We start from the raw sequence: 72,089 nt of genomic DNA on the forward strand, positions 1-72,089 counted from the left end.
GACAAAACTTCAGAAGCAGGTCTGGGTCCATCTCCTCCCTTTTGTTGTTATTCTCTACCTCCCGAGCCCATGGAGACTATTTGTGACCCTAGGTGCCTTTGTTCTCCACCTTCTCTGGGGTCCCACAACTCTCCCTCTCCTGTTCTGAACAGCTCAGCTCCTCCCCACACTTGCATTTGGCAGAGCAAAAGCCTTGCCATCACCCACGGTCAAGCGTGCACTTGAGGGCTCACCCTCCCCCAAGTGACTGATCAGTGTATCTTTTCCAACCACTCGAATGTGAGTTCCATAAGGGAGGAGACTTTGGTTGGTATCCTCAGTGCCTATGCCAGGACCATAGTAAGTGCTCAATAAATGTTTGTTGAATGAATGAATGAATGTATGAGTGAATGAACCACATATTGTACTTTCCCAAAGAGAAGTTCTGCAAATACCATGTTCTTAACCTTGTCACATTTCCTATGGTGTTTTAGTCCCCCTTAAAAATCAGCAGCTTCCTGACTGGCCAATCCCTGGGTCCAGTTCTGAGCATCTCCCACTGTCCCCTGCCAGCACAGTGAAGTCTTCCAAAGGAGGTGTGTATTGAGCTGGATGGGTTAGCTTATGCTGCAGAAACAACAACACTCAAATCTCAGTACTTATAACAATAAGGTTGTTATCTCCTTAAACTACATATCCAGGAAGGGTTGGCTGGGGGCTCTGCCCTACGCTCTCCTTACTCTGGGACCTAGGCTGGTGGAGTAGCCACCATCTGCTGATTGCTTTTGCCAAGGAAAAGAGAGCATGTGGTGATTAACACTGGCTCTTAAAGCTCCCTACTGGAAGTAATATATCACTTTAGCTCACACTTGTTTAGTCAAAGCAAGTCACGTGGCTGTACCCAATTTCAGGGAGCGGGGGCTCTGGTGACTGTATTATTGCCGAAATGTTTGCTGTCTCACCCTGTGGAAGGATGATAATCCTCTCCCCATTGACATCAGGCTTAGCGATGGGACTTGTTTTAGCTAGTGATCTTTGAGTAGAAATGTGCCATGAGGGGCTGCTCCTTCAGCCTGCATTCTGGAATGATGGCTCAGAGCCAAAGGTGACCCACAATGGGAACACACGATGAGCGAGAACAAATCTTTGTAGTGATAAGCTTCCATGGTTTGCGAATGGTTTTCTACTGCAGCAGAACTTAGCTTGGATGGATTGATTCAGTGGGGAAGTGTAATTTTAACACGTGCCCGAGAGGAGAATTGGAAATAGCTGATGGATAGCACTAATGATTACTACACAGAGTCATTTGGGTTGAACACTGGAGATGAATAGTAGCTTGCCAGGCCTGAGGGAAAGGATTTTAGGCAGAAGGAAAAACATTTGCAAAGGCTTGGAACAGAGAGGGATATAATGAGTGGGCTGAACTGGACTGGAGAGTCTTCTAGGGTTGGGTGTGTGGTAGGAAGGGGAGACCGGCAAGGACAGGATGGCATTTTATTCTCCTGGGCTTGGCTGTTTGGCTTGGTCTCCATCAGACTTGGGTCTGAGGTCATTCTTTGAGATGAATTCTGTGAGTTCTGGAAGCCATTTGATTTGGGTGAGGTCCTGCCCTTCTCTGACCTTCAGGTTTCCGTCTGTAAAGCAGACATAATAATATTCACTTTGCAATTAGTTGTTGTGACTATTGAATGAGTTAACTATTTAGTGGAAAAAGCCTGGAATCAGACAGACCTGTGTTTGAATCCCAGCTCTGCTACTTACTAAGAATCTTGGGAATTTTTTTTTTTTTAAACATCTGATTCCTCATCTGTAAAATAAAGATGATAATTAGTGCTTCATGGGGCTGTTATGAGGATTATAAGAAATCGTGAAATTATGCAATGCGTAGTAGGAGTTTCATAAATATGCATTAACCCGACCATGGGAATCACAGAAATGTTGGGCCTGATTAATCTTTCTTTGATTCTAGGCTTGCTACAAACCAGGTAGTTTTGATGTATTTAAGGCAAAAGAATGTGGGCATATGCTGCCTGAAGCTTCATGACCTTTAACAGCACGGTTAGTTAAAGAAAATCTGAGGTACCTTTGCATTAATTCACACGGCCACCACAGGGTCTAACAGGATAGAACCCCAGTTATTGACCAAAGTCACACCTTGCATTCCAGATCCATTCTTAGTCATAGGAGCTAACTTGTTTCTTTGTTCACAGCAATGTTCCAGAAGAAATGAGAATGCAGTCAGGCAGGCTGTGCTGAGAGTTATTTACTCCCTTGACCTCTGCACAGGCAAGTCACAGGCCTCTGGGAGAGGCAGAGCTGTCAGAACCATTTGCCAGCACTTCCTTATACTAAGGTGTGTGTCAGGCTATACCCCAGAAACACAGTCCTCAAAGCCCAGTGTCTTAAATCAACAGAGTTTAAGCTAAAACCTTTACTTCGATGATCTCATTCAATCCTCACAACAGCCCTAGTGTCCTATACTAATATTATTTCCATTTTGCAGATGAGGAAATGGAGGATCAGAAAGGTCAAATAATTTGAGCAGAGCTGGAATTCAGATGAAGACCTTAATCATTGCACTACACTGCTTCTTGGGTTTTATAGTGGAGAGAATCAAACCCTGCGAGGGCGGCAACTGACTCAGGTCACACTTCCCTGTTAGTTAACTAAGCCCCGGGTCGGCACAGGTCTCATGACTCCCAGAAAGAACTGAGTTTTGAGTTTATGAATGGACATAATCTATAAATCAGATGCCGTCAAATCTGTTGATCTTTCACACTGTCATCTCCTGTCACATCCAAGCTTAAAGCATCATCTCCCCAGGGATATGACACATAATCAGTTCTATATTTTTTAGATATTTTATGAATTGTTTAAAACATATACTTAACTCTTTAAATTATTTCACATTATTTTGGTGAGAAGTGAGGTTCTAAATATATTTTCTAAATTGCTCATCGGCTGTGCCAACACCATTTGGTCTATAAACCCGTTTTTGTTTTTGGTGATTGGTGACGTGTTCAATTCTTTTGTTCTGAGCTTTGTTTCTGGCTGTCAGTTCTGTCCCACTGATTTTCTCTTCTGGATCCCCTGTGGGATGAAGAAGCAGACAGACCTAGATCTCACATATATTAGACGTGACATCCATTTATTTGTTTATTCTACAGTTATCTACTGAAGCAGCTTCTGTGCCGAGTCTTATGCTAGTGTGCGTCACTGGGGACGCAGACGTGCAGAAGATGTGGTCCCTGTCTTCAAGCCGTCATAATCTGGCAAGGACAATTCATAAGGACGGAAACAAACACAGATACCGACAGTAATCGTGAGGCACTTTATGTATATTATCTCACTTAATCCTCATCACTGCTGCTTGAGGTCCCATTTTCCAGATGAGGGGACTGAGGCTCGGAGCAGTCAGATAACTTGCCCACAGCCACATAGTTAGTGAGTAGTACACCAGGGTGATTTCGAGCCCAGGAGATTAACCCCTCTGCTCTGCTGGGGAGCAAGGGCATGAAAGAAGGGCCCCTTGGCAAGCTGGAGGGAAGGAAGGGTGACTGGTCCAAAATCACAGAGCAGGTTGGTTTCTGGGTAGAGACCCACTCTCTGCCATCCAGGCATAGGAGACTTGGGCCCTGCCATCTCTGCCATCCTTGGGTCCTCCCCACCCCCTGCCCAAGCAAGGCTGGCCAGAGAGTCAGGGGTGTAGCAGGGTCCCTGCTGATCTTCCCTCCTGAAACAGGCAGAGGAGGTTCTGGGTGACAGCACAGGGGTAGGAGTAAGCCTGCAGGAGGTGACAGCTGACATCCCAGAGGTGGGGTGGCATCAAGGTGGTGGCTTCAGCCTGGGAGGGCTAGCAGGTCACAGAGTGAGACCTCAGCAGCCCGCACGGAGAGGGAGGGCAAGGAGAGGGTGGGGGATGTGACTGGACACTGAGTGACACAGACAGGCTCACTTTTCTTCTATCAGTGTTACTCAAACACTTTTTGCAGCTTGGCATCCTCTTCCACCAAGGGCTAAGCTTCCCTAAGAAAGCCAGAAAGACTCACAGCCTCTTTCTGCCTGGCCACATACCTCCCCCAAGAACAAAAATTACAGAACCAGTCATTGGGCGTCGATGAAGCGCAGAGGAGCAGGGAAAATGAGAGGGGGAAAAACAGATAATATCTCAAAATAGCCTGACCTACAGGTCTCAGCTGAAGCCCTTCATTCTTGGGATTGAGTCTCAACTGTGTTGCTTCCCAGCAGTGAGAACTCGGGTGAGGTCTTCCAGCCCTCTGAGCCTCAGAGGGTCCCATCTGTGAAACAGGAATAATTTGTACAGCACCTCCAGCCCCCAGCACGGTGCCTGGCACGTGGTACTTGCTCACCGAGCACAGGTTGTATGAGTTCATACCTGTCCCCCTCTGGTTCAGTCAAATGGAAGCTTCGCAGGGCAGGGATTTTGGTTTGTTCTGTTCACTGCTGTGTCCCCAGCACCCAGACTGGAGCCTGGCACGCCGTAGGTGCTGGATAAATCTTTGTCGAGTGATTGTAGAACAAATAGCCTGGCGTCCTCCCTGGCCCAACAGGCTGCCCCTCCTACCGTGAAGACGGGCATAAGTCGACAGGCAGTACAGTGGTTACAAGCAGGCTCCCTGATTTGGGAGATCTGGGCTCAGATCCTGTCTTTGCCATGTACTTGCTCTTTGACCTTGAGCCCATGACTTCAGCTTTCTGGGCCTTTGTTTCCCCATCTCTAAAATGGGGATATCAACCGTACTTACCTTATAGAGTTGTTGTGAGGATTAAATGAGATAACCAACTACCCAGCCTTCCCTCCCTCTCTCCCTGCCCCGGTAGGCAGCCGAGACCCCTTCCTGGTGGCCGACCTGGGCGTGCTGGCCAGCCACCATCAGGCCTTCCGGCAGGCCCTGCCCAGAGTCTCGCCCTTCCGTGTGGTGAAATGCAACAGCAGCTCCTGGTGCTGCGTGTCCTGGCCGCCCTGGGCACCAGCTTTGACTGTGCCAGTCACGGGAGCCTGTGCCTGCCGAGGGTCAGACGGGACCAGCCGGGTGGGGGCTGAATCCCACTAAGCTGTGGGTTGTGCGTAAGCTTCCCTTGTCCTGTTGAGCACCTGCAATGTGCTAAGCACCGTGTAAGGGGCCTTCCGTAGATCAGTCTCCTTGATCCTCCCACAGCTCTGCAAGGTAGCCGTGGGTGTCCTCATTTAATAGAGGAGGAGACAGACTTAGGTGGGTCACTTGCCCACGGGCCACATATAGTGAGAGACAGAAAGATGCCTGACGAAATCCTGTGCTCTTTCCTTATACTGGGGAGTAAAACACCCTGAGGGTTTCTTAGCAGAAAGGGGTTCAGGGTTGTTGAGATAGGTTAGAGCAGAAGCCCAAGTGGTGGGAATGGTATCTCTGGACATGGGAGTATTTACTAAGCCTCCCTCCTCCCCTTTCTGAGGAGCCCTCAGCTAAGCAGGATTAAATGCACCAGCTGCCTCCAGGCAGCCACTCTGATTTCTTCCCTGATGGGACTAGAGTTTATTGGAGGGGGGTTGGTTCTGAGCTGTAACTGTCAGCACCAGTGCCTGGTACATTGCAGGGACTCAGTAATGGGCACCCCACTGGCCCCACCCGGGGCTCCTGTCTGAAAGTGAGGGAGCAGGGGAGTGGGTCATAAGTCAGGATCTTGGCCACGCCAGGTGGCGCTGGCACAGGTGCTGGGCCTGGGTGTGGCCCCCTCGTGCGTCATCTACACCAACCCCTGCAAGCCCGCCTCCCACGTCCAGTATGCTGCCCGCCACGGGGGCGGGGGGCAGATCCTGACCTTCCAGACCAAGGAGGAGCTGGCCACAGGCCAGCTGGCCCAGCACCACCCCGGGCCAGGTGAAGCCGGGAGGGGGGTGCAGGCAGGTGTGGCAAGGGTCAGCGGGCAGGGAAAAAGGCAGTGCAATGAGCAAATTACCCAGCACAGTACATACCCAACCAACGTTGGCCTAAGACAAACGAAGAGGAGGCCCTCAGGGCCCAGCCTCGTTTAAGGGGGTCTGGCCCCCGGGGGTGTCCGGGAACTACACTGCATTTGGAGTGAGACAGCCCAGGTTCAACTGGCTCAGTCACCCACCTGATGTATGTATTGGGCAGGTCTCTGAGCAGTTCTAACACGTGGTTCCTTCATTTTCAAAATAGGGGCATGTTGCCTGGCACACAGTAGGTGCATATCAATCTTATATCTGTTTTCTACACTCCCTTCCCTGGGTGTAACTGAGGAAGAGGTAATTGCATACACACGTGTGCTGTTGGGCTGGTGTGATAGACCCAGGGACTCAGTGGCATTGGAAACGCTGCCAGGTCTGGGGGTCAGCTGGGCCTGGATGGGGGTGGCAAGAAGTGTGGGCCCATTGGCATTTCTGACTGAGCGCTCTCTCCCTGCCTTCCTATCCACGGCGCCCCTCCCCCGGGCTGGCCCTCCAGGTGAGTGAGGCTGAAGCCCCTAGAGCTAGGGGCAGGAGCGCTGGGGTCTAGTGCTGCCCTTGCATGGCAAGCTGTGCCCCTGCCCTAGGACCCTGTCTGTCAAAAGGGGAAGGGTGGGATGTGAAGGTTACTTAGGCCCTCCCTGTTTTGAGCCCCTGAGTTTGGGGTCTTGTCAGGAAATGTCCATGGGGGGAAGGAGAGCCCACACAGCACTGTCCCTGCTGCATTGTGTATGTGGCTGTGTGTTCGTGTGAACATCCGGGTCTGGAGGTGACCCTCTGTGGGTGCCTTTATCGGTAAGTGGACTTGAGTGTGCCTGTGTCTGTGAGCACACAGCTGTGCCAGGGTAGTCAGTTATGTTCCCGGTGTTTCTGCGGTTGGCCTGGGTGGCTCTGCCCTCTATATGACTGGTGGTCCCTGTGCTCAGGGAGGTCAGAGAGTGTGATACCAGGCAGGTCAGCATGTGTGTGTGTGTGTGCATCCACGTACATGCACATACCTCAGTGTGTCCAGGTCTCTCTGGGTGTGCCTCTGCCTGTGCTAGGTTGGCAGGTGTGCACATGCGTGTCTTGGTTTGGTTCCCCCCCAAAGCAGACTCTGAGACAAAAACTTGGGTGCAAGTAGTTTCTTTGGGAGCGGGTCGCTGGAAGCACCGATGAGGAAGTCAGGAGAGTGACTCATAAGGGAGAAAAGTCAGAAACAAGGTTCATCAGTGAGCTGGTTACCACAGTGGACACCTGGACCAGTCGCACTAGGGACCATCTGAGAGTCGTCCCACTGGGGGACAGGGAGCCTGGCCCTTTATCCATCACCTCCTGTCCCTCTTTGGTTGAGGGTTGTGGGCGGGGGGTGTTAATTCCCCACCCAAGCTGGCTGCTGGGGGTGCTGGCGAAGGCTCTCCGGGAGGGAAGCAGAGGGATGTCGGTGTTTGAGGCTGGAACCTGCCTACACAGGGCAGGTGAGCTCAGGTGGGCGGAGGGGAAACGGCACAGGTGTCAACTGCAGCTGCTGTACAGTGTCTGTGTCCGTGTGTAGACATGTGTACGTGCATATTTCTGCGTGTTCATGGTTCTGTGTGTGTCTGTGTGTAGGTATGTGTAGACGCACGTTTCTGTGTGTTTGTAGAACTGTTGTTAATATCACTAATCAAGTTACAGTTGGGAGTTTTCTTTCCCTGGGACCAGGAGACAGCCTGTCTCCTTACTGTGTTTTGAATTAAATCGCTCACTTTCAGACTTCTCAGGGAGCCTAGTGGCCCCACTCTTTCAGCTCTTCGCCTACCACGTGACCTCACATAAGTTACGTCCTGTTTCTCAGCTTGTTTCCTCTTTGGTAAACAGAGATAATTCTAACGCTCACCCTGCAGAGCTTCCATGGGGATGAAAGGTGATGATACAACCTGGCCCAGGCCCTGGAGCATCAACATGTGCTGAATGAGTCTTAGTCTTTTCTCTGCTGTCCCCACACCCCAACCCAGTTGGTGAGAGTGATCAGTGCCGCCCTGACCCGGGACTTCCCCAAGGCGAGTGGCGTTGAGGTCATCGAGCAGCCTGGCTCCTTCCACGTGGCTCCTGTCGGCATCATTGCTAAGAAAGTGGTGCTGGAGCCCGGTGATTGGCCAGGACTGGGTGGGGAGGGCACAGTCCAGGCATTCCTAGGCCCTGGGGAAAAGGACGGGCAGAGAGTCTGGGCTCCAACCAGGAAGGCTAGGAGTAAGAGTAGTGACTGAGCACCCCGGCAGTCCTGTCCTCTCCCCATTTTCAGGAGGCAGCAGGAAGCTGGTGTACTGTCTCAATGACGGCCACTATAGCTCCTTTCACATCTTCCTCCAAGAGCCTGTCCCCAGGATTCCTATGATGGTGATTGTAAGGGGGCCCTTTTGTGGCTCTGACATTGCCACTCTAGCCCCAGGAGTCCAGACCCCACCCTGAGGTGCCCCGTGCCTCCTGCACTGGGAAAGGGTGGGTGTGCTGGACCCTGGAGGCTGGGCCCTCCCTGCTCGTTAGTGTACAGGAGGACACGCACATACACATGCACAAGGGTCGGAGCATTTGCTGGCTCTGTGGGCCTAGTCAGGCAAGATGGACAGTCAGCAGGATGCATCAGTGTGGCCATTTTCCAGAACTTTGAAATTCTTCTCCACTGCTTGTTAAATAGCCATTCCCCTAAGTACCCCCAGGGCCTCCTCAGTCACTCCTGCCACTCAGTCCATCCTGTGATCCAGCAACTGGAGCCATAATACCTGACCCCGCGGGGCCCCCGAGATCTTCCTCTAGCTTGAAGACAGCTGCCCCTCCTGATGGGTTGGTGCCCAGGCCATATTGTTTTATAAATATTTTGACTTTCATTCCTGGTGAATGACTGTCTTAGTGTGCGCACGTTTGCTTATATATATGTGTGTGCAGTGGTGTGTGTGTGTGTGTGTGTGTGTGTGTGTGTGAGTGTTTCTGGGTGTCTCTGACATGTGTCTTTGTGTGTGTATTTGCCTCTCTTCCCATCAATCTAGAATGCTGGAAATGGAGATGCTCTAAGAGCAGAAGTTGCAAACAAGAGGCCCCTGGGCTTGTTTGGCTCCCACAATAGTTATAAATTTTAGTTGCCAGTAATGAAAAATCTAGACATATCTCGCAAATGCCTGGATTTCTCAGGTCATCTAAAAACCTTGAGAGATCTGATGATATAGGACCTGCAGCCCATCATGGCAAGTAATTCAAATTTATATTCCATAGCCCATAACTGATGGCTCTGCTATGATCTGCTGGAACTGAATAGTGGCTGCCCTCTTTGGACAAGTGTTGACTTTCCAGTTTGTTAGAAGACTTAACTGGCCCATTTACTCATTTATGTTACCTGCTTGGCCCCCTAGGTAATTGAGTTTTTAACCCCTGCCTTATAGCAATAATTGAAGCCAACAGCTTCAGTAATAATTGAAGCAATAATTGACGCCAACAGCCAGGCTGGGCTGGGCAGTGGAGGAATAAGTCCCAGCCAGCACACATGTGCATGCCCCTCGGAATGCTCTGATGGCTTCTGTCTGGGAGCGTGGGGACAGGCCAGCCCTCTGTCCTTTCTGTCCTCCGTCCCCTTCTTTCCTTTCCCTGTATCCCTGCAGGAGCTCTGCTCGGAGCCGCCCCTCTTCCCCTGCACCCTTTACAGCCCCACGTGCGATGCCTTTGACAAGCTCTTCTTGGAGGAGGTGCAGCTGCCCGAGCTGGACAAGGACAACAGGCCCGTCTTCCCCTCCACGGGTGCCCATTCGGCCACCATGAGCTCCAGCTTCAACGGCTTCCCGCCCGTGCTGTCTGCTACGACCCAAGCTCAGGTGTCTAAGGCAGGAAGACGGAAGAGGAAGTGGGGGATCTCACACTGGTTTAAGCTTGGGGTGAGGAACTGGTCCCAGAGAATCCTCTTCCCCGTTAACCCACAAAAACCAAGTGTGCAGGCCAGCCCCGTGCCTTAGCGGTTAAGTGCCCGAGCTCCGCTACTGGCGGCCCGGGTTCAGATCCCGGGCGCACACCGACACACCGCTTCTCTGGCCATGCTGAGGCCGCGTCCCCCATACAGCAACTAGAAGGATGTGCAGCTATGACATACAACTATCTACTGGGGCTTTGGGTAGAAAAAGGGAAAAAAAGGATGAGGACTGGCAATAGATGTTAGCTCAGCTCCAGTCTTCCTCAGCGAAAAAAAAAAGAGGAGGATTGGCATGGATGTTAGCTCGGGGCTGATCTTCCTCACACACAAAAAAAATGGGTAGACAATGGCTGCAAAATAAACAAATAATCACCGCTATGGGAAATCCAAGACGGCGCTTGGCTCTTCCTGGCATGCTGGCAAACCCTATTTTTCAATTTTTACATTCTTTCACCCAGTATTGGAAGAACTATTTCTGTCCCCAGAGGCCTCAGAACTGCTCCCTCTGGGTCCTTTGAACACCTGCAGCTGGACTTCATTTAACTGCCACTTAGTATGGGTTATCAATATGTTCTTGATATTGTATGTCTGTTCTCCGGATGGGTTAAAGCCCTCCCTTGCCACAAAGCTGATGCCCTCACAGTGGCAAAAATATCTGTTAGAAAATGTGTTTTCCACTTGGGGTGTACTTTCCACAGTCTCCAGTGATCAAGGCACCCACTGCACTGGGCAAATCATACAAGCCTTAATGAAAATCTTGCAAACTTCTTGGAATTATCACTGTCCGTATCACCCTCAATCATCAGGCAAAGTCGAGAACTAATGGAAAAACTCGATTCAAGCAGAACAAGTATTAATTACATGGGACTGCATGAACTGAGAACGGTGCTCTAATGTTTTGTTTTTCCAGATTTAAAGAAATCTTTTCTCTTTGGTAAGATACCTTTGTGAACAAAGATGAAACATTTAATTTTTCTCTCTACTTGATCCTTCCAAAATTTAGAAACTCTCACTTATATAAATAATCAGGCTAATGAGTTAGTTTTACTGTGACTATCTTTGGTAAAAAAAAAAATATGGGGGTAATTATAGAGAGAATTACGTTTGCACCTTTGTAGATATTAGATTCTAGTCCTGTTAATTGTCTTTGAGGCTTTGTTATATACCTATAGACTGGACTCCCCTAGCCTAAGGTATTGCCTTTGGTCTTGTCGACTGTTCACAGTACCTCCTTTGGAAAACATAAACTCACTCCATACAAGATAATCACCGGCAGACCAACGTCTATTGGTATACAACCTCCTGCTGATCCCGTGTTGTCTTATGCTAGGATGACCAGCTACTGTAAGTCTCTCATGTCTTATGCTGAAGCCTATCATCAACAGGTTAAAGAAGCTTTCCCGGCTTCCAATTTAAAGAAACCTGTTGGTCACAGTCTAGTGACTGGGTATTCTGGAAACATCATCAGAGGAAGATAGCCCTTGAGGAAAGGACCTTACCAAGTGCTCTTGACCACTGACACTGCTGCAGAACTAGAAGGCATTGCATACTATGTGCCCCATCCAGGAACACCTTAGTGTGATTACAATGGGGAACCATGGGCTTATGAATGTCTAGACAGCTGGTGTACGGCAGGACAAAAGCTTTTTAGAATACTCTTATATTCCATTTCAAGTTCTTGTTAAAGATGAAACCCAACCGCAATCTCATAGGTCTAGGCGAGACTTGGGACCCCCTTTTTACACCCCATCTACTCTCCATTGATTACCATTGCCAAAAGCTTTGTCCCTTGGGTTGGTCCAATCCATAATGACCTATTGATAAAAAAAATTTATCCCTAACCATAGCTAAACTGGAAAATTCTACCACTTGAGCCTTGGATCAACAACAATGGTCCCTGAATTTCCTAGCAAAGGTTATATTAGATAACCAAATGGTACTCAATTATCTCCTTGCAGAACAGGGCAGCATCCTTTGGCACCATAGCCAACACCTCCTGCTGTATCTGGATCAACTCTTCTGGTAAAATTGAGTTAGAACTTGGAAAAATCAGAAAAATAGCACAGGATCTCTCTTGTCCCATGTCTTTTTTTTTTTTTTTTTTGTGAGGAGATCAGCTCTGTGCTAACATCTGCCAATCTTCCTCTTTTTTTGCTGAGGAAGACTGGCCCTGGGCTAACATCCGTGCCCATCTTCCTCTACTTTATATGGGACGCCGCCACAGCATGGCTTTCCAGGCGGTGCGTCGATGCGTGCCCGGGATCCAAACCGGCGAACCCCAGGCCGCTGCAGCGGAGCGCGCCCACTTAACCACTTGCACCACTGGGCCGGCCCCTTGTCCAATGTCTTTTAATGACACCCTCTGATTCCTTATCGATGTTTTCATCTGGCTTCCTTAAGGTATGGGTGCTTGGATGAGATCAGGACTTCACATATTGTTTACGATTATTATTGGAATTTTGCTATGTGTATTTGTATTTAAATTTCCTATGCTACTGCGCACTCAGATCTGCTCCCGAACTTCTACAAACACCAAGATTATGGTGGCTCAACTTATTGAAATGATAGGTAAGACTTGTTTACCTGAACCTTCAGATAACTGGATGAAATTTTTAGGTGAGGAAACTAAGAGTCATTTCCTGACTGCCTCTTTGTTGCTCAAATGTGGCCTAACCCTTGTCACACTGACTCCTTGGAATAATTATCGGAAAAAAAAAATTTACCCCCAACGTGGGCCATGACTTTCTGGGACAGGTCCATGCCAGTGATGTGGGACTAAACAAATCTATGTGTGGTTTTTTTTTTTTTTGGTGAGGAAGATTGGCCCTGAGCTAACATTTGCCAATCCTCCTCTTTTTGCTGAGGAAGACTGGCCCTGGGCTAACATCCGTGCCCATCTTCCTCCATTTTATATGGGACACTGCCACAGCATGGTTTGCCAAGCGGTCTGTGGGTGCGGCCCGGGATCCGAACGAGTGAAGCCCGGGCCGCCACAGGGGAGCGCACACACTTAACCGCTTGTGCCACCAGGCCGGCCCCGTAAACAAATCTATGGTTGATCAGAGACGCTTTCAGAGAAAGATCTTGATCAAAAGGGGGAAATGTAAAACATGAAACAAAACAAGGTCACTTAGTCTAGGGGCTTTACAATGGATCTGGAAAGCCATTAAGGAAATGGGTCTTATGCACATCGTCATTGGGCAGAACGTGAACTTTTGAACTGAGTGAAGACACAAAAATTCTGAGACTGCAGCACGAGACCGGCAACTCATCACCGTGACAGACTTTTATATTCCTTTAGCTATAATCTTAGCAATCAATTATATTTAGCCAAAATTAGTTTTCTGCCACCAACCTCAATTAACATCCTCTGCAATGCAAACCTCCCTCTTTTGCCTTTAAAAGCTCCTGCCTGGGGGCCGGCCCCCTGGCCTAGCGGTTAAGTGCGCGCAGTTAAGTGTGCGCGCTCCACTGCCGCGGCCGGGTCCAGATCCCCGGGGGCGCACCGACGCGCCGCTTGTCAGGCCATGCTGTGGTGGCGTCCCATATATTAAAAAAAACAAAAAAATGGAGGAAGATGGGCACGGATGTTAGCCCAGGGGCAGTCTTCCTCAGCAAAAACAGGAGGATTGGGGACAGATGTTAGCTCAAGGCTAATCTTCTTCACACACACACAAAAAAGCTCTTGCCTCTTACTTCCCAGCAGGGCACTATTTGGGTTGCTACCTGCATCTGTGTACTCTAAATTGCAATGCTTTGATCCCAAAATAAACACCTCTCTGCCTCTCATTTTGGCTCTTTATTTTTAGGTTAACAGGAATAAGCATCTGCTCAGAGAACAGAGTGAGTGGTCAGGATTGGAGATGAGAAACAGAAAGCGCAGAGCCTGGGGACATAGGGTGACCAACTTGTCTGGGTTTACCTCGCACCTTCCTGGCATTAGTGCTGGAAGTCCCACGTCCCAGGAAACTCCTCAGTCCCAGGCGAACCTGGACGGTTAGGGAGGGAGGAGGGGGCGTGGCACAAGCAGGAGCCTAAGGCTAAGTTCCTGCAATAAGGGGTGCGCTCTTCTCCACAGCCGCCAGCTCAGGGCAGGAAGGCGCCTCCCCTCCCCCCGCAGGAGCTGGGTCCACTCTTCACCTCTCCCTGCGGCTGCTCAGTTCAGCCGGGTGTCCAGATGTTCCAGGTTTCCTGGGGCTGAAGGGAAGTTTCCTCTGGACACTTGAGGAGCAAAGGGTGAATTAGGGTAAGAGGTGCCACCCACAGAAGCTAGAGGAGTCCAACGACCCCTCCTGAACAAGCTCATCTCAGGGGTGCTCTCAGAACATCAAAGTCCTCGTCTGCAGAGTGGTCTTGGTTATGCCCAGTCATGCACTCAGGGACACGAGGAGTTCAGATGATGGGTATGACACTCAGGGGAATGAGCAGGTTTTGGGGAAATGTAAACCAGATCCAGATGGAAGACATTTTAGAGAATTTTCTTTGCCTGAGGAGCCAGAGCTGGGTATGTAACCCATGGGCTCCAGGCCTAACCAGCCTGTGACAGACCAGAAACAAGAAGACTTTTGCTTTTTATTATCCATAATAGGTCTCTATCACTTGAACCATTGGTTTTTAGCACACAGCTCCTAAAACCCTTGGAATCTCCAAAGTGATGTGTCTTTTCGTGTGCTAATGAGATGAGGGCTGATTGCCAGGGAACCAACCATGTGATTAGAGGGTTGGAGTTTTCAGCTCCACTCTCCAACTTTTTGGCAGGGGAGGGGGGCTGGAGGTTGAGTTAGTCACTAATGGCCAATGATTTGATCAACCAAGACTATGTAATGAAGCCTCCATAGAAAACCCTAACTGAGGAAGTTCAGAGAGCTTCCTGATTGGTGAACACGCGGAGGTGCTGGGAGGGTGACGAGCCTGGAGAGGACACGGAAGCTCTGCACCCTTTCCCTATACCTTGCCCTATGCATCTCTTCCATCGGGCTGTTCGTGAATTGTATCCTTGGATAATAAATCAGTAATCTAGTAAGTAAACCATTTTCCTGAGTTCTGTGAGCTGTTCTAGCAAATTATCAAACCTGAAGAGGGGGTCATGGGAACCAACGTTATAGCCAGTAGGTCAGAAGCACAGGTGACAACCTGGACTTGCGACTGGCGTCTGAAGTAGGGGGCTGGGGGAGTCTTGTGGGACTGAGACCTTAACCCATGGGTTCTGATGCTATCTCCAGGTAGATACTGTCAGAATTGAGTTAAATTGTAGGACACCCAGTTGGTGTCCACAGAGAATTGGAAAATTGCTTCGTGTGGAAAAAAACCCACATATCTGGGCACAGAAGTGTTCTGTGAGTGCAGAGAGAAAAACCGTGTGTGTTTTTCTTTTCTCTCTCCTCTGCCAGCCCTTTTCTGCTGGACCCTGCAGTTCTGGGCTCAGCAAGAGCACCCCTCAGCCCATTTCTCCTAACTGCCTCCTCCAGGCTGCTGGGGCTGTTCTGGCTTCCTGCACTCAGCCGTTCAGAGCCTCCCCACCATCAGAGTGTAGCTCAGATCCCACCATGGTGTTTTACAGGCTTTTTCTGAAAGTTTGGTGACAAACAGAATTACAGTGCAGAGAAGAAAACTTATATTAGGTTTCGAGGCAAGGGGCTTGATTTTTCTGAGCCTCAGTTTCCTCATCTGTAAAATGAAGATGATCACAGTGTCTTCCTCATCAGGGGGATGTGAGGAACAAATGAGAGCATGGAGGTAAAGTGCGGTGAGCACTCAGTAAGTTACCTCATTACATATGCATCTCAGTTGACAAGTATTCATTAAGCACCTACTGTGTACTGGGCCCTGTACTGGGTGCTAAGATAGAGCAGTGCCTAAGGCTCCCATTTTCGAGTTTACAGTCCATTTAAGAAGTGCATCAGGTGGGATCTGATCAGGAAAACAGGACCCCAGGTATTTCAAACAGAGGAAATTAGCTTCGAGAAGGCTGGAAGTGCAAAAGGGGGGGAAGATGTGTTACTAAGTGTCTTTATTCCCCTGAGGCAAGAATTTTAGTGCATGCAGTTAATTTGGGAGCTGCAGGGGACACTGGCAGGGGGCTGGGGAAGTGAGACAGGGACAGGAAGGCAACCAATAAGGGGCAAACACACGGCTATTACAACGGGTGACTAGAGCTTAATCCCATAGGCAACTCTGGGCTATAAAATCCATGCCTGAGTCATCCCACATGAGGGGCAACGGAGCTGGACTATTTAACACTAACTCCTAAGAATCATTGGTCGAGGGATCCTGAGGGAGGGGGCTAATTCTCCTGGCATTTCTGGCCTGCTTTGAGTGTGAGGAATGTGTCTGCTCCCGGGAACTGAGATGCAGATACTGGCACTTGGAAGCGGCAGGTGTACTCTAAAATAGCACAGTCTGAGGGCTACAGGTGGAGCTCTGAGCTCTGAAGAGATCGGGAACCACAGAAAGCCCCTATTATTTGTGTAGGAGTCATTGCTTATCCTAGCCCTGTCAACTTACAAGGCAAATTCGCCAGTTATTTTACCCCCTCTCCGGGTTTATTCTGGAATAGCCAAAAGAGCTGCCATTCAGGATGTGCATGCTATGGCAAACCATAGGCAAACCGGGAAAACAAAGGAGGGGAAATGCTTTTATAGACAAAAAAGAGAGAGTAGGGAGGGGCTGTTCTAAATGAAAGTCCATCAGGGGAAAGTAACAGTTCAGGGCAGCAAAGGCTTCTCATTGGCTGAGCTGCGGCGATTCTCATTGGCTGGGCTGTTGCCAGGTGGGGAGAGAAATCTCCTTCAGTAGTAAAGTAGTTTTACTTTCTGTGGAAGAGGCAAGTGTCCATCTCTTCCTAGTTGGTGTAATTGATGATGTATGATAGCACATGAGAGCTGCCCCTACAGGCCTTCTGGACACCAATTTAGTTAAGGTTTTTTAAAATTAATTTCCACAGCCCACAGTCCTATGCCCTGCACTATTGTGAAGCTGTTCCTAAGGTTACCATTCTGTGGGAAGCTGCAGTTTCCTGCCACTGCCACTTCCACTGGCAGAATGGCTGGCAGCCTGGACAGCTCTCTGCTGCCTCTGTAGGAACTGCTGGTTCCAATGCAGGGGCCCACAGTCACCCACAGCTCCCACTGCTTGTTAGCAGGAGCCCCTTCACTGCCACTACAGAAAGTACTACCAGGAGCAAAATGGCTTCTACTTTCTTCCTGCCTTCTTCTCTGGCGTGACTGCCTCCCGTTGGCAGAATGCAACTGAAACCCAGCTGGCAAAGGAATCTGGGAAATGTAGTTTGCAGACTTCTCTGATGGCACAGAGAATACTAAAAGACATAGAAGAGCAAATGTGGGCTGAGTGTCAATAGACAGCATGTGGTACAGAAAGATGGACAAGAAAGAAATCACTTGGATTTGTGTTTTCTGTATAATGACAGAGAAGATAACCTGAAAACCCTCTCATTTAAAACGTGCAGATTTTCTGTATAATATATAATCCACTTTCTTTTAGATGCATAAGTGAGCTCACAAAAAGGAGAGATACTCAGGGACCAAAATCAAACAGGAAAATATACCCAGAAGAGTAAGTGTGGAGCTGATCTTGGGGCTGTTCTAGGGGTAACCAAGTGGGTTGGCTTTTAATAGTCATCTGGGACAAGATATGAGATGCCTGTCAAGAAAGAGATAGGTATTTGGATCTGAGACTTCCCACAGGAATCCAAAACCCTTGTAGAACCACATCCTTAGTGAGAGGGTGGACAAGGAAAAAACCCAGCCCCCCCCCCCGGCATAGAAAGATAACAGGGAAGCTTGTTGATTTTGACTTTTGCTCTGGATTGGGAAAAAAAAAAATTCTCCCTTAAGCATTCACAATCACAGGCCAACCCTCCTGAGCATTTAGAATTAGAATTTACCTTTTCTTTGTAGTCTGAGAAAACCCTAAGCTGAGAAATTAATCTACAAAGTGGTCTGTGGCTGGTAATATCCCAGGGATGCCTGGCAGAAGCAAATAAAACCTGCTCTGGAGAGTCACACCCTCAACCCAGATAGAGATGAGCTCACAATCCCAAATTACAAAACCCACAAAGAAACAATGCACCATGAGCAAATGACAGCAGATACTGATACTGAAGGATCAATCCTGCACAAATCCTTAGAAAATAGAATTGGTAGAAATAAATCATCACACGTGTGTTGAAGGAAGATTGTGAAGGAGAAGTACAGGGAGTGATGGAAAGGTAAAAATCTGGCTTGGTGTGCTGGGAGAATGCATTGCTCTGGTGCTGGTAAGAGATGAGGGTCACCTGGGTAGGGGGGTGGTGGGAGATGGGATGTGTGTCAGGATAGCATGGTGAGCAGAGCAGAAGAGGAACATCTTGTGCATTCTGTGGGGAGAGCCCTGCAGATTCAAGATCCTACCCCCACCCCCACCCCCCTGCGCCAGGTTGTCCTTCGGCCCTTGATGTCTCCAAGCCCCCCACCTCCACCTCCCATACTGTTCAGTTATAACGTGCCTTTACAGTCATCATCTCACTGGTAATCACAATGATCCTATAAGTATTATTATCTCCATTTTTCAGAAGAGGAAACTGAGGCTCAGGTAGTTGATGTCACTGCCCAAGGCTTCTTTGAGAAGGTGATATTTGAGCTGAGACCTAAAAGATGAAAAGCCAACCATGGAAGGGCTGGAGGAAGCACTCAGGACAGAGGGGAGAGCCACTGCAAAGGACCTGAGGTGTGGGGAGGTTTAGAGTATTCTAGAAATGGGAAGGAGGCCTGTGAGGCTGGAGCTCATGTCTCAGAACAGGGCTGTCTGGCATCTGCCTCCCCTCTTCAGGAATCGCCTCTCTGCTGGTGACTCCAATTTCTCTCTCCAGTTCTGGTCATACAGTCGGTGACAGCTGCACTCAGCTGAGGCCTGTCTGATACCAAACCTCTCTGGCAATGGCTGTCTCACTTTTCTCTAGCCTCTCTCAAGCCTCAGCGCAGGGGCCCCTCCCTCTGGAGCTTGAGGTTCTCACTCCCACACCCCCGGACTGGCCTCAAGGGGGCAGCAATGTGCAGAGAATGCCTGGGTTTGAGGTTGCCAGCCCAGCCAAAGCCTTCCTCAAGGGCTCTGCCTCTAGTTGCTTCCAGACCAGAGGGAGATTTATTGTGGAGTGAGTGAAACTTAAGCCTCAAGGCCCTTCACACCGTTAAGCCCCTTTTGAGGCCCAGGGACAGGCTCACAGAAATTTTGTATTAACAGTTTTGTATTTTTCCCTTTACATCTTAAATCTGTATAGCTTCATCTCACAAAAGCCTCTCCGGGCTCCAGGGGATTTGGGAGGAAAGTAAGGTCACTGCGGGCCTACAGGTGAGCCAGTGAGGGCCTGAGGGCTTCTTGGTGGGTCAGGGCACTGGTCACAGCTGAGCCCACCAGCCAACATCAGCCTCCGCCCTGGAGGGCCCGGAGAGACCCGGACGTGGCACTGCAGCCTATGTTGGCCTTGAACAAGCCATTTTCCCGCTGGGGCCTTAGTTTCCACCCCAAAGTGAAGCCAGAATGAAGACACGAATGAGAGAGGTGGTCACCTCAGCTCCTGACTGCTTTCCAGGTCCTGCTTCTGTCTCTCCTGCATTCTCTGAGATGCCTCACTTCCTTACCAAGAAGTCCCCTTTTAGGCAGTACGAAGGTGGTTTTCTTGTACCCCGAAGAACTAAGAATGAACAAAAGAACTGCTGTATCTTTTAGCAGACTTTTGATGCTGCAGCACGTGTTGAATGGGGTCCCCATGAGTTAGGCTGCTCAACGCTCAGGCATTGGGAATGTGTGCTGACTGTTCAAGTGCTGGCTCTTAGGAAACCAGGCGGAGACTTTGAAAAAAGTTGGAAAGGTTGAAAGGATTTGCAAGCTTGGATTGACTTCTTCCATTTTGGTTTGGTTTGAACCAATGTGAGCTGCTTTTATCTGGTTGGACCCAATTCACCAGAGACTTAGCACGTAGAGGCAGGTCTTGGTAGGTTTGGACCCATTTTTGCCGTTAAGCTGACTTAGGTTGGTTCAAGCTGGCTGCTCATTCAACGTGTTGACAAAAGATGTTTAAGGTAACAACGCTCAGGAGGGATGTTCAGGGTGAGAAGTAGAAGAAGGGAACAATGCACATTGTTGGTGGCATTTGGTGGAACTGTGCGTCGATACAATTTGGCAATATCTATTTGCCAAAGCAATTTGGCAATGATTATGAAAATTAAAACCACACATTCTTTGACCTAGCAACCCCACTCCTGGAATCTGTATCACAGAAATAAAAACACAAACATGGAACAGTTTAAGTACAAAAGTTTTTTGTTGGCGGTATTGTTCATGATAATAAAACTTGAAACAAAATGCACGCCCCTTTAGAAAGAAAGAGTTAATAGCTAATTAAATTGTAGCACCTCCTTACCGTGGAATATTATGCAGCCATTAAAAATGTTGAGTCAGAGCCAGATCTGGAGGGATTTGGAGGGATTTTCATGCTATATTGTGGAAATTGCAAGACACAGAGAAATGTATATTGTTAATATGATTCTATTTTTATTAAACAGAAGGCCAAAAACTATATATATATGATATAATTATATGAACCTGATCATTCTTGTGGAAGGATATACACCACTTGGTTAAAGTAAATTGCCTGGGAGAGTGAGGAGAAGAGAGGATGGGAAGAGCAAAGAGGAAAGGAGGAGGGAACAAAAGAGAAAGGCTGATTTTAAAAGGTGTTCATGATACACAGAGTGCATACGGTTATGGTCCCAGGAATGGGATAGTAAGTCTCTGGGTTTGTTAGATGCATAAACAGATACATGTAAGGCTGGTCCCCAAACACTATGCATTTTCATGAGAGAGAGGGGCTTTCAGTGGTTTTTACTTGTTTTTTTAAAATTTTCTGTATTGTTTAAATACAGTATGGGTTTAACACTGAAGTCCAGGCCATACCCACTCACTGACTTCTGCTTCCCAACACTATAAGTTCTAGAGTCAGACAAACCTGGGTTTACATCCTGGCTCTGCCATTCATGGCTAAGTCACCTTGGGTTGTCACCATGGGCTGTCACCATGGGCCAGCTGTCTCTAATTCAGCAAAGATACGCTTACACAATTTTATCCAGTGAATTAACAGAACTGTGTCTCCCATGGCCTGGACCCGTGGCTGGGTCATAAAAGCATTGCCAGCAGCCAGACTTCCTCCTTCCTGACCCTGGGCCTCAACTGTCTGTGACCTGAGCCCTCTCTAGCCTATCGCCTTCCCCTGGAGGCGGCCCTGCCTCTGAGTTTGCACCAGAGGAGTCTCCACGAACTGTTTCAGTCCAAGCTGTTTCAGGACAGAGTGATCTGGGGTTTACTTTCTGTCTCCACTGTGACCTACAGAGCTGACTTTATCTTGCTGTGTACAAGCAGATCATGCGGGAGGCAGGCCTCTTCTCTGTTCTTTCCAGAATGTATACCGGGGGCCTCTTCTGCTTCCCCATTTCTGGGGCAGCTCCTGCTGTCTCTGAACACCCATTTCAGAGGCATCCGTTGACCTTTCTGAGCTGGGAGTGAGTTACAGGGAGATGGCAGTGAAGCCAGGCCCTGTCCTCCATCCTCTGTGTGTATTGCCTCATTCAGTCCTCACAACGACCCCGAGAAGTCGCATCTGTTAGTGTCCCGTTTGACAGAGGAGGAACGGAGGCACAGGAAGATCAAGTACTTGTCCACAGCAGCGGCAGAGCTGGCTCAAATTTTGGCAGTCTGGCTGCAGAGTCCATGAACTTTACCGCTACTCTATAGCAGCCGTGGGGTCATGAGCAAGTCATCTGAATTTTTGAACTTCAATTTCCTCATCCATAAAATAGAGACAACAAAACTCTGCCCCCACAGCCCAGTGAGTGTGTACATCCTTGACTCCACGCATAGACTTGGGTCTGCTTGACTCAGACCCATTCATTTCTCTCACTTGACCTTGCACCCCAGGGCCTGGCTTACAGTTGGAGTACCTCCTGTTTGCTCATGTTAAAGCATGCAGAAACACGACTCAGAAAGACCAGGACACAAATCCTGCAGGGAGTGGGGCTGGGCAGGCAGGGTCTGCTCCCATGGGGCGTCCTCACGCAGGAGTGAGTGTGGGACCATCTCTCTGGGATGCCTCTCTAGCCTCCCTGCAAAGTCACCCCAGGGAACTCAGTCACAGCACAGGAGAACTCACAAGCCCTGCCCTGAGGGGGTCTCTGTTCCCAGGTCTGTCAAAGGAGCCCTGAGGGTGACTCTGGACTGTGACACCTACTCTCTTTGTGACCTGGGGCATGTTACATAACCTCCCATGGAAGGAGGCCAGCCCAATGGGAACTGGAGGTGTTTGGCCGATGGAAGGGCTGGCTTGGGTGACATGAGCCCTGACTGCAGATTGCTGAAGGGCTGTCATGGGGAAAGGGAATTTTTTTTTTTTCTCTGCAGTGCATTCATTTTTCGTGTTTATTTATTTATTTATTTTTGCCTTTTCAAAATTTTAAATAAAAATAATGCAGGTATACAGTGAAAAATAAAATGGTGAAAGATTTATAATGAAATCAGCAGACAACCGGCCCACACTCCTCATTCTCTGGGATAATGGTTCTCAAACTTCTCTGCCCACTTAGGGAGATAAAAAAAAAAAAATACCTCCCTTACAGGTGCTGATATAATTGGGTTGGAGTGGGGCCTGGTCCTCAGGAGTTTTGATATCTCCTGGGTGATTCGAAAATGCAGCCAAGGTTGAAAACCCGTGCGCATTCTTTCTCCTCAGAGGCACATTACATCTTTACTTTCCTCCATATTTATGAAGTATACTTCTGTGCTTTTCTTTCTTGATTAATCACCTTATATATTATTAGATGACTTCTTGTTATGATGGTTGAGTATGTTAGTTATGAGGATTTCAGCTGCAGGTAACATAACCCCCACCAACAGGAACTTAAACAATAAAGACATTTAATTATTGCACACCTAACCAGGGTTGATTCAAGGATGTCATTGAAGACTCAGGGTCTTTCCTTCCCGCCACTGCCCTTCCTCTGCATGTGGCCTTGTCCTCTCCATGTTTGTCCTCTCATGGTCACGGTGAATTGTGACTACTGGTATCCAAATGATATGCTGACCTGTCCCTCCAGGTCTGACTTAAATGTTCTCTCCTTTCCTAGCATTTTCCCACTGCTCCCAGCAGTCTGCCCCTCTCTTCTCAGCACTTTGTAGAAAGTATAAGTGGTTCACTGACTCCATCGTGTCCTGAGTCTGTTGGTTCTTCTACCAGCTGTTCTAGAAGCCATGGGCTCCTGGAATACAGGGGAGAAGCTGTTACCTGTTTAATGTCTTGTGTCAGTTATTTCATTAGGGGTTGAAAAAATGTTTTTTTTCTGTTTTAATTTTCATTCTGTTTCTTTCTGCATTTAGTAAGTGGAATTCTTCTGTACAGAAGAATGTTTCTTCACTCATTTTGGCTATTTAATTACCGTCAAATGCAGTTAGATGTGACAAATGGTGAATTCTTTTCCCTTAATTATCAATTTTCAGAGAAATGAGTTGATGCTCTAACTTCCCCAGTGACGTCCAATCAATTTTATTTTCTTTCTGTATCTTTTCATCCTCTCTTTCACCTGTGGGCTGCAAACAGAAGAGCCAATGGAGGACTTCAATGCCCTAGGAGATGATGAGCCCTCTTGGAAGAAGTTGTCTAAGGCCCTGAATGACTGCACAGAGCAGATGCGTCCCTATGACTTAGGGAAGAAGGGGGCTGTCATGGGAACAAGAAATAAGCTTTCATTGTGATAAGCCACTGAGATTGTCAGCGTTTGTTACCACATTGAACCTATTCTGACTCATACAGCTATTATTACATTTTTAATTTCTAAGAGCTCTTTCTCGTTCCTTGTTCCTTTTCCGTAGCACAGTCTTCTTGTCTTGGGCATCCAATATCTCTAATTTGTCTGATGATATTTAACTTTTTATGACACATTCTTTGGTTCATTGCATTTTTTCTATGTCTCCTGAGGTCCTTTTTATCATTTGCTGGGTTTGCTCTCAATTTCAACTAAAACTCTAATTTAACATTTATTGGGAGAAGCATTAGATGGAGGAATTTAGAAGAAGGCGTGTTCTGTGGACGGCCCTCGGCTTCTCCTTTCCTGTTGTGAACAATTCAGCTCCAACCCACACCTGCACACCCTGGATAACGAAGGGAAAGCCTGGGAGTTACCCACAGTCCGTCTTCCAGGAAGGCAGTCTACCTTCCTCCCCCCGCCGTTCTCACCGAGGAGGCATGCCTCTTGGAGAACTTACTCACACCCCAAGCCGTTTATCAAATATCGCTTCCAACATTTTCTTTATTTTCTCAGGTTTTAGGACCTCTTACAAATGGTGTCTTGGCAGCCGAGAGACAAATAATGAGAAGCATCATCCAGGCAAGAGGGCAAGAGAAACTGACCTGGACAGAGAGAAGAAAGAACATATACAAAGATAGGGAGGTGAGGGGGAGCATGGAGGATGTGACCTGTTAAAAGAAGACCAGCACTGCTGAGGAGCAGATAGTGAGAGGAGACGTGATGCAAATCGAGACAAGACAGAAATGTGGGGACAAGACTCAGCAGGGCCCTGTGAGCCATGTGGAGAATCCCAGTCATTGAAAGATTTTCCAAAGGGATGGCCCATCATCTTATCTACTCCCAGAAGAGGTCACTCTGACCGCAGTGCAGAGAATGGATTGGAGGGCAGAGCAGAGGGGAAACGACTGAGGTAGATGGCAAACATGGAGAGAAATGAATGACTGGGTATACCGAGGAGGAAAAGGAAAGGAGAATTGGGATGTGCCTATGTAGAGTGAGAGCGTGGGAGGAGGGAAGGAGAAATCCCAACTCCTCAGCTTGTGCAACTGGATTGAAAGGTGGTCACTTTCACCCACGTGGGAAAGCTGCCAGAGGTCAGGTTGGAGGTAAAGGTCATGAGTTCACTTTGGGATGTGTTGATAAAGTGAATGTAAGTGCCTGACACCGTTCCTCGCACATGGTAGGCACTATTATTATTATCTCTTTAACACGCCCCAGTTTTCCTCTGGGTCTAGTTCAAGTGGAACTTCTGCCCAGCTCCCCAGTTAGAGTGTCTTCTCTCCTAAGTGCTTTATGAGAAATGCAAGAGCATCACTCAGCACTTCACAAGGAGATTCTGTTTGCTCATCTACCTGCCCCACCGTGTGCCTGGCTCAGAGTAGGTGCTCTCACAATCTTGGTAGATGGATTAACAGGACAAGTGCTTCTCTCCGTGGTCTTGCTCTCCTGGTTTCACCATACCAGTGTTGAAAGCAGCCACCTCTCCTTCCTGAACCCTGGGCTTCGGGCCCACTGCGAGGCCTGTTGTGGTGGAGCTGCCCGGCCCGAATCGGGACCAGAGGAGGCTCCTGCAAATATTTTCCTGCCTCGAGACAGACTGATCTCCACTTGATTCTGTGCTTCCCCAGTAGCTTCCAGAGGTGATTTTATCTTGCCGTGTACAGTTAGGCCATGGAGGAGAAACGCAACTTCTCTCTTGTTTCCAGAAGGCAGCCAGAGGTCTTTTCCCTTTCCTAGGGAGGCAGCCGATCAGTTGCAAGCTCCAGACACCTCCTTCGGAATCTACAGGAGACCTTCCCAGGCTAGGAAAGAGACCTGGGAAATATCAGCCAGAGGCCACGTTTCCTCCTCTATGAAAATTGAAGGTGTTGGAGCACTTTGGGGGTTCTTAATGCATAAACTGTTGTGTGTTGAGGCTTCCTGCAGAAGAGTGTCATTAGCTTTTGTTGGATTCTCAAAGGAGCCTCAGCACTTCAAACCTGGAGCCCTGGTGTGGAGCATTTTTCCGGACCTCACAGCTCGGACAGACATGCCTGGGATCAAGTCTACACTGCATCAGCAGTGTGTCTTGAGCAAGTCGTTTATCCTCGTCTAACTTTAATTTCCTCATCCTCAAAATGGGGACAATAGCCACCCCTCTTCCCAAATGGCTATGTTCATGAAAGTGCCTATTTGCTAATATTGAAATATGTAGGGGGGCCTGCCCCATGGGGTAGCAGTTAAGTGCACACGCTCCACTGCTGGCGGCCCAGGTTCGGATCCCAGGCGCGCACCAAGGCCCTGCTTGTCAGGCCATGCTGTGGCGGAGTCCCACATAAAGTGGAGGAAGATGGGCATGGATGTTAGCTCAGGGCCAGTCTTCCTCAGCAAAAAGAGGAGGATTAGCATGGATGTTAGCTCAGGGCTGATCTTCCTCATACACACACAGAAAAAGAAATATGTAGGAACATGCCCCAGAAAACTAGGACACAAATCCTGCTTGGGGTGGGGCTGGGCGGGCAAATTCTACACCCATGATGTGTCATCAGGCAAGAATGAGTGTGGGACCATCCCTCTGGGATGACTCTATCTCCAGCCTCCCTGCAGAGTCACCCCAGGGAACTGAGTCACAGCACAAGGGGACTCACAGGCCCTGCCCTGAGGGGGTCCACGCTCCACTGCCTGTCAAAGGAGCCTGGAAAGTGACTCTAGACTGTGACACCTACTCTCTTTGTGACCTTGGGAATTTTACATAACCTCTTACAGGAAGGGGGAAGCCAGCCCAATGGGGACTGGGGGCATTTGGCCTAGGGAAGAGCTAACTTGGGCGATGTGAGCCCTGACTGAAGATTGCTGAAGGGCTGCCATGGGGAAGGGAATTTGTGGGGAGAACATAGTTTGCAAGACATTTATGATTTTTGTTTTAACCTTATGTTTTCAAAAACTTCAAATCTAAATGATGCCTGTGTGAAATGAAGAGAAACCTCAACTAAATTGGTGTTGGGAAGGCCTGTAGGGGGAGCCCTATCATACATAGTTTATTCCTCCAAACAGGAAGAGACATAAACTTGCACCACCAGCAGGAAGTGCAACCATTTTACCACTGAAGGGAGATTTCTCTCCCCACCTGGCAACAGCCTAGCCAATGAGAAACACCGCAGCTCAGCCAATGAGAAACACCGCAGCTTAGCCTATAAGACGCCATCACCACCCTGTACTGTTAGAATCCCCTCTCTCTACTCCCCCTTTTGCTCTATAAGCAAGGCTCTTCCTTTGTCACTCTGAATTTGCCTATGGTTCATCATAGCATGCACCTTCTGAATTGCACTTCTTTTGGCTTTTCCCAAATAAACTCGTTTTGAGGGTAAAATACTGGCGAATTTGCTTTTATTTGTTGATACCTGGCACAGTTGAGTTTTACCGAAAACAGACTCCTGAGCATGCCTCCCCTCCTCCTGGTTTTGCCCCAGAGGCCATCACTTTGAACTCTGTCAGGCATTTCTTCTGATATTTACCTCAATTTTTCCAGATACCAAGCTTGTGATGCTATTTCACCCTTTATTACTTTAAACATCGTGTACTGACTTCCTACATGAGATATGATCTTTAGTTCTTTTATATCTCTCCACTTCTTCTTCAGTCCTCCCAATATATTTTATCACAATTTTCATTAAATCAATAATCAGCACTTGCTTTACTATGACTATAGAAAATATTCTTTGTTGTCTTTTGCCTATTATTTTAAAAGTCATTGGGTATACCTAGAATTTCTTTTTGGGTTAAACAGATCAAATAGGATCTTAGTAGGCTGAACACCTATTTTTGTCCTAGAGTGCCCACAATCAATGGACCACACCAAAGATCCCTGACCGTTCTGATTCCGCTTGGGCCCTGCTGTCCACTGTGGTGACCATATTTCCTCTGGGTCCAGTGCTGTTACTTGGCCTCTACTATACTCCAGGACTTCATCTCATCTTTCTCTTTGAAATTAGAAAGTCCATTTCAATGGCAGAATTTCCCTCCTTTATCTCTGGCTTACAGAGTGCTTTTCAAAGATGTAGTGCTCCCTCTACTGATGTGATTCTCAATGCATTTCTCAGTCCTTGGAGAAGGAGTGTTCTTCTGAACCTCTATAGGGAACACAGTTAGGTGGTGGATGAGCTGTTTGAATAGTCTCCCTAAATCTCTGGATTCCTTCCTTTATATGAAACCAGGGAATTTATGGCATTCAAGCTCATTTACCCCACACCACCATTGCGTTCAAGTTCAGCTAATCAACTGAGCAAACATTTAGAACCACTCCCAGATGTTGGAGCGAGCACCTGAAGGGCAGAATATGTGTAAGTGAACACATATGGATAAATTGGTCTGATCTAAAATTATGTTCCTCCCTTCCAGGTCTAACACCCCCTGAGTCCAGTCTCACACGGATTCTACAGGTTTTTGTTAATGTAAATTAGTTAAAACCTTTAGTTTATTTTGGTATATCAGTTTTCCCCTCTAGGGTTTGACTTGGTAATTGGGGTCTCCTTGGGGTGTGCTGTTAAAGAACTTGAGGCAATGAGCCATGGTGGGATGGTGCATGAAAAGATTGAATATGACTTACAATCCTCCACAAGTTTATAAAGGGATCTTTAGAGAGTGAGATAGAGCCTCATCAGTCCAGGAAAAAGGGTTAATTATGCTGACAAGGGAGGCTTGATGTATTCTGTGGGTTTGAGGTACTCTGAGACATTTAAATCTTCCCGTATGTCCTTATTACAATTCTTAGGATGCAGTCTTTCCAAGTCAATCTTTCAATTTTCATATAAGAGACAAGAGGCCTGATATAGCTATAAATTTTTTTAAGTGTACAGCTGCATGAATATATATATACTGTATCTATAAATATATACTGTACATATATACATATAGAATATATACGTGAGTATATATGTATGAATATATTTATATATAAAAAGATGAATATGTATATATTCTATATTACCACCACTCAGGACAAGATATAAGATATAGAACATTTCCAGCACCCTAGAGGCCACCTCACACCCCCTCCCAGTCGATAGCCTCCTACCCAGAAGTAATGGCTCCTCTGAGTGCTGTCAGTACAGATTAATTTTTCTTTTTTTTTGAACTTCGTATAAATGGAATCGTAAAGTATGTATGTATTATTATTTGGGGTCTGGCTTCTTTTGTTATGTCTGTGAGACATAACAAGACACTATGTCTGTGAGATTCATTCATGTTTTTACATTTAGCATTAGGCATTTTACATTTAGCATTCTTTTTCATTGCTGTGTAGTATTCCACACAATACACATGAATTTACTTATCAGTTCTATGGTTGATGGACTTTTGGATTGTTCCCAGTTTGGTGATATTATAAATAAACTTGCTATGAACATTTTGTATATGACTTTTGGTAGACATATTTCTGTTGGGTATTTCTTATTTCTGTTAGGTATATACTCAGAAGTGGAATTGCTGAGTCATAGGGTAGGTGTATGTTTAGCTTTAGTAAATACTGCCAAAGAGTTTTTCAAAGTGATTTTACCAATTACACTCCCACCAGAAAGAGTGGGAGTTCTAGCTTTTCCGCATCCTGAAACACACTTGGCATTGCCAGCCTCTTTAATTTTAGCCATACTAGTGAGGATTAGTAGTATCTCATTGTGGTTTTTTTTTTTTATAATTGTTTTTTTATAATTTTATTTATTTATTTATTTTTCCCCCAAAGCCCCAGTAGATAGTTGTGTGTCATAGTTGCACATCCTTCTAGCTGTTGTACGTGGGATGCGGCCTCAGCATGGCGTGAGAAGCGGTGCGTCGGTGCGCGCCCAGGATCCGAACCTGGGCTGCCAGCAGCGGAGAGCGTGCACTTAACTGCTAAGCCATGGGGCTGGCCCTCATTGTGGTTTTAATTTGCATTCCTTTGATGACTAATGACATTGAGCACTTTTTCATAGTCTTGTGGCCATTTGGATATCTTGTGCATGCATGGGTGTGTGTGCGTGCCCTTGAAGACAGGCTGTAAATTTAACTGGTATTGTAATATGGCAACTGGTATTCTCAAACGTTGATTTTGATTATTGGCTCCTTCATCTCTTCAGGTACAAAAAATGAGAGATTCTTTATAGTTCAATCATAGGAAGTTCCTCATTCTCTGGGAATGTCTTATGCCAATAAATTATGACTCTGAGCCTGCCGCTTTAATTCTCTAAATTCTCTGGTATGGTTATGTGGAAATTAATAAAAGAAACTTCAACTAAATTGGAGTGAGGAAGGCCTGTAGGGGGAGCTCTCATGCCCTAGCACACATCTTCAATTACACCAAACAGCAAGAGACTGAGACTTGCGTCTTGGACAGGAAGTAAAACTACTTTACTACTGAAGGAAGATTTCTCTCCCCACCACGCAACAACCCAGCGAATGAGAAACCCTGCAGCTCAGCCAATGAGAAACCCTGCAGCTCAGCCAATGAGAAACCCTGCAGCTCAGCCAATGAGAAGCTGTTGCTGCTGGGAACTGTTACTTCCCTCAATGGACTTTTGTTTAGAACTGCCCCTCCCTACACCCCCTTTTTCTCTATAAAAGCTCCCCTTTTTTGTTTTCTGCATTTGCCTATGGTTTGCCATGGCATGCACACCCTGAATTGCAATTCTTTTGGCTATTCCCAAATAAACTCATTTTGAGGGTAAAATAACAGGTGAATTTGCTTTTTAAGTTGACAGAAATCACTCCACCCCACAATATTTGCATTCCTCCTGCCTTCTGTGCCATTCTACAGCAGCAGACATTTGGTTCCTAAAGCTTTTCTTTCAACAGGAACTTCATTCCACTGGACAACAGGTAATAACTTCATTAACTACTATTTCACCACTACACACCATGGCTGCTAGAGTCACTTTTGTAATACTAACTGGTCCTCATTGCCTTCAAATCAGCCTGGTAGAGCCCAGGTCATATTCTCATACATCATGGCTGCAAGGGAGCTGGGAAAGACCACCTTGCTTCCACCTTGGGAAGATGAGACTTACAGGAAGGGTGTTCAAAGATGCATCCACAAGACACGGCAAAGATCTGCTAAAGCGTCCATATTTTAGTTTTTTTTTTTAAAGATTTTATTTATTTACTTATTTTTTCCCCCAAAGCCCCATTAGATAGTTGTATGTCATAGATGCACATCCTTCTAGTTGCTGTACGTGGGACGTGGCCTCAGCATGGCTGGAGAAGCGGTACATCGGTGCGGGCCCGGGATCCGAACCCGGTCCACCAGCAGCGGAGCGCACGCTAAGCCACAGGGCCGCCCCCATGTATTAGTTTTTAAGACAAAAAGTTCAAAAATCCCTGAGGATTTTTATAAAGCCAACATTATTATCATTGTCATTAACTAGCTTAATGAGTTCTTAACCAGTGCCATGAAGGCGCTAGGCTATGGGCTTTATGTGCGTTATCTCACTTACTCTCCATGATCCTATTAAGTAGATTCTATTATTATCCTGCCTCTCTATGCTTTGGTTTCATCACCTGTAAAACAGGGATAATAATTGTAACTACATCCATGAGGTTTGTGAGTAGTAAATGGTTTGATACCTGGCAGGGTGCTTGGTAGTGAGGAAGCACTTGGTAAATAATGACATTATCTTCACCGTCACCTCCATTTGGCACATGAAATTCTAGGTGTTTAGTCACTGAGTTATGCTGCCTTTTACTTCCTAGGAACAGAGGCTATGAGGTGAACAAAACTGAGTTCAAGTTCCTGCTCTCTGTCTTACCAGCTATACGACCTTGGGTGAGTGTCTTCATCAAATTGAGTGTCTTTTAATGCAGTGGGAATACTAAGTCCTCCTCTCTGGTCTCTGGTTGTCTATGTATCTATTGCTCCCACAACATTTGTGATTACTTGAGGAAAGAAAGTCTGTTATACCCAATTTTCTGCTCTTCCAGGGACCAGCATAATTCTTGGATATTGGTGAGTCGTTACAGCCATGTCTTAGAGGGACTCAGGATACAAGCCCTAAGCAGAGCAGGCTGAGTGAGGTGCAGGCTCAGCCTAGTGGGGTCTCCGTGGGGCTGGGTGCTGCGTCTGTCACGATGCCTCTCTGATAAATCCCGCACTCATCCCCAAGCTAGGAGCCAACACACGGGACTTAGTCAGAGTCCCAGGGAAGATCCAGTGCTGACCCTGGGAGTCTGTCGTAGGAGCTCTGGGTAGACTCGGCTGGCCCTCTAACTCACCGCGAGACCTCTAACTCACTGAGATACGTGTGGTGAGTCTCTCCGGGCTTTTGCTTCCACATTGGGATAACCAGGGGCTTAGACTAGATGGAAATCAGAGTGGGAGTGTTTGACCCAGAAAAGGACAGACTCAAGGACATATAGACACAACCCTCAGGTCACTGTGGGGCCTGAAAGGGAAGAGACAGGAGGGCAGCCAGGAGGAGACAGAGTTTAGCTCTAAAGAAAGAACTCGCCATCAATCAGAGCTGTCCAAGAACAGAGCTGGCTGCCTTGGGAAGGGGGATGAGCTCCCTGTCCCAGGCAGTATGCAAGGAAGCCAGTGGGATTAGCACTGTTTAGGAGGTTGAAAAGGGGATTTCTACACCGGGAGACAGGGAGGCTGGACCACATGACCTTTCAGATCTGAGATGCTTTGGTTCTGGCAATCTAAGTGTCCGTGCATTTAAGAATCTACCTCGTGGGTACTTATTATCATACCCTTTCTGTGGATGAGAATCCTGAGGCTTAAAGAAAATAAATAACTTCCTAGATTCCTGGATTTGATTCAAACTCAGACTTGCAGGTTCCCAAGATCTGTGTTCTATCTGCTTCACCCGGGGCTGGACTGAGACATAGACCCACTTTGTAGGTTAGTTCTATTGCTGTGTCTCTTTAAATGAATATTCTTTTTAAAAACATAATTTGACATATAATTCACATACCATACATTTCATCCATTTAAAGTGTACAATTCAATAGTTTTTGGTATCTTCTTTAGTATCTTCACAGAGTTGTGCAACCATCACCACAATCTATGTTTGAAAGTTTTGTCACCCCAGTAAGAGATCCTGTACTCATTAACAGCCTCTCCCCATTTCTCTTGGTGTCATATCTAAGAAACCATTGCCTAACGCAAGGTCATAAATATACTCTTGTTTTCGAAGAATTTTATAGTTATAGCTGTTATATTTAGGTTTTTGATTTTGAGTGAACTTTTAGATATGGTATGAGGTAGGAGTCCACTTCATTCTTTTACACGTGGATACCCGGTTCCAGCATTAAATAAATATTCCTTAAATATTTGTCCAACATTCATTCAGAGAGAAGTTTCGTGGAGGGAGGTTACAAGTGTGGGCGTGCTGGTGACAGCATCCCACCTCTCCTTTCTTGTCTTAAGCAGTTCAACGCTGCCCAAACTTGCGCTTTCTTCAGCAAAGCAAAAGCCTTGCAGTTTACCAGACCCACCCTCTCCTGAAGCAGGCTGATCATGAGAAAGGATGACATGAGCATCACCTCACTCCAATGATCTATCAAAGTCTGATTTCCAATCGCATACTGAGTTTTAGTTAAGACTCAGTTCTCTTTCTCTCCTTTCACGTCCCGGTTGTTTTGGTGCCTCAGCAGCAGAACTGGTCCACCCTTGGGTCTGACCCTGACCAGTGATTCCTGTAAGCCAAAGGAAGCATGATTTGAGCACTTTCCGGGGTAATAGAAGAGTGTTCCCAGCAAAGAGAACGCACATTCAAATGAGATAGCTGGAGAGACTGGGAGATGGACAAGGAGCATCCTTTGAGGTTGTGTACGGGGAGGAAAAGGGAAGCTGGGGTGGGGGACAGAATGCCTTTCCGTCTCCAGGTGTCTAGCTTGGTCTAGATCAGGTCTGGATTTGAGACCATCTTATTAGAAGTGTTCTTTGAATTCTGGACACCACACTCTGCCCCTCCGTTTTCACATCTGTAATATCAGGCTAATACTTGACGTGTTTTATAATCGGCTTTGAAGCCCAGGAAATTCCCGTTGCCCTTCTTCCACCCACTACACTCCTTTGTATTCCTCTGGGTCAGGCTTGTTCCCACCTCCGAGCCTTTACCTATGCCTGGAATGCTCTTCCCCGGTGTTTGGCCTGGCTGGCACCTTCTCATCTTCGAGGCCTCAGTAATGTCTCTGCCTCTAAGAAGCCTCTGACCACCTGTGCTCATCCAGGGCCTGCTCGCCCCCACATCCATTCTCTGTCCCTCCCCCACTCTGTGGGTCTCCCAGGGAGGCTGGCTTCCAGCAGAGGTCAGCCACTGGGGGCACCGGCAGGAGGCTGGGAGGCCACAGGAGAAGCGAGGGTGTGTCTCCCCTTCCCCTCTGTCCCAGGTAGCTTCCTAGGCAGTGGCTGTGTCTCTGGTTCCAGCTTCCACGGAGTGACCTCAGACCCTGGTTTGGGGAGCATCACTTTTTCCTTCGCCCCTCCAGCCCAGGCATAGGAATAACTTCCTGCCAGGATCCAGGGTGCTTCACTCTTCCCTGTTTGGCCAGGAAAAGTCAGGAGAGGCCCAGGGGACCTCACAAGGTGGGTCCAGCCTGAAGGAGGAGGGGCTGCCCCAGCTGGAGGAGCAGTTGGGTGGGGCAACAGGTGACAGAGTGAGCCCTCAGCAGCCTGCATGGGGAGGTGGAGGGACAGGAGAGGAGAGGCCCAGGTCGGGGTGGGAGGGGTGTGGAGGTAGGAGGGGGGATGTGGCCCAGCCCCATGGGTCCCTTGGAGAGGCTTTCAAAGAAATGTTTAAACCCACAGAGAAAGGCAAGCATCCACACATAGGGAGAGGCCAGTCCCTCCTCTAGGGCAGTGGAACCGGAACGGAAACCGACTCAGGATCTGCAGCGTGCAGTGGTAGGCTGTGGACCAGACCCACCACCCACTGGCTGGGGCACCTGTGGCCTCTTCTCGTCTCTGGGCCTCTCATCTTTCCCATCTATAGAGTGGGAGGGAAGGATGAGAAGGAGTCTAGGTTCCTTCTGGTTCTGACGGGGCTCTGATAGTCACTCATTAGCGCGAGTCTGAGCTTCACCTGTCATTGTGGGCAGACCTGGGGAGGTGAGTTACCCTGGCTCGCGTGGAGGAGGAGGGTGGGGTGCCATGGGGGCGTTCCCGGTTGGTTGCCCCTGCTTTGTGGTGATCTGGGCTGGTCAGCGCGATCTATATGGATACTCGGGAGCCAGGAAGTTGGGGCAGGCACATGGCCCTGCAGCTTCCCAGGGCAGGGCAAGGTGGCAGCTGTCCCCACCCCAGGCTTGCAGTGCCACTGCACATGGGGCAGGCGACTCACTAGAGCTTCTTGCCCACCCCTAATCCAGGGCCTACTGAGTTTGTCCCGGTGCTGAGGTTACAGTCCCTTGGGGGTCGCCCATCTGATGCCGGTTCAGTTTGTCCTGGGTCCCACAAAGTATGTAGCAGGCCCTCAGTAGAACCTGCCTTGTGAGCTGCTGTGAAAACTATATGAGTTACCCACATAAAGTACTTAGTACAGTGCCTGGCACTTATTTAGGGCTTAGTAATGTTGGCCATTATCAATGCTGTTATTATCATGGTGACTATTAACGTGCTGGCACTTTGCTAAGCTCTTTGCAGGTGTTATCTTGTTTCATCTCGTTTAATCCTTACAACCATCCTGTGAGGTAGATGTGGATATTATCCTCACCTTGCAGATAATGAAACCAAGGCTCCCAGAGATGAGGCCGTCACCCAAGGTCTATAGCACATAAGAAGCAGAGCTAGAAGTCAGTTCTATCCGGGTCAGCCTGCGACAAGAGTGAGTGAGAGTCTCTATAAAGCCGTGGACTACATCTTCTTGTTTGGGATCACAGAGCAGAAGGCCTTATCTGGCTCATTTGTCCCCTCACTCACCATTTTGTGGATGGAACTAATGAGGCCCCTAGAGGTTAGGGGATTTGCTCCAGGTCCCACACTGACCTCTCCCTCCAGTCCAGGCTCTTCCTATTGCCCCTTCCTAGACTTTTAAGCCCCCAGGGCCTGGTGATGGTGGTCGGGGTGAAGGCATTGGCCCCTGGTGGGAGGGAAAAGCGTTGGAGGCCTCAAGCGAGAAGAATGCCAGGCAGGGCTGGCGGAAGAGAAGAGTCAGGGGTGTAGCAGCTCCTGCTGATCTTCCCTCCTGGAACAGGGAGACCAGGCTCTGGGTCACAGCACGGAGTGGGATGCAAGCCTGCAGGAGGTGACAGCTGACACCCCAGAGGTGGGGTGGCTTCAAGGTGGTGGCTGCAGCCTGGGAGGGCCGGCAGGTCACAGAGTGAGACCTCAGCAGCCAGCATGGAGAGGGAGGGCGGGGAGAGAGGGAGGGGATGTGACTGAACAGGCTCACTTTTCCCTTTGGAGAAACTTCCAGCGAGACATTTAAATCTGGAGTAGAGAGCAAGAGACACAGCACCAGGAGAGAGCAGCTCATGCTCCGAGGCAGTGGAGCAGGCCCACGATTGGCGTCTGAGGTCCCGGTTCTGTTCCCGGTTCCACTCCAGGTTTGCTGAGTCATCTGGAGATCTCTGGCCCCAAGGTTTTCCCATCTGTGAAGCGGGAAGGATGATGACAGGCTTCCAGGTGCCCTTTACTCTGTCTCTGACATTCACGTATAACAGGAGTCTGACTTCACGTTGTGCACCTGTTGTGGGGGCAACCTAGCAGTGTTAGTTCTCCCAGCCTGGGGGTTTGGGCTGGGTGGGCAGGGATGCTTGAAGTTTGGAGGGACAGCCTGGGGAGGAAATCCCCTGGCCCCTGAGATCTGGGCAGGGTTCCCCTCTTCCCACGGGGATTTACATGAAGCCCAGGACACCATAGATCCCAGTCCCCTGGGCTTTGCCTGACAAAGCAGGTCACGATAGGCACCAGGTGAGTCTGGGTGTGGAGTAGGGCCCACAGGTGCAGTCCCAACCATCGAAACAGAAGGATGCTGGCTGCAAGCTGCCCTCACCTCAGTCTCAGGGATGTGTGGCCAGCAGTGGGTCCAGTGGCTGTGCTAGGGAGCCCAGGTGCCAGTATCGCTCTGCCACCAACCAGTTGGTGACCTTGGCAAGTCCTTCCTCTCTCTACACCTCCTGTCCCTGTGTGTAAAATGGGGATGTTGGACTAGATCATCTCTTAGGTCCTAGCTCTGATGTCCTATAATCTGAAGATCTTATACTCCCCACTTATCCTTTCTGTTCCTTAGTTTTCTCATTCTTTTAAATTCTTTTTTCTTTTTTTCTGTTCGGCTCAGGTGATTTCCACTAGTCTTTTGTCCAGCTCACTGATCCTTTCTTCTGTATCATCTACTCTGCTATTGATTCCCTCTAGTGAAGTTTTCATTTCCATTATTGTATTCTTCAGTTCTGATTGGTTCTTTTTTGTATTTTCTAATTCTTTGTTGAAGTTCTCACTGTATTCATCCATTCTTCTGCCAAGGTCAGTGAGCATCCTTATGACTATTAGTTTGTACTCTTTATCGGGTAGATTGTTTATCTCTGTTTCATTTAGTTCTTTTTCTGAGGATTTGTCCTGTTCCCTTATTTGGAACATATTCCTTTGTCTCCTCATTTTGCCTATTTCTTTGTGCTTATATCTATGTTTTAGGTAGATCAGCTATGTCTCCCAATCTTGGAGAAGTGGCCTTATGTAAGAGGTGCTTATGAAGCCCAGCAGTGTGCTTCTCTCTCGTCACCAGTTCCAAACGTTCCAGGAGTGTCCCATGTTTGGGCTACGTGTGTCTTTTTGTTGTGGTGGGGTTGCTTTTACTGCAGGTGCACAGGAAGGTTAGGCTGTACCCCTGGCCAGCTGGTTGGAAAGCTCAGCTGTGTGCAGCTGCTATGGTCTCTTCAGTCACTTTATTGGGTGGGGAGAGCCCCAGCACAGTTGGCTGCAAGGTCTAATAGCACATTCTTGCTGTAGTTTTTCTGTTAGTGTGTAGGCTCCCAGCGTGGCTGGTTGCTAGGCTCAGGGGCTCACAATTGCTGTAGGCCTCTGGCCTGCAAGGCTGTTGTCAGCTCTCTCGGTGGTGCAGCTGGGTGGGATCGGCCCCAGGTATGGCAGCACACAATCGTGTCAGGCATTGGAAGTTGGGGCAGATCCCCTATATGGCTGTTTGAGAAGCACAAGTCTGCTGCAGCTCACCAACCTCACCGCCCACAGGCCCAAACAACCCGTCCACACAGTCCTGCCCCATATACACGCCCCAACCCACTGAAGTGGACCCACTCGTCCCACTGCACAGGCCTCACACACTCCCCCAATGCAGGCCTGCTGCTCGCACACACTCTGCCCTGCAAAGGTGGACCCACTCACCCTGCTACAGAGGTCCACACTCTCTGCCTATTCAGGCCCACAAGTTGCCTGAGGGCTTGCTGTTGAGTAGGGCTAGTACCTAGGGCGGCTGCCTGCCCTGGCTGAGCTGGATTAAATCGGTGCTCTAGTGGGCGGGGCACACCCCTGGGCTAACAAGCCAGGAGAACAACTCCAACAGCATCTGCCAGGGTCTGTGTCAGCATGCCTGTCCTAGGTCACCATAGTGGCTGCCATCAATGTCTCAGTCCTGGAGGAGATGGTCTCAGCCGCCTCGTGCCTCCCTGAGATGCACTGAGAGCCTATCAACTGAGTCTCTTTTACCAAAGGACTGTTCACCTTTCTTTCTGGTGATTTTGTGTTGGTTTCTGAAATGGGTGAATTTGTGTGTGGACCCTTTAAGAGCAGGCTTTTCTTTCTCTTATGTTCGATAGCTTTTCTTGCGGTATAAAAGCCAGCAAAGCCAGATATTCTGACACTTGTCTTGGTTGTGCTGAGTTCCAAAGCTGCTTACTGTGGCATAGTTCTCCTGCTCAGATCCCCCACTCATCCAGGAAAGGCTTCATACCTTGAGATTGCTCCCAGCCATGAAGTGCCGTGGCTGGAATGTGGCTTTTTCCTCTCCAGAAAGGAATTTCTGCCTCTCCCACCTCAGTCAGCACCGACCTTTGTTGTGGGGGTTCTTTTTATCCAGTTTCCCATTCTCTCTCAGGGGTAATTGTTCCAAGGGCAGTTGTAAATTTGTTGCCTCCGTGGGAGGAGGTGAGTTCAGAGTCCTCTGATGTCACCATCTTCCCAGAAATCCTGTACCTGAGTTTCCTCATCTGTGAGTGCAAACGTGTGTGAAGGAGCCCGGAAGAGGATGCCATCCATCTATTCCATGTGCACAGCCCATGCATCTTGCTTAGGCCCTCACCAGCTCTCTGAAACAGGCTGGGCCAGGCCAGTGGCCCATCCCATAGGTGGGAAAACTCACAAGGGCTCTGTGGAGCTCTATGTGGCTGAATAGGAGGGCCCAGGACTTATAGTCTGGGAGCTCTGGCTCCCGGGGCCAGTGGGAGCTAGGAGGAGGGAGGGGGCTAGATCCTCAAAGCAAGCCCCTTCCAGGATGCCGGGACTGTGCCTGGCAGAGGGCTTGGTTGGAGTGTTGGGGATGAGCACCCCCTGGGGGACCCGAAGGAGAGTCAAGGGCCCCTTGGAAGCACGTGGCCAAAGGAGCTCATTGCCCTGGGGCCTGGGGAATCTACCTGCAGGGAGTCCTGAAGAAGGTCCAGGAACCCTCTGATTTGGCATGGAGGGAGAGGGGGAGAGGAGAGGGAAGTGGGGAGTGGGGAGTGGGTAGTGGAGAGGGTGAGCCCCAGTCCATACTTTGGTGGGCAAGAAATAAGACTTTCTGGGGCTGGCCTGGTGGTGTAGTGGTTAAGTTTGTGTGCTCTGCTTCGGTGGCCTGGGGTTTGTGGGTTTGGATCCTGGGCGCGGACCTACACACTACACATCAAGCCATGCTGTGGCAGCATCCCACATATAAAGTAGAGGAAGATGGACACAGATGTTAGCCCAAGGCTAGTCTTCCTCAGCAAAAAGAGGATGGTTGGCAACAGATGTTAGCTCAGGGCCAATCTTCCTCACCAGAAAAAGAAATAAGACTTTCTGTTTTGTGGTTTTATAAGTCAGTTTACTAGGTCTTATTCCAAGGCTCCATTCTGCTGGGGGTCATGGAATAGTTCTTCTGTTCCCTTCTAGTCCCCCCACCACCACTTGGGATTTTACCCAGCGCCAAGCTATCCGGTTGGGTGCTGGAGCCATCTTGACCCCAGCTTGATCTACAAAGATTGTTGTCCTCTAGTCCCCTTGTTGTTTTAAGTGTTAGTAGATCTGGGTTCAAATCCTGTCTTTGCCCTGTACTTGCTCTATGATCTTGAGCCCATGACTTCAGCTTTCTGAGCCTTTGTTTCCCCATTTCTAAAATGGGGATAACAATTGTACTTACCTGATAGAGTTGTTGTCAGGATTAAATGAGATAATCTACTCCCCAGCCTTCCCTCCCTCTCTCCCTGCCTCGGCAGACAGCCGAGACCCCTCCATGGTGGTCCACCTGGGCGTGCTGGCCAGCTGCCATCAGGCCTTCTGACAGGCCCTGCCCAGGGTCTCGTCCCTCTACACGGTGATGTGCAACAGCAGCTCCTGGTGCTACGTGTCCTGGCCGCCCTGGACACAAGCTTTGACTGTGCCAGCCAGGTGAGCCTGTGCCTGCCAGTTTCCTTATTCATACGCCTGACACTTCCCAGGAAAAAAAGGCCAGTTGCCAGGGTTTCTAGAGTGGGGACTGCAGCACCGAGCACAGTGGCTGACACACACAGTGCTCAATTGTTTCTGAAGGAATAAATGAATGAACTATGGATGGTCAGCCCTCCACTGGTCCACGGGGCTGGGTCAGACAGCCTGAGCTAGTGAATGGGAGGCGCACAGGGTTCAGTCCACAGGCCCTGTGACTGTCCTGGCACAGCCATTTCACCTGAGCCTCAGTTTCTTCCTTTTTACGAGGGGGCCAACTGTACTCTCCTTAGAGTAGTCTAGCAACCTGAAGAGTACAATATGTGCCCAGCGCAGTGCCAGGCGCATAGGCGGGCTTCAGTAAAAGGCCGCCCCTTTTGCTCATGCCCAGGGTTCCTATCCCCAAAGAGCATGGGGGCCGCGAGGCAGCCCTCTACTCTGGCTGTCACTCACGCCAGGTGGAGCTGGAACAGGTGCTGGGGATGGGCATGGTCCCCTCGAGCATCATCTACACCAACCCCTGCAAGCCCACCTCCCACATCCAGCATGCTGCCCGCCACGGGGGTAGGGGGCAGCTCCTGACCTTCCACAGCAAGGAGGAGCTGACCAAGGGGGCCCAGCACTGCCCTGGGCCAGGTGAGACCAGCCAGGGCTCGCAGGCAGGTAGAGACAGGGGGAGCCAGGGACAGCAAGCCTGGGCTCCAGCAGATGGAGTTGGGCCTCAACAACCAGATGAAGGCAGTTCCGTGCAGTGACCGGGGGAGGCCCAAGCAGCAAAGTACAAGAATTTGGGTCAGTGGGCCTAGGGCTCCTGGTGCACGTGGGTGCCGAATAAACATTGCCTGTGTCTGCGTAGACACTGGACATTAGGAGTCCAGCATTAGGAGGTCTGGCGTCAGGCAACCTCATGGAAAAAGTGCTCACACTGGAGTCAGGGAGACCAGGGCTCACATTTCAGGTTCAGTTGTCATATGTTCTTGTGACATGGAGGCCTGCGGAAGGTGTATTTATAATTTGATCCTTTCCTGCTTTTTCTTGCCTGGGTAGAAGGCTGTAAGTGGTGGGTGTGTTTGTTCCCTGGGATTCTGTGGCTGAACAGTCCAGAGGAACTAGGCAGGGGTGGGTGGGAAGGTGGAGGGAGATTGGATGGGGGAGACTCCAGGCCTTGGGGCTCATGTGGCTAAGAACCCCTGGCATCCTTCGCACCCGTCTCACAGGCTGGTCCTTCGGCTGTGGACCTGGGATAGCGAGAGCATCTTCCCCCTGAGCACCAGGTTTGGAGCCAGCCTGGAGGTGTGCAAACATCTGCTCAAGTCCGCCAGAGACCTGGGGTTGGCTGTGGTGGGAGCCAGGTGAGAGCACTGGCTTTTCCTCCCCGAGAGGCAGGACTCCTGGTTTCCATGGCCCGTCTCCAGCCTTTGACTCACTGGGCACCCTCCGGTCAGCCGTGGCTCCTCTGGGCCTCACGATGCTCCATCTGTCCACAGTGAAGGAGCTGGACGTTATCTAGGACTAGGGCGGGGCGAGCGAGGCACTGGCCTTGGGTGCAAAATTTAAGGGGACGCCAAAAAACTTAATACTCCAGATAAATAACATTTTAATATAATATTTTAAAAAATCAAAATCAATGCAAAAAAAAATCCATGATGAGGAAAATATCAAAATTTTAAATAAAGACAAGATTGTCATTTCTGATTTTTCCTTTTGCCTCAGGGTTGAATCACTGTTCCTGATCTTGTCTTTATTTAAAATTTTTATATTTTATTTGTCTTGGATGTTTTTGCATCAATTTTGCTTTTTAAAAATATTGCATTAAATGTTATTTATCTTGATGACTTAGTGTTTTGGTGCCCCTTAAATTTTTCACCTGAGAAAAGAGCCTCACTCGCCTGACCCTTCCTGGCCCTGATTGGTTCCTCAGCCCACTCTGCTCGCAGGCACTGAGATTCGGGGTTCTGATGACACGCCTTCCGAGAAGGAAAAGAAGGGGAGACCCTGCAATGAGGCATTGGGAGGGGCAGCTAAGAGAGGTGACCACCACACAACCATGAGTGCCCCAACTCAAGGATTGTCCTGTGGGATGTGTGTGTCTCTGGATACACCCGTGCGTAGATCCAAGGTTGCATGTTTCTGTGGCTGCCCACGTGGGCCAGTGTAGTCACATGTCGCAGTGTCTGTGACTGAGCTGGTCTCCATGTTTTACCCGTGTCCGTGTTTCTGAATATGTCTCTCTTCCTGCTGACCCTTGCGTTTCCATGTGTGTTTCTCCACATGTCACTTGATATATGGTCAGCTTCCAGTGGGCTCTGACTGCTAGACACCTCACAACTTCATGCATGCCATTGCCAACTGCTGGCGCACGTTCAAGATGGGCCGTGGGGTTGGGCATGACGTGAGCCTCCTGGATATCGGAGAGGGCTTCTCTGGAGTGGAGGACTCGGATCCTAAGTTTGAGGAGGTAGGAGGGGAAGATGAGAGGGAGCCTGGGCGTCCTAGCCTGGGTTTAGCGGACAGAGTGTGTGTGTCTGTATGTGGAGAGCTCTTGTAACCGAGTCATGTGCATGCGTGTAGCTGGGATCCGTCTCTGGTGAGAGGTCTTTGTCTGTCTATACTTTTATGCCTGTGTGCATATACGAGCACCTGAGTGCATCTGGCTTGTGTCTTTCTTTAGACGTGTTAGCTGCTATCCCTGGTTAAGCTACTGTCAGGTAGAAGTTTACTATCCCCCAGCCCCAGGGAACATTCTATCTTTGCTGACTGTGTATTGATTTGAATGATTCCAAATTCAGACATCTCAGGGTGCTACAGCCTATACACTTGCTGTATGCCCTTGGACAAGTTACTTACCTTCTCTGGGCCACAGTTTCTACCTGTTTCCCGCCCCCAGTAAAATGGAGATGATAACACCTCCCCACAGCGCTGTCAGGGAATGAAGGAAGATGATGCAGGTAAAGCCTCGCCATAGGGACTGGCCACATTAGAGGTTGGGTCTGTCCCCACAGATGGCGAGAGCAATCCATGCCGCCCTGGCCGAGGACCTCCCCGAGCAGCGCGGCATTGAGGTCATTGCGGAGCCTGGCCACTTCTATCTGGTGTCTGTCTGCACTGCCACTGTCAACATCATTGCCAAGAAGGCAGTGCTGGAGCCCGGTGGGCGGGGAGGGCACTGTCCAGGCGTCCCCAGGCCCTGGGGGAGAGGACGGGCAGAAGGTCTGGGCTCCACCCCCAGGTGCCTAATTAACAGGAAACAAGCTTCAAATTGGGTGTAAGAATGAACCTGTCAGTATCACTATTTTGTTCTCAAGTAGACCGGGGGGTAGAGCATGAGAGTCTTCGATCCTTCTTAGCACACAGTGCATTTCTACTGCGCTTATGGAGGCAAAGTCACAGAACACAGCCCGTGAGGTCACAAATGCCACTGTGCTGGTGTGTGCCTTACATTCTTCAAACACGCGCTTTCTAACAGGTGCAGATTCTTATCACCAAAAATAGTGAGTAAATACAAATTCTTACAACAAATACATGAAGGCAATATTGTTGTAATCGTGGCCTGAATGTTAAAGGTGACATCTATAGGGTAACAGTAAGTCTTTTGACAATCAAGGTGGACCATCACAAGAGAGTTTTTCGATTGTTATTTTTGTGGCAGGAGTGGGGTGGTGTTGCTGTTCTCACACAGTGAGCTAGCCAGAAACTCAATTTCCTGATGAGATAGAGAATAGAAACAGACCTCACCTGTTGGATTAGTGCTCTTTATTCTTTGTGGCTTTATGATAACTGATATATAAATATTTATAAATCATTTAAATCTCCTCCTTTATCTTTTTTTTTAATCCTGTTTTTTTTTTTTTTTTGAGGAAGAGTGGCCCTGCACTAACATCTGTGGCCAATCTTCCTCTTTTTCTTTTTTCTCCCCAAAGCCCCAGTACATAGTTGTGTATCATAGTTGTAGAGTTGTAGCTCTTCTACATGGGACGCCACCTCAGCCTAGCTTGACCAGTGGTACGTAGGTCCATGCCCGGGATCTGAACCGGCAAACCCCAAGCCGCCAAAGCTGAACATGCGGACCCAACCGCTGTGCCACCGGGCCGGCCCCTCCTCCTTTATCTTTTTGACAAGTGACTGGTCCACAGCTTTGTAATCCTGAAGGCACCTGTGTCAGCTGATTTCATTTCCTCACAAAGTGTCTCCTTAAAGAATATTGCCATGTGAAGTATATGATTTCAGCCATCATTTAACAAAAGCCTAAGTTACAAGTATTTGGGGCTTATTATTTTTTATTTCCACAGTAACAAGAGCTGCCCATTATTATGCATCTATTATGTGTGAATCACATACTTTATCTCATTTCTACTCAACAATCCTGTGAAGTAGCTTTGAGTTGTTCCCATTTTAGAGGTCTGAGGCTCAGAGACAGGAAGTGACTTTTCCCAGGCAGCACAGCTAGCAGTGGCACGGCTGGACCCGGGTCTGCCTGACTGGAATGCTGGCGCACTTCTACGTCCACCACGTGCCGGGCAGAGCTGAGCTCTCGGCCTCAGAGCTGTCAGGACTAACAGGCCTAGGACCCCTGGGCTGTGGCCACTGGAGACAGGATCAGCGATGGCAGCTGGGAGAGAGGGGAGGAGATGGGGTAGCCTACACCAGGGAGAAGATGGTGAGAAGTAGACCCGGGGGAAGAAAATCAGTATTCAGAGAGATCTCAGCATCTAAACGCCCAAATGTTATGAAATGCCTCACGTGTCAACAGAAATCAGCATAAAATCCTGAGTTTATATTCAAGACAGCAACATTTTAAGGACAGACTAAGAGTATTTGTGAAGAAACTGGCTTGGTGGTGTAGGTCATGTCCAAAGGATCTGGGGGTCATAGGTGACCACCAGCTCAATATGCATCAGGAGTAGGAGGGAGCTGGGGAGAAAGCTGCTTCACGCTTACTTCAGCAACATCAATAGAGGCAGAGTATTTAGATGGAGGGAGGTGAGAATCATGCTGTGCTCTGTGCTTGTCAGAGCTGGGCACTGTTTTTAAATGTACTTGGGATTCATTTTAACCAGGTAACGTAAGCCATGCAGACACGGAAATAACCGCCATCAAGGAAGAAGATTTTACTCACAGTTCCTTAGAAACCAGAGACATGGCACGCCACACAGGGCCACACAGGGCCACACCAGGGCCACACCAGGGCGGGTTGGGAGGCTGAGGGAGAAAGGGGAAGGCATGGGTAAGAGCCTCGATTCTGGTTTTCGAGGGAGGAATGGTTGAGGCAGAGTAAGCAGGCTAGGCAGATTTGGGGTTGGCTAGTTTGAATAATTTCAGTGGGTTCTGGCTGTAAGGACGGCCCCTTGTTACCTGGTACCTGGTAAGGGGTGATTTGGGCAGGGAGATCTCCTCTCAACCTATGAAAGCCCGATAAAGGAGGTAGTTGGTGGGTGTGGACTCTGGATTGGTTGGTCTGCATACAAAAGGCAGACCTGCAGGGCAGTCGTTAGCTGCCTCCAGGAATTAGCTAGCCCTGGGAGGAGCAGTTTCTCCAGAGTCACCAAGGCCCCCGAAGCCAGAGCATCAAGACTACAGAATATAAGAAGATGTGGTTAATTCAGGCACCACTTTGAGGAAGGAAACTGACAAATTAGCACATGCAGAAAGAACAACCATAACGGAATCGTGTCATAGAAAGGCCGTTTGCTCCCAATTTTGCCTCACGAAGCAGGTGCTCAGGGAACCTGGTCTAAGGTGAGGGCAAAGGACCTGGGACCCGTGACCTGTGGATGAATCCCAGCCCTGCCACAGTCTCCTGTGTGGCTTCTGGCAAGACTCAGTTTCCTCAGCTGTAAAGTAGGGCTCATTGTACCTACTCAGAGTGTAGTTAAGAGGATTAAACCATTTAATACATGTAGAAAGCTTGGAACAGTGCCTGTGCTATAGTTCATTGTATAGTTAATTATACTAGTAATAGTGGTGGCGGTGGTTCTCTGATGGAGGGAGCAGAGGGCCAGTGGGAGCCCAGAGGACAGGCCCCAGCCTTGCCTGGGTTCAGGGAAGACTCCGGGAGCAGGGAATAGGGTCATCCAGCGCTGAGCAGAGGGCCTAAGCCTCCCCCAGTGGTGCTGGGCTCAGGTGTTGAGGGTCAGTGGTGAGACCCAGGTTGAGCACACCTCGGTCCTGCCCTCTCCCTGCTCCCAGGAGGCCACCGGAAGCTGGTGTACTATCTCAACGAGGGCCACTATGGCACTTTCCACCTCTTAATCAGGGAGCCTGTCCCCAGGATGCCCATTGTGGTGAAGGTGTGGGGACTCTTGTGTGGCTCCAGAACCTCCCAGACCCTGAGACCATCGAGTCCAGCCCCCTGCCCTGAGAGGCAGGAATCCCTGCTGTTAGGTGGAGAGGTGAAGGATCTCAGATCTCGATGGCTTTGCGGATCGTCATTCCACGTGCATGTACAAGGACATACACACTGAGCCTGTGTGTATTTGCATGTGTACATCTGTGTTCCTGGGTTTCTTTGTTTGGGCCCGTCGATTTGCACCTGCGCAGGAAGGTGGGTGTACAGGTACGTGGGTGTGCATAGGTGTGCATGCGCATCTGTTTGGCTATGTGTATTTCCATGGGCATCTCTCTGTATGCACTGTGTGTGTATTTCCAGAATCCTTGAATGTTGAAGATGTGGAAACTTAGGAAGTAGAGATTCTCAAACTTGGCTTCACATTAGAATCATCCGGGGAGCTTTAAAAGACCCCAGTGCCCAGGCCATGCCCAGGACCACTGAAATCAGAATTTCTCATGGGCTGGCACCTGGCATCAGTCCTTTGTTAAAACTCCCCAGGCGATTCCAATGTGCAGCCGAATTTGAGGCCCAATATTTTGAGTGATTATTGAATAAACTCTTCCCATTTTATAGATGGGAAAACTGAGATCCCATCTGTGTCTGCACTCGTGAATTGGCAGGGCTGGAACGTGTCACTGGGATATAAGCTCCATGAGGGCAGGGTCGAGAACAGTGCCTGGCACATAGGGACTGCTCAGTAATTGGTCACTATGGGTGAATGACTGTCCTTGCTGCTGCCCCTCCCCACTTGTGCTCCTGGGCATGCCCTGCCGGCCTGGGGCGTGGGCTGGGGGCCCGGGGGGGCTCTTCCTTCTCTGATTCCCCACCCCTTTGCTCCCTGCAGGAGCTCTACTCAGAGCCGCCCCTCTTCCTCTGTACCCTCTACAGTCCGACGTGCGATGTCTTTGACAAGCTCTTCTTGGGGGAAGGTGCAGCTGCCTGAGCTTGTCGTTGGCAACTGGCTCGTCTTCCCCTCCGTGGGCGCCTACACATCCACCACGAACTCCACCTTCAATGGCTTCCCGTTCGCCTCCACCTGCTACACCAGGGGACCCGAGCTCAGGTGTCTGTGGGGAGGGCTGTCCCCAGGATCTGAACTTGGCAATGGGCGCTGGCTGAGCTCTAGGGACGCAGGCCCAGAAAATACCCTGCTTCCCGCATTGGCCCCATCAAAGCCCAAAGTGTCTGACTGACCTTTGACACGGGCCTCTGCCTGGGGGGTTGACCCTGTTACAGCCTCTCCCAGGTGAGTCCAAGGTAGCCCACCTGGGGGCTCTGACAGCTCTGACGTAGAGAGACCTTTGCTGGGGCAGAATCAGGCAGCCCTATGGCCTGACCCTCGGCCCCATGGCCAAGCCCCCACTCTGCTCTGACCATTTGCAGCTGCTCCCAGGTTCCATCCTCAGCTGTCCCTTCCCTGCCAGCTTCAGGCTCCCTCACAGCCCCTGCCCCAGGGTCCCGTCTCTGCCCAAACTAGGGTTTGCCACCCGAGGTGGTGGAGGGGGCTCTGGAACACCCCTTCACTGGCACAACCTTTCCACAGGAGCCTGCTGGACACCCCACCTTGGGCGGGGACTGGCCGGAATGGAGGGGCTCCAGACGCCTCGGTGCACGCACCTGGGGAAGCTTGGGGGTGGGGTGGGGAGGGGAGAGTAACATGGGGAAGCAGAGGTGTGGGTGCCTCTGACATGATGAGGCAACTTTTAAGGTTCAAAACTGCTTTTTCCCCCAAAGTGGGTCTGAATCCTAGGCCAGATCCTCTGGGCAGCCGACCCCACCCTCCCAGCTCCTTACCCCCAGACCCTGGGTGGGGTAGGGCTGAGAAATTTGCACTATTATAACACGCGCCCTCTGAAGGCCATGTCCTGGAATGGGAGGACACCTGCATCAACCTGGAGATTCTTTCGTCCTTCCTTTCATTCAGTTAGTGACCCCTGCATTGTTCTAGAAAGATTTTCGTGAACTTTGGGCACCCGCTCTAGAGGTGAGAGCACTGGCTTTGGAGACAGACAAGCCTGGAGTGAATCCAAGCTCGATCACACACGGGCAGTGTGGTCAGAGCCTCAGTTTCGCCTTCTGTGAAGGGAGGAGAATATTAATATCCCACTCGCAGGGCTGTTGAGAGGATTAAGTCAATTAATGCAAATCCTTGTTGAAGGTCAGTTGACGTCCAGGGCCTTGCCTCTGGCTGGCCCTAATCCTGGGCTCAGTACTCTCGGAGACCACCTCCTGCCCCCACGGTCTGGGCATCCTCAGGGAGCATGCTCAGCCTCTGACCACACAGCTAATGGGCCAGGCATGTGGGTGCCTCAGAGCTTGCCTTTGCTTTAAGAAACTCCCGGTTGGGAGGGTGGATAAACAAGGTGTGGATACGGCCAGCTCCGAAATAGGGCAGGTGCATGCATGTCCCCAGGTATGCTAAAACCTTAAAAATAGTATTTGGGGCGTTCTGAGCTCAAAAAGAGAATGTGTCCAACAGGGAAGGATACTGGCAGCGGTGGACCCAGAAGTATGTCAGGATGACCAGCCACATTCCTGCAGCCAGTGAAGGCGGAGTGGGCCCCAGGGGCCAAAGCTACCCACCTCCCCACCTCTTGTGCCTTGTGTCCTTTTTTTTTTTTTTTGTCTGAGGAAGATTAGCCCTAAGCTAACATCCTTGCCAATCTTCCTCTATTTTGTATGTGGGACACTGCCACAGCATGGCTGGTGAGTGGAGTAGGTCCATGCCTGGGATCTGAACCTGCAAACCCAGGCTGCCGAAGCAGAGTGCACACACTGTAACCACTTGGCCAGGCGGCTGGGCCCTCTTGTGTCCTTTTTAAGCTTCACCTGATGAGACGTTCTCTGATCCTGTCTCTGCAAACAGTCCTCCCCGTCCACCAGAGTCAGCCCCACCAATCCTGCTTCTGCCTTCCCAGCTCAGCCAAGACCAGAGGAATCTTCTAGCATCCTTAGGCTAAAGAGAATGCTCCCCCAGACATCTGAGGAGAGGGGACGGGCTGCAGATGCCACCCAAGGAAGCCATGGGGCTCAGATAGCCTTCAGATCATGTGTTATTCATTCGTCTCTTCCCAGAGCCAGAAAATTGGGGGTGGAAATGTCTACCTTACCCCCTCAGAGGTGCCTGGAAGTACAAATATGAGTGGGCTTTAGGAAAATATAAAGTTTTATTTAAATTCAAGAGATGTTGGTGTGTTTTGTGTTTTTCCCTATGGGTGCTGTCCTGTGGGATCATTGATATCCATCCATCCATCCATCCATTTATCCATTCATTCATTGATCCATGCATTGATCCATCAGTCGATCTGTTCATCCATCCATCCATCCATCCATCCATTGATTCATCCATTCATCCATCAGTGGATCCATTCATCTATTCATCCATCTATCTATCCATCTGTAAAATAAAATGTGAGGGCCTAGTCTGTGCCTGGTGCTGTTCTAGGCACAGGTGACATGCGATGAAAATATGGGCAAGAAGCCACGCTCGCGGAGCTTACCTTCCAGTTGGGAAAAGACAGAGCCTAAACAAACACATAAATAAATGATAAAATGAAGTGGAAGCAATAAGTGCTGTGAAAAAAGGAAAAGAGGGCAAAGGGACAGTGAAGAACAGAGGAAGATGCTATTGTAGGTAGAGGGGCTGGGGAGGTCTCTCTGAGGGTGTGGCCTGTGAGCAGAGACCTGAAGGGAGCAAGGGAGGGAGCCGTGTGGTCAGCTGAGTCAGAGAGTTCCAGGCTTTGGAAACAGCAAGTCCAAAGGCCGGGGGTAGAGGCCTGTGTGGATGCGCAGAGTGAGGGAGGGGAGGTACTGGGAGATGAGGCAGGAGAAGGGGCCGGAGGCTGAGCTCGTCTGGCTTTATGGTCAGTCTGGCTTTATGGTCTGTTGGGGCTTTGGTTGTGTTCTGACGGGGAGGGAAGGCCCTGGAGGGTTTGGGCAGCTGAGGGCATTGAGTGCAAGGGAGAATGCAGAGAGAACTTGAGGAGGCTCCTGCCGGTCCCAGGAAATGATGGGTGGTCACGGTGCAGGTGGTGAGATGCGGCCAGGGTCAGGACAGGCTGTAAAGGTGGAGTTGAGAGAATTCTCTGAGGGGGTGAACGTGGGGTATGAGGCAAAGAGGAGGCAAGGATGACTGCAGGGCTTTGGGCCAGAGCAGCCGGTACACAAATGGGACGCTGGGGAGGAGAAGCGGGCTAGGAAGGGTTAAAATCCAGAGTTCAGTTTTGGACCAGTCAGGTTTGAGAAGGCTATTGGACCTTCAAATGGAGTCACATACAAGCATCTGGTTTCAGGGTGGAGAGCAGGACGGGAGATATGACCCTGGGCACTGTCCGCACTGGATGGACTTTACCTTCCTGGAGCCGCCCGGACCAGCCAGGAAGTGAGCACGGAGAGAGAAGACACGAGTCACGGAAACTAAGAGAAGAACCGTTCCAGGAAGGAGGGAACATTCAATTGTGGCAAATCCTGCCGAGAGGTGGGTGAGATGAGGGCTGAGAGGGCACTTGGGAAAATGGAGGTCATTGGTGATCTTAGCCAGCGGGTTTCAATGCCGAGGAAGATTGGCAGAGGTGAGTGGGGTCCAGAGAGGATGGGTGGAGAAAGGTGGAGAGGGTAGAGCGTGGCCACCTCTTCCAGGGAGCTGTGCTCTGAGGGGGAGCAGGAAACGGGAGGGTGGCTAGAAGAAGGGCCTATAGGGTCAAGGAGGGTTTATTTTAAGATGAGAGATGTTATGGCTTGTTTGTAGGCTCATGAGGATGACTGACAGAGGGGAAGAAAATTAAGATGCAGGAGAGAGAGGAGCCCACTGGAAGAGCAAAATGCTTGGGTGGGTGGGAGGCGTTAGTGTCCTGTGCGCGAGGAAGGGTGTGTTTCGGATGGGAGCTCAGACAGCGCGTCCGCGGGACCAGAGGAAGGCAGAGCGCAGGCGTAGGTCGGTGGAAGCATGTGGCGCTCTCTCAGTGAAGCAAGAAACAAGGTCACGGCCGAGAGGGAGGAGGCTGAAGGGGGTCTTGGTGTTTTGAGGAGAGGGGCAGAGATGGGAAAGTCACAACAAGAGTGGGGGAGTGAATGGACTGGTGAAATGGGGTCAGACTACCAGCACAGGGCCCCTCTCGAGGTTTGTGGGGGTCAGTGTAGAGTGAGGCCGGTCATCTGGTGTGTTTTGTCTTGAGCCGTGTTCAGCTGTGTGGGTGCAGGTGCAGAATGGGTGGGGGTGGGAGGGTGGGGGAGAGCCGAGGGAGGTGGAGACGGCTTGGAGAATGAGGGCTCATGGGGGGCACTGCGGGTCCAGGCTCCACCTCTGGCTGGCTACCGCAAGGCTCCTGCAGTCCTCAGAGCCTTCTCCTGACCCCGCATGCTGTCCTTCCACGGCCTTTACCTGCTGGAGACTCACAATGACCCCGTGAGCGCATAATGACCCCACTTTATAGAAGCTCATTACCCTGGGTCACTGAGCCAGTGAGTGGCCGAGCAGGGATCTGAATTCAAAGGTCGGTTCCGGGTTCTCCCTTCCGGGCAGCAGGGACACTCGCACTGTGTTTAAGACAGTCCTGCATGCCGGATGGGGAAGACAGAGAAGCTTGGCTTGGCTGGCTTGGATTAAACTTGAGGTGTTTCGTGCCCTGGGTGCCCAGGCTTCGTCACGCTCAACCACAGTGACTTGCTGCCACCCGCTGGGCACTGTCAGCGTTGCACCCAAACGGACCCTGTGTAGGATTTGCTTAGCTGACCAAGGAGTCACTGTCTGAGGCCAACAAAGCCTTGTTGAAAAGGGCTAGATAGGAGTTCTCGTCCGCCTTTGACACATAAGGAGGTGGAAGTCCAGAGAGGTGACTTTAAAAAGCCATCTGCACTTGCCCACTCTATCCATTCAGTTGTTCAGTCATTCAGTAAATATTCATTGAAGACCTACTGTGTGCCAGGCACTGCTCTAGACTCTGGGATTCAGCGGGAAATAAGACAGGAGGGATCATTGCTCCTGTAGAGCTGACATGCCATGTAGGGGATGGGACAGATACTAAACAAGTGAAGAAACCAGATAATGCTAGATTGTGATGGGTGCTGTGAAGGAATTAAAAGAGAATGACTGGAGAGGGTGGTCTGGAGATGACATTTAAGGACAGACCTGATGGCTGGGAGGGTTGGGGAAAGACTCTCCAGGAAGAAGGAACAGCACTGCAAAGGCCCTGAGGCTGAGAGATTTTGGTGGTTCCAGACCAGGTGGAGCCCACTGACGCCCCAGCAATGGCTATCTGTATGGACCAGGTAGAGGTCAGAGTGGAATGTTCTCTGAGGACGGTCATGCTATGTGACTTGCTCGCAGTCCGTCCACAGCCTCTCTCAGCCCCCTCCTTACTCACACAGCTGACCACCCCTCCTTGAAGCTCTCTCCTCTCTTGGCTTGTGTGACACCAACCTCCGGTGGTAGGAAAAACTATGATTGTTCTCCTGTGAAAATTAAAGCTTAACGATCAACATAGAGATGTTACTGGTTTGAAGGAACCCACTGATGTGTTGAAAGCTAGGGCTGGAAATACTGGCGCGTGGAGTCAAAGATCAAGGTCGACATTTCTGGGACCTGGGACAGGAGCATGGAGGAGAGACTTGGTCCAGATGATCCGTCTTGCTTGTAGCTGTTGCCATGTTGTAAGTGTGTTTGTGGACCTGTCTGTTGCTAATGGGGAGCCATTCTTGCAAATAAAATGAATATTTATAAGTTTATATTCATGGTATAAATGTGCTTTATTCAAATCCTATGAGTGGTGTTCCAAGAAATAATAAGTTTTGGAAGCAAAATAAATCCCTAAATTGGCAATTTCGACATGTTACTCGAATACTACCCAATTATGTCAGCTGGTGTTTTCCAGTGTTTGAATATTTGCTGTAGGCTACAATTCTTTGTAAAGCAAGAGAATTAAAAAAGGAAAAGTTTAAAAATGGAAAGTTATATGAAGCAACGTGTACCCTAATATCCAACTTGAAGATGTGTTTGGACACCCTCTTAATTCAACCAGCATCAATGCAAAATGAAATAAATTTTTCTACATCTGATATATTTATCAAAAAACAAAGATCAAGGGGACTGGCCCAGTGGCATAGTGGTTAAATTCGTGCACTCCACTTGGACCGCCCAGGGTTTGCAAGTTCTGATCCTGGGCATGGACCTACACACCGCTTAACAAGCCGTGCTGTAGAAGGCCTCCCACATATAAAGCAGAGGAAGATGGGCACAGATGTTAGCTCAGGGCTAATCTTCCTCACCAAAAAAAAAAAAGAAAAGAAAAAAAAATCCCAAATCAAGGGCAATTAATACTTTGTGTTTTAAATTTTCATTTTAAGAATAACTTTTAAATAATAAACATTTGAGATATTATCATTCAATTTTTCAAGTGACTTTTATTTGGCATTTACTTTGGGTTAATCGTCTCCCTTTTTAATATTTTTTATTATCAGACGTCTATAGAAGGTAGAAATATATCATCTTGTCATGTTATATTGGCCTGTAATAATAATAGTCCATGCATTTATTATTATGAGTTTTTAAACAGAAAACCTCTGAAATGTTTAATATAACCCTCTCACAGAAAAATGTTCACTGTTTATTATTATGGTCAATCATTGTTTTCTCAAAACACATGAAGTTGTTAGGAAAAATACAGAATAATGTATGATTTCCAGAATTCCTGAGAATTTCCTGGGATTCTGATATTTCAAACTCAAATCCCAAAGATTCATATCTATTGAGATTTCAAAACTCTCTTTGAAGTTTTACCTCTGTAACATTCCTTGACTCTGCATCCCATCTCATCTCCAAGGCCGCTGCTCAAATCTGCAGACCTGTGTCATCTCTCCTGACCTCATGAGCCAGTCTGCAGACACCAACCCATCCTCCATGCTGCCCAGAGGGATCTTTCTAAAGTGAAAACTCAGCCTGTCATTCCTCTGTGGAATCCTTCCCCAGCTCTCCAGTACCTTCACCAATGTTTCTCAAAATGCATCCTCTGATGGCGGCTACATAAAAACATCTGGGAGTTTCTTATAGGTGGTGGTTTGGGGAACCTCATTCAGAGATTCAGAATGTCCTGAGTTGAAGCCTAGAAATCTGCATATTTAATACATCTTCTAGATGATCTTTTTAAACCTTTTTAATGGTTAAATACAACACAAATACAGAAAACCACATAAAACAAATGTACAGTTTAATGAACTATAATAAGGCAAACACCACTAGAACCACCACACCTGTCTGAAGGCAAAACTTCGACACCCACCCCAGCAACTCTCCAGGTGCCCCCTCCCAATCATAACCTCTTCCCACCCTCGACCCCCAAGAGCAACCATCATCCTGACTTTCATTTTGCCTGATTTTTGTTTATTTTATGCATCATTAAATTTTGTTTAATCTCTGCTTCTCTTTCCATCTTTTTTATTCTTCTTGTAATTCATTTGTTAATGAAACCAGATCATTTGTCTTACAGAGCTCCCCATGGTCATTGCTAATTGCATCGCCATGGTGTAGGTAGCATGATCCTCTCTCCTCTGAATTTCCTGTTAATTGGCAGTTGGATTCTTTTTGTTTTTGACAAGCCTACTTTTATAGGTGATGTGTGTTCGTGGTCAGGAGCCTCATTATTGTGTTTACTCTCTCTTATCTTGTACATTTCCTGCCTCAGATCTGAAATCAGCCCAGGTATCTGGGTAAATACCTAGGAATAGAATTGCTAGTTCATAGGTAGATAAATGTTTAACTTTCTAAGAAGCTGTTAAACAGTTTTCTGAGGTGTATACTTATTTACACTTCTGCTAACAATGTGTGAAATTTCCAGTTGCTCTAAATCCTCACCAATATTTTGTATTGTGAATTTTATTTTATTTTAGCCATTCTAGTGGTATGAAATGCTATTTCATTGTGGTTTTAATTTGAAGTTTCCTAACAACTAATGATGTGAAACAACTTTTCATGTGCTTATTGGCCATTTGTGTATCTTCTTCTGTGACATGTCTTGTTTCAAATATTTATTACGGTGTAACAAACCACCACAAAAATTAATGGCTTAAGACAAAACCATTTATTTGTTCACTCTTTGGCAGTCTGAAATGGGCTCATACAGGCAGTTCTTTTGAGGAGGCTCAACCAGGGCTGAAAAATCAAAAATGGCTCAACACACATGTCTGGTGCTTCAGCTGGGATGGCTGGAAGGGCAGGAGGCTCGCCAAGTATCTCTCGCCGTGGGGTCCCCATCAAGGTAGCCAGATCACTTTATATGGTGGAACAGAATTCCAAGATGGAGCATTCTAAGAGTACAAAACCCAGTGTGCAAGAGCTTATCTTCCAGCATCACGCTAGCTAACGCCCCACAGGCCAAGATGAGTCACAGGTCCAAGCCCAGAGTCCATGTGGGAGGGACTATACAAGGGCATGAATCCAAGGAGGCATAGTTCTTTGGGGGCCACCGATGTAAGTCTACCACGAATCTTTTGCCCATTTCTAATTGGTTGTCATTTCCATCTTGCACTAGTTTTTTATATACTCTGAATGCACGTCCTTTGGTAGATATAAATAAGTGTTGTGAATATTTTTTCCAAGTCTGTGGCTTACCTGTTTGTTTATTTATTTATTTTTCCCCCAAAGCCCCAGTAGGTAGTTGTATGTCATAGCTGCACATCCTTCTAGTCGCTATATGTGGGAGGCGGCCTCAGCATGGCCAGAGAAGCGGTGCATCGGTGCGCGCCCGGGGATCCGAACCCGGGTCGCCAGCAGCGGAGCGCGAGCACCTAACCGCTAAGCCATGGGGCCGGCCCTGTAGCTTACCTGTTTATTTTTTTAAAGATGTCTCTTGAGAGCACAAATTTTTAATTTTGATGAAGTCCAAAGCATAATTTTTTCTTTTATGGATAGTGCTCTTTGGGTTCTAAGAAACTTTTGCCAACCTCAAGGTCATATTCTCTGTGTTTTCTAGAATCTTTATGGTTCTAGCTTTTTCATTTGGGTTTATCATCTATGGAAAATTAATTTTTATTTATGGAAAATGTTAGGGATTGAGGTTCATTTTTTTTCCATATGGGTACCCAGTGACTCCAGCATCTTGTTTTAAAGACTTTTCTTTCCCTGTTGAATTAACTCAGCACCTCGGTCAAAAACCCATTGACTCTATGTTTACTATTGTAAGCAGTGTTTTTATTTCATTTTCCAATGGAACGTGGCTAGTATACTAAAACATTGATTTTTTTGCATATTAACTTCGTATCCTGTGACCTTGCTAAATTCACTTTTAATTTTAGTAGGGTTTTTTTGAGTGGGGGTGGGAGGGAGTAGATCCCATAGGATTTACTATGTATACAATCATGGGGTATGGAACAATGATGATTTCATTTTTTCCCCCCAATCTTATGCCTTTTATTTCTTTTTCTTGCCTTATTGAACTGGACAGAATTTTCAGTGCAATGTTGAATAAAAGTGGTAAGAACAAAATATTTGCCTTAGGGAATCTTAGGGAAAACCCTTGACTGTTTCACCATTAAGTATGATGTTAGCTTTTAGAGCTTTTTGTAGATTTTTAAGAAATGACTTTTATCAGAAGTTATCTTCTTTTCCTAGTTCGCAAAGGCGTTAATTTTTGTAAAATGATTTTTCTGCATTTGAGATTATTTTGTGATTTTTATCTCAAAATATTTATTTTTGTGATTTTTATCTTTTTGTGTGTTAATATGGTGAATTACAATTACTGATTTTTAAATGTTAGACCAATCTTATATTCCTGGGATAACCCAACTTGGTCATGATGTTTTACTCTTTTTATATAAAACTAGTTCAATTTGCTGATATTTTGTTAAGGATTTCCGAGACTATGTTCAGGATATTGCTATGTAATTTTTCTTGTAATATCTTTATCTGATTTTGGTATTTTTTTTTTTCTTTTGGTGAGGAAGATCAGCCCTGAGCTAACATCCATGCTAATCCTCCTCTTTTTGCTGAGGAAGACTGGGCTCTGAGCTAACATCTATTGCCAGTCCTCCTCCTTTTTCCCCCAAAGCCCCAGTAGATATTTGTATGTCATAGTTGCACATCCTTCTAGTTGCTATATGTGGGACGCGGCCTCAGCATGGCCGGAGAAGCGGTGCATCGGTGCGCGCCCGGGATCCGAACCCCGGCCACCAGTAGCGGAGTGTGTGCGCTTAACCACTAAGCCACCAGGCTGGCCCTGATTTTGGTATTAAGCCGGCCTTATAAAATATGTTGGGAGGTGGTCCCTGTTCCTCTATTTTCTGAAAGAGTTTGTGTAAGATAGCTGTTATTTTTCCTTTCATAGAACATACCACTAAAGCCGTTTGAACTGGCCTGGACTAATCTTTGTTAGAGTGTTTTTTTTTATTTCAAATTCAATTTCTTTAATTGATAAAGGACTATTTAGATTTCCTATTTTCTTCTGTGTTAGTTTTGCTAAATTGTGTATTTCAAGGAATTTGTCCATTTTATCTAAGTTGTTAAATCTATTGACGTAAAGTAGTTTATAATATTTCCTTATTATCCTTTTTATGTGTAGGATCTAGAGTGATATTCCCTCTTGTGTCCTGATATTGGTAACATTTGTTTTTTTTCTTTTCATTCTTGCTAGCCGTTTATCCATTTTATTAATATTTTCAAGGAACCAACTTTTGACTTTTTGTTGTTCTATATTGTTTGTTTTCTAATTTTTATTATTTCCTTTTTTAGTTTATTTATTTATTTTTCCAGTTTTATTGAGATATAGTTGACATATAACATATTAGTTTTAGGTATACAAAAATGATTTCATATATATATATTGTGAAATGATTACCACAATAAGTTTAGTCAATATCCATAACTTCACATAGTTATAATTTTTTTTTCTTGTGATGAGAAATTTTAAGATCTATTCTCTTAGCAAATTTCAGATATACAATACAACAGTGTTAACTATAGTCACCATGCTGTACATTATATCCCCAGAACTTACTTATAACTGGAAGTTTGTACTTTTTGACCACTTTCATTCATTATTTCTTTTTTCTGCATATTTTGAGTTTAATTTTCTCTTTTGTTTTTTTAGCCTTTTCATTGAACTTTTCATCTTTCTTCTTTTCTAATATAAGCATTTAAACATATAAATTTCCTTATAAGTACTGCTTTATAAATTTTATAAATCTCATAAATTTTGATACATTTTGTTTTCATTATCATTCAATTCAATATATTTTCTAATTTCTCTTCTGATTTATTCTTTAAATCACGGATTATTTAGCAGTATATTGTTTAATATCCAAACCTTGTGGTTTTTTAGTATCTCTCTTTTGTTTTCTAGTTTAATTGAATTGTGATCAGAAACATAGTCTGTATAGTTCAGTCCTTTGAAATCTGTTGAGACTTGCTTTATGACCCAGAGCATGGTCAATTTTGGTAAATAATTTATATAAACTTGAAAATCATGTGTATTCTACCTATATATTCTGTATGTGTCAGTAGAGTCAAACTGGTTAACCACTTTGTTCAAATCATCTATACCTTTACTGATTTTTTTGTTTGATTGAGTTTCTGAGAAAAGTGTGTTAAAATCTCCAGCTGTGGTGATGCACTTGTCTATTTCTCCTTTTAGTCTCAACAACTTTTGCTTTACGTATTTTTAAGCTGTGTTATTTGGTGCACACAAATTTAGGATTGTTTTATCTTCCTGCGGAAATGAACTTTTATTGTTATAAAATGTCCCTCTTTCTAGTAATACTTTTTGTCTTAAGCCTATTTTATCTGATATTAATACAGTGACACTAGCTTTTTTTAAATTAGTGTTTGAATGGTATATCTTTTTTCATTCTCTTGTTTCACCTTCCTGTGTTTTTATATTTAAAGTGTGTTTCTTATAAATGAAATATAATTGGGCTTTTAAAAAATCCATTCTAATGATATCTTTCTTTTAGTCAGTTTGTTTAAACCATGTGCATTTAACATAATTACTGATATAGTTGGCTTTAGGTCTACCATCTTGCTACTTGTTTTCTTGTCTCATCTGTTCTTTGTTCATTTATTCCTCTGTTACTTTCTTCTTTTGGATAATCAAGTTGTTTTTATTATTCTGTTTTTTTCCTCTATTAGGTTCTAGTTATACTTTTTTTTTTTTTTTTGCTGGGAACGATTCTCCCTGAGCTAACATGTGTTGCAGTACATAGTTGTATATTCTAGTTGTAAGTCCTTCTAGTTCTTCTGTGTGAGCCACTACCACAGCACGGCTACTGACAGACAAATGGTGTAATTCCACGCCTGGGAACTGAACCTGGGCTGCCGAAGCAGAGTGTGCCGAACTTTAACCACTAGGCCATCAGGGCTGGCTCTCTAGTTATACATTTTTGCAAAATTTAAATTTTGCAAAAAAAAAATTGCAAAAAAAAAACCCCATCTTTCAGTGGTTACTCTAGAGATTTAAATATGCATCTTTGACTTATTATTGTATGTCTTAGTTAGTTTAGGCTACTGTAACAAACTACCATAAACAGGGTGGCTTAAACAACAGAAATTTATTTCTCACAGTTCAGGAGCTAAGAAGCCCGAGATCAGGATGCTAGTAGGGTTGGGTTCTGGTGAGAGCCCTTGTCCAGGTTTGCAGACAGCTGTCTTCTTGGTGTGTCCTCACATGACAGAGAGAGGAGGCAAGCTCTCTCGTGTCTCTTATAAGTGCACTAATCCCAGCATGAGGACTCTACCTTCATAACCTAATTACTTCCCAGAGGCCCCATCTCCAAATACCATCACATTGGAGATTCGAGTTTCAACATATGAATTGGGGCGGGGAGTTGGGCGGGGGGTGGATGAGGGTGGATACAAACATTCAGTCCATATTACAGTATTACATGCTTATTGTTAGTATTAAATTAAGATGTTTACCATTGTTTTAATAATGCAACAGTTCAACTCCACTTACTCCCTTTCCCCTTTTGTGCTATTATTGTATATTTTCCTTCTACATATGTTATAAACCCTACACGATATTTCTATTATTGTTTTCTTAGTCAATTCTTTTATGTTTACCCACATATTTGTCCTTTCTAGTGTCCTTTATTACTTCCTGAAGGTATGTAGTTTCATCTGGCATCATTTAACCCCAGCCAAAAGAATTTCCTTTAATATGTCTTATAATACAGGCCTGCCAGCAATGCAGTTTCTTAGCCTTTTCTTTGTACAAAAGTGTCTTTGTTTCACCTTAACTCTTAAAGGATTTTTTCCCCCTGGTATAGAATTCTAGATTAGCAAGGTTTTTTTTGTTTTTGTTTTCATTTCTGAACTTTAAAAATGTCATTACATTGTCTTCTGGATTCATAGTTTCTGTTGAAATGTAGGCATCAGTCTTAACTGTTGTTGCTTTAAAGATAATGTGTCTTCTTTTATCTAGCTGCTTTCAAGGTTTTCTTTCTGCTTCCGTTTTCAGTTGATGACAGTGATATGTCTAAGTGTGGGGATTTTGTCTTTATCTTGCTTCAGTTTCACTAAACTTCTTGAATTTGGGGGTTGATATCTTTCAACAGTTTTGGAAAATTATAAGCCATATCACTTCAAATATAGCTTCTGCTCCAATTCCCTTTCCTCTCCTTCTGGGATTCCAATTACACAAATGTTAAACCTTCTTTTTTTTTTTTTTTTAAAGATTTTATTTATTTATTTTTCCCCCAACGCCCCAGTAGATAGTTGTGTGTCATAGCTGCACATCCTTCTAGTTGCTGTATGTGGGACCCGGCCTCAGCATGGCCGGAGAAGCGGTGTGTCGGTGCGATCTCGGGATCCGAACCCGCCAGCAGCGGAGCGCGCGCACTTAACCGCTAAGCCACGGGGCAGGCCCTAAACCTTCTGACTATGTCCCATATATCTCTTATGCTCTGTTCTGGCTGTTTTTTTTTTTTTTTCTGTGTTTCAGCTTGGATATTTTCTATTGAACTGTCTTCAACTTTGCTAATCCTGTCTTTTGTCCTTCTGCTGTGCCCTGTTTTATGTTACACACACCCAATAAGTTTTTTTAAAAAATTATTTTATTGAGGGGCCGGCCCGGTGGCGCAAGCGGTTAAGTGCGCACGTTCCACTGCGGCGGCCCGGGGTTCGCCAGTTCGGATCCCGGGTGCGCACCAACGCACCGCTTGTTAAGCCATGCTGTGGCGGCGTCCCATATAAAATAGAGGAAGATGGGCATGGATGTTAGCCCAGGGCCAGTCTTCCTCAGCAAAAAAAAAAGAGGAGGATTGGCATTGGATGTTAGCTCAGGGCTGGTCCTCCTCACAAAAAAAAAAAAAAAATTATTTTATTGAGGTTTATAACACCATGTAACTTTCAGGTGTACATTATTACGTATCAGCTTCTGTATGGACTGCACTGTGTTCACCACATGTTCAATAGTCTAGTTTTGTCCACCACCATACACATGTGCCCCTTCACCCCTGTCACCCGCCCCCCCCACCGCTGTCCCCTCTGGTAACCACCAATCTGTTCTCCTTATCTATGTGTTTATTTTCCCATATGAGTGAAATCATATGGTGTTTGTCTTTCTCTGTCTGGCTTATTTCACTTAGCATAATACCCTCAAGGTCCATCCATGTTGTCACAAATGGCACAATTTTGTCTTTTTTTGTGGCCAAGTAGTATTACATTGTGTGTATATATATATATACACCACATATTCTTTATCCATTCATCTGTTGATGGGCACTTGGGTTGCTTCTATGTCTTGGCTCCTGTGAATAATGCTGCGATGAACATAGGGATGCATAAATCTCTTAGAATTGTTGATTTCATGTTCTTTGGATAAATACCCAGTAGTGGGATAGCTGGGTCATATGGTGTTTCTATTTTTAATTTTTTTAGAACTCTCCATACTGTTTTCCATAGTGGCTGCACCAGTTTGCATTCCCATCAACAGTGTATGAGGGTTCCCTTTTCTCCAACAATTTGTTATTTCTTGCCTTGTTAATTATAGCCATTCTGACAGGTGTGAGGTGATATCTCATGGTAGTTTTGATTTGCATTTCCCTAATAATTAGTGATGTTGAACATCTTTTTCCTGTGCCTGTTGGCCAGGAAAGTTCTTAATTTCAGGTGTTGTATTTCTCAGTTCTAGAATATTTGATTATTTAAAAAAATATATTTTACTTCTCTATTTACAATCTCTATTTTTTATCCACTTTGTCAATCTTTTCTTCTATGTTCTTTAACATATTATCAGAGTTATTTTAAAGTTCTTATCTGCTAACTCCAATATGTGGATCATTGTGGTTCTGATACTATTGTCTGTTTTTTTCTCTTGATTATCAGTCATGTTTTCCTGCCTCTTCCTATGCCTGGTCATCTCTGGTACATGATATTGTTCAAATTGTAAATTATCCCAATATGATGAATGTGTATTTGTGTCTTATTGTGATCTTAATTTGCATTTCTCTAATTACTAGTGAGGTTGAGCACCTTTTCATATGTTTATTGGTCATTCGGTCTTCCTCTTTTGTGAGGTACCTGTTCAATCATTTTTCCATCATTTAATTAGAATGTCTATTTCTTATTGATTTGTAGGTATATGTAAATTGCTATATTTTCCTGATGACTTGATCCATTTATTATTATACAGTAATCTTTTCTATTTCTAATAGTGTTTCCTGCTTTGTCTGATGTTAAATATATATACATGTATACCGGGTTAGTAGACCTCATCCAGAGGAGACTTCCACTTCCCTTAACTAATTTTGGAAATTATACTCTGTATTTATTGTTTTACTGGTTATCCTAGAAATTATAATCTGCATACTTAACTTGTTCAAGTCTAGAGTTAATCAACACATTTACTTTACTCCAAGACAATACAGACATACCTCATTTTATTTATTTATTTATTTGTTTGTTGAGGAAGATTCACACTGAGCTAACATCTGTTGCCAATCTTCCTCTTTTTTTATGTGAGCTGCTGCCACAGGATGGCCACTGACAGAAGAGTGGTGTGGTTCTGCAGCCGGAAACCAAACCTGGGCCACCGAGTCGGAGCACACTGAACTTTAACCACTAGGCCATCAGGGCTGGCCCAGACATACCTCATTTTATTGTGCTTCACTTTATTTGCTTCACAGATATTGTGTTTCTTACAAGATCCTCCACCAGCAAAAAGATTATTGAAGGCCCAGGTGATGGTTAACATTTTCAGCAATAAAGTATTTTTTAATTAAGGTATGCACATTGTTTTTTTTAGACTTAATGCTATTGCACACTTAATAGACTACAGTATAGTGTAAACATAACTTTTATATGTACTGGGAAACAAAAAAATTTGTGTGACTCGCTTTATTGCGATATTCACTTTATTGCAGTGGTCTGGAACTAAACCCACAATATCTCCGAGGATGTCTGTACAAAAACGTTACAACAACTTAATTCCATTTAATCACTTTCTGACTTATCGTTTTTTTAATGTATTTTAATTCTATATTGTTCTCTGTTTTAAACACCACAAGACATTATTTTTTTTATGTGGTTATGGTTCATTTAGATTTGCCCACATATTTGCCATTTCATTACTCTTCATTCTTTCCAGCATTTCTGACCTTCCATCTGGGCTCTTTTTCTTTCTACCTGAAGTCTGCAGGTGGCATACTCTTTCAGTTTCTGTCTGAAAATGTCTTTATTTCATCTTCATTCTTAAAGGATTTTTCACTGGGTAGAATTCTAGGCTGGTGGTTATTTTCTTTTAGCATACTGAAGATAATCCTTCTGCTATCTTCTGTCTTCCACTGTTGCTCTTGAGAAATCAGGTCTCAGTCTCTCTTAGTCCTCTGAAGATAATCTGTCTTTTTTTTCCTGGAAGCTTTTAAGATTTTCTCTTTGTCTTTGGTATTCTGCTGTTTCACCATAATATGTCTAGGTGTGAAACATTTTTTTAATTAATTGACTTCACTTTTTAGAGAAGTTTTAGGTTCATAGCAAAATTAAGCAAACAGTACAGAAAGTTCCAATATGTCCCCATCTTCCCCCACCACATTACAGTCTCCCACACCATAACATCCCCCATGGATATAGCACAGTTGTTATAATCAATGAACCTATATTAACACATCATTATCAACCAAATCCATAGTTTACCTTAGGGTTCACTCTTTGTGTTGTACATTCTGTGGGTTTTGACAAATGTATAATGACATGTATACACCATTATAGTATCATACAAAATAATTTCACTGCCCTAAAAATTCTCTGTGCTCTGCCTATTCATCTTCCTTCCACCCAAACCCCTGACAACCACTGATCTTTTCACTGTCTCTATGGTTTTTCCTTTACTGAATGTTGTATAGTTGGAATCACACAGTATATAGCCTTTTCTAGATGTAAATTTTAAAATATTTATTTTGATTAGGATTTTTTGGGCTTTTTGAATCTGTAGATTAATGTCTTTCATCAGTTCTGGGAAACTTTCAGCCATTGACCCTTCAAATATTACCTCTGTCTCACTCTTCTACTCCTCCTGGCGTTCTAATTAAATGCACATTAAATGTTTATCATCTATTCTCTTTGTCTTTTACTCCTTATTCTGTATTATTTTTTAATCTTTATGTCTCCCCATGCTCATTCTGGATTATTTCTTCTGATCTTTCTTCCAGTTCATCAATCCTCTTATCAGCTATGTCCAATCTGCTTTAAATTTGCCATCGACGTCTTCATTTTGTTTACTGTGTTATTCATTTGTAGAAGTTCAATTTAGCTCTTTTCAAATCTACTTTCGCTTTTTATAGTTTCCCTGTTCCATGCAAATATTTTCAAGCTAGTCTTTTGTTTAACATGGTTGTTTTATATTCTGTGTAAAATAATTCCAGTGTCTGAATTCTTTATGGGTTTTTTTGTTGCCTCTTTTTTCTTCTGGTTCTTGCCATGGAGTCTGAGTTCCTTGTATGCCTGATTATATTTTACCACGTGCTTGCCATTATACTTGAAAATTTATTTGTGTGACTGATTTGGAGCCTAGGCTAAATGCACCACCCTCCAAAGAAGATTCCCATTTGCTTTTTCTAGGAGCCTGGAGGCACAAACAGTCTGGGGTCACCTCAATCCAAGTTCAAGGCCTGAGGTTACAAGCCATCCAGCAGATACAAACCAGGGCTGCAAGTCCATGCTAGGGCTGGTTTACTTCTGGGAATATGGCTCTTTGGGATCCCAAAGGGATCCAGCTTATTGTGGGGAGGGTTTTCTATATGAGCTTTCACCATGTGCTCTAGACTTTTATTTCTGCTCCTTGCCCAGAGGAGTCGTCCATTCCACAGTTCAAAGTGGCCAGAATCAGGAAATGCCCTCAGAGTAAAAGTGACTTTCATGCTTGGCTTATCTGCCTAAGTTTCTGTTTTCTCTTCAGTTTTGTTCTGGTAACTCCTTACCCTCTGGTTATACAACTATGCCAGCGTTATTAGTTGTTTCCAATGGGCGAATTGATCTGAGTAACTTAGCCTGACATTACCAGAAAAGAGAAGTCTGCCCGATCCCAGACTCCATTTTACAGAGATGGAAACTCTGGGTCAGAGAGGTGAGGCTGCTTTCCTAGAATCTGACAACCAGTCAGCAATAGAGCCAGGCTGCCAACTGAGAGCTGTCTTACAGCAAGTCTAGTGCTCTCTCCTCACTTCCTGGCAGTACCCTCTTAGAGACTTGGTTTCTTCATATGGAATGAAGAAGTCAGACCAGATGGTCTCTGAGGGCCCACTGGACTCAGACATTTTCAGACCGGGATTTCATGGTTTTTCAATCCTCTGAGACCCACTCAGCCTCCTCCCCACCTTCAGTTCTGGGACAGGCTGTGCTTAGACCTGATACCTGGGGCTAGTCACAGAGAATTCCCAGACAAGCCACAAGGGGGCAGTGGTGTGCAGAGATCACCCAGGTTCTGAGATGACGGCACAGCCAACAGCTTCTTGGAGGTCTTGGCTTCTCACTGTCAGAGTAAAGGGAAAATGATTTAACCCTGGATCAAAGCCCCGTGTCCCTTCTGCTTCATTTCATTTGCCAAACTCTGGCTAATGCACGGAGATAAGCCATACTCTGTTCCTACCCTTGAGGACCTCACAGTCCACTAGTCCTTCTCTCTGGGCTAGACTTCCCACTGATCTTTCCACCTGCCTGTCTTTGCTCCTACTGGTCCTCTTCCCCCATCACTGCCATTACATTTCTTCTTATTCTTAAGGCTCAGCTCAGATGCCAACTCCTCCCTGGGAGCCCCCCGAATACCCTGTCAGAATCCCCCTCTCCCTCCCCTGTGCTCTGTATCTTAAATTCTGGTCTGGCCTCCTGCTTGTCTCATGCTGCAGATGAGAAGCTCCTGAGGTGGGGCAGGGTCCCCCTCAACTCTGGGCTCCCTGTGCCCGCCCAGACACAATGAGAGCTGGAGGAAGGCAAGTGGGAAGATCTGCTGGCTGGGAATTCTGGCAGAGCCGAAGGAGTTTGGAGCCCAGCACGAAGAGGGCTCCACCATGGCAGCTCCTTTCTCGACCCCAAACCCCAAGCCTTTTGGGTCCAACTTTGAACTTGCTGCTGAAGAAATGACAAGAGAAGCTTCCAGTCCAAGAACCAGTGGGTGAAAACATGAAACCATAAAAGCACCAGAAGAGGGGCCACCCCATGGCGTAGCAGTTAAGTGCGTGCGCTCCGCTGCTGGCGGGCCGGGTTCAGATCCTGGGTGCGCACCGACGCACTGCTTGTCAGGCCATGCTGTGGCAGCATCCCATATAAAGTGGAGGAAGATGGGCATGGATGTTAGCCCAGGGCCAGTCTTTCCCAGCAAAAACAGGAGGATTGGCATGGATGTTAGCTCAGGGCCCATCTTCCTCACCAAATAAATAAATAAATAAATAAAAGCACCAGAGGAAAACATGGGAGAGTTTCTGATTAACTTTGGAGTGAGAAAGAATTTTCTATGACTCAAAACCAGAAGCCATTAACGAAAAAGAAATATAAATGGCTTTTAAGCTTTTGAAGAAATCCTCGGCCTTATTCATTAGAAGATAACCACAAATTTAAAATCCACTGAGATTCCATTTTTCACCTACCAGATTAGCAGAAATCCAAAAGTTTGATAACATTCTTTAGGTGACACTGTGGAAAAGCAGGCGCACTTTGCCAGGGGAGGAGAAATCCTTCAGCACAACTGTTGTTGGGGACAAGATGGCAATATCTATCGAAATTACAAATTCTAGGGTGACCCTCATTGGCTTTCACCTTTGTGCGATCCCTTGCGTGTGGGCGGAATCTGTGAATATCCTGAAAATATGAACTCAACGATTATGTTCCATTATATAGCAAAAGAGATTTTGCAGATGTAAGTAAGGTCCTAAATCAGTTGGTTTTTAAGGTAGAGAGATTACCCTGAGTGGGCTGGACCTGATCAGGTGAGTCCTTTAAAAGCAGAGAATTTTCTCTGGCTGGGCTCCGAAGGAGAAGTCAGAGATCTGAAGCACGAGAAGGACTCGTTGTGCCATTTGGAAGAAGCCACTTGGCAGAGTATGTAGGTGTCTAGGAGCTAAGAGAGCCCCCAGCAAGAAACCAGAGGCCTCAGTTCTACAACCACAAGGAACAAGATTCTTCCAATGACAGAAACGAGCTTGGGAACAGATTTTCCCCTAGAACCTCCATGAGAACTAAGCCTTGCCAACACCTTGATCTCCCCCTAAGCAGAGAACCCAGCCACACCAGGCCGGACCTCTGACCTACAGACTGTAAGCTGATAAATGAAAGTTCTTGTAAGCTGCTCGGTTTGTGGTAATTTGTTAGACGGCAATTGAAAACTAAAACAATACCTTCAACCCAGCAATCACTTTGGGGAATTTATTCTGCAAATACACTTGCACATGGATGAAACAATGTATGCACAGGATTATTGACTGCAGCATTATCATGATACCACCCCCCAAAAAAATCTAGAAATGACTCAAATGTCCATCGATAGAGAATTGGTTAAATGAATTATTTCAATCTATACAACAGAATATCATGCAGCCGTATGAAAGAATAAGGAAGCTCTATTTGCTGATAAAGATCTCTAAGATGTGTGACTAATGACAAAAGGTGCAGCACAGTGTATGTAGTTAGTTACCTTTTACGTAAAAAGGGCATTATGAACATATATTCATTTTTTGTACTTGCATAAAGAAACTCTTCAAGAATACTTGAGATACTAATAAAAACTGGTGATATGTAGGGGTGGGGACAAGGAATCAGAACAGCCAAATGAGGCACACGGGCCTGAGACTTGTTACTCTATGTTTTTATATATATTTTTGAACCATGAGAATGTGTTAGTTAATGAATGAAAAAATCAAATAAAACGAATTCTTTTAAAATGAATCAATGGGGCGTCGTCCTCCCAGCTTCTTTGTGGTCCTGAGCCCACTCCCTGGCCTTGCCCCTACAAGTTGATTCTGGGGCATGTCTTCCACGGAACCCTTGACCTATTCCCTCTCATTCTCCCTTCTGCCTTAGGGTAACTAGAGACAAGGATTCAGGCAGTTGTGTCTGACTGAGTCATGTCTCTGGGACTCAGTTTTTCTATCCGTGAAGTAGATGGTAATACCTCCGAGGGCTGTTAGGATTAAATGAGATAATCCATGTCAAGTGACCAGTTCATAGGAGGTGCCCAGCCCGTGGCAGGTGCTCAGAGCATTTGTGCGGACTGTGACATAGGAAAGACCGTTCCCGGCAGAGGGAGTTCATCAAGCACATAGTAGGTGGACAAGAAATAATAGTTCCCTTCATTTCCCACTCACTCGCTGTGCAACTGTGGCCCAGTTCTTCCCTCCCTCTATGTCTCTGTTTATTCAGTTGCAAATGAGAGGGTTGGACTGAATGAGCTTTATCTGATTTATACGTGTCTAGAGCCCTTGGTGACCAGGGAGGATTCCCTCTCATTTCAGACGGAGTGATAGCTTGTTCAGGGTCATGTGGCATGTCAGAGGCAGAGCCAGGACGGGTACTGAAGGCCCCTGGCTCCCACTCAGGCCCTTGACCTGCACCCCTCTCTCTGCCCAAGCACATTTGTGTCTGCGACACGGGGGAGCCTCTCCCCTGGGACTCTCCTTATCGTCCCTGCTTCTGACTGATACTACAGGAGGGCTGCTGCCCACCCAGCCTTGAGTTTAGAGGATCCAGCTCCCTGCAGGCCCTGAGTCCCCCTTGAGTGTCTCCCCCAACCCCTCACCAGCATCTGCACCCACCAGCAGGAGACATAGAGTGACACCAACACATTACTGGTGTCCCCTGGAGACAGCACCCCTAGGGGTGGGGTGGAGCCAATGAGAGGGCAGAGACTTGAGTTGGGGCACTTGTGACCACTGGAGCAAGCTGCCCCACGACAGTCTCTAACTTTTGGTCTCTCACCTGAAACTCCCATCCTCCCAAGGGTCTCCCTCACCTCATCCTGCCGCTCTCAGAGCTACTGGCCTTGAGGGAGTTACTTCCCCTCCCTGAGCCAGAGAGAGCTCCCCTGGGTTCCGACAACTTTCCAGATCCCCATGGGCTCCAACTGCACTTCTTACCCCTGGGTTTCACGAGAGTCCCCAGGATCTTTGGGAAAGATATCCCATCGCTTGTCTAATTAGTATGAGGTTGGTCCCTGATATCTGAGCCTTGACCTGACATAAGTAATTTGAGTATCTTATTCAGATGTTGACTGTGTTTCTGACAGGGAAATATGTCTTGGTCTATCTTAGGTGTGGACTTACTTCCATGGCCCTCACCTGGTCGTCACTGCTCACCCCTGGGAGATGTGGGGCTGTTTGTTACTGTCCAAGCTGATGCCCTCGGAGACCAGAAAGAGACCCCTTGAGTGTGCAAGCATGCGCATACAAATTCCAGATCTGCTCCGTCCTGTGTGACTGATTTAATCTGGTTTTAGGACAGGTTGACCCATTAGTTTCAGCGAGTTTCACTGGTTTGACTCAATTTAGGTCAGTTTAAGCACATTTGCATCTACAGGAGTACCCCCTTCGCAGATGTTTTCCGAGTTTCAGTTACCTACAGTCAACCGGGGTCAGGTCAACAGAAGCCAAGTCATTCACCTCCCTTCATCTCATCACGTAGGCACTTTATTATCTCACATCATCTCAAGAAGAAGGGTGAGTCCAGTACAATAAGATATTTTGAGAGAGAGAGATCACATTCATCACATTCATATAACTTGTATTACACTATATTGTTATAATTGTTCTATTTTGTTATTAGTTATTGTTGTTAATCTCTTACTGTGCCTAACTTATAAATTAAACTTTATCATAGGTATGTATGGATAGGCAGAACCCTGGTATATATAGGGTTGGGTACTATCCGCGGTCTCAGGCATCCCCTGGGGGTCTTGGAATGTATCCCCCGGGGAGGGGGGTGCGGACTACTGCCCTTGACTATTCTGAGCTCATTTGTTCTGTTTTGAATTGGGTTAGTTTAATAATAGCAGACACTTATCTTGTGCTTGTGATATGGCAGCATTGTCGATTCCAAGTGCTTTATATATAGTAGGTTGTGTCATCCTCACAACTACCCTGCAGGCGGGAACTGTTATTAGGATCCTCATTTTACACATAGAGAAACTGAGGCCCGGAGAGCTTAAGAAACTTGCCCCAGGTTTCACGGTTACTGAGAGGTGGAGCCGGGATTTGAACCTGCTCCATGTGGCTCCCGAGTCTGTGCTCTGAACCTCGAGATGATGCTGTGTCACCGCAGATGAGTGTTTGAACCACGTCAAGATAAGGTGATTTAGTCTGAGCCAGTTTGTTCTGGGTTTGCCAACATGAGCTGCCTTGTGCTGGCTCAATTTGCCTATAGCCTTGAATTTGGCACATTCCAATTGACACACAGATCTCAGGCCTTGTCGATCCTTGAAATGAAAACCACTGTTTAGTTTCCTAGGGCTGCTCTCACAGACTGCCACAAATTTGGCTGCTTAACACAACAGAAATTTATTTTCTCACAGTTCTGGAGGCCAGAAGTTCAAAACCAAGGCATCAGCAGGGCCAGGCTCCCTCTGGAGGCTCTAGGGAAGAATCCATTTCTTGCCTCCTCCAGCTGCTGGTGGCTCCAGGTGTGCCTTGGCTTGTGGCTGCATTGTTCCCGTCTCTGCATCGATGGTCACATTCCTCCTTTTCTCTCTGTGTCCACTGCGTGTCTTATAAGGACATTTGCCAGTGGAGTTAGGGGCCACCCAGATATCCAGGATGATGTCATCTCAAGATCCTTAACTTAATTATATCTGCAAGGATTTTTTTCCAAATAAGGTCACATCCATAGGTTCCAGAGATTAGGACATGGACATATCTTTTTTGGAGCCTCCATTCAGCCCATTACACCCACATCACAGTATATCCCCTTGAGGATCGCTCCTAAAAGTGACTCTTCTGGGGCTGGCCTGGTGGCATAGTGGTTAAGTTCCCGTGCTCCGCTTTGGCGGCCTGGGGTTCGCAGGTTTGGATCCCGGGCGCAGACCTATGCACCGCTTATC

The 72,089-nt window shown here is 47.0% G+C and overlaps 1 long non-coding RNA gene across 1 annotated transcript; it reads left to right on the plus strand.

Annotated features, from left to right (window-relative positions):
• The first annotated feature begins 2,925 nt into the window (after window positions 1-2,925).
• On the plus strand, window positions 2,926-24,752 carry LOC131413069 (uncharacterized). Its single transcript, XR_009221891.1, has 3 exons — window positions 2,926-3,301; window positions 9,559-9,828; window positions 24,221-24,752. It is a non-coding gene; the product is annotated as an uncharacterized LOC131413069 (long non-coding RNA).
• The last annotated feature ends 47,337 nt before the right edge of the window (window positions 24,753-72,089 follow it).

This window comes from Diceros bicornis, chromosome 13 (assembly GCF_020826845.1).
Source record: "Diceros bicornis minor isolate mBicDic1 chromosome 13, mDicBic1.mat.cur, whole genome shotgun sequence".
Classification (NCBI taxonomy): domain Eukaryota; kingdom Metazoa; phylum Chordata; class Mammalia; order Perissodactyla; family Rhinocerotidae; genus Diceros; species Diceros bicornis.